This window comes from Chaetodon auriga, chromosome 15 (genome assembly GCF_051107435.1).
Source record: "Chaetodon auriga isolate fChaAug3 chromosome 15, fChaAug3.hap1, whole genome shotgun sequence".
NCBI classification, from domain to species: domain Eukaryota; kingdom Metazoa; phylum Chordata; class Actinopteri; order Chaetodontiformes; family Chaetodontidae; genus Chaetodon; species Chaetodon auriga.
Genome location: NC_135088.1, coordinates 10,555,563 through 10,625,676, shown reverse-complemented (window position 1 = coordinate 10,625,676; position 70,114 = coordinate 10,555,563). Strand labels below are relative to the sequence as shown.

The 70,114-nt window shown below is 43.2% G+C and overlaps 5 protein-coding genes across 8 annotated transcripts in view; 4 read left to right on the top strand and 1 right to left on the bottom strand.

The window, feature by feature from the left end:
- Positions 1 to 13,427: 13,427 nt before the first annotated feature.
- smg6 (SMG6 nonsense mediated mRNA decay factor) lies at positions 13,428 to 26,904 on the top strand. Its single transcript, XM_076750422.1, has 19 exons — positions 13,428 to 13,536; positions 14,739 to 17,172; positions 17,351 to 17,543; positions 18,015 to 18,125; positions 18,364 to 18,470; positions 18,826 to 18,904; positions 19,163 to 19,273; positions 19,735 to 19,950; positions 20,526 to 20,587; positions 20,728 to 20,873; positions 21,238 to 21,351; positions 21,813 to 21,987; positions 22,509 to 22,728; positions 22,907 to 23,083; positions 23,249 to 23,410; positions 23,819 to 23,963; positions 24,160 to 24,422; positions 24,575 to 24,656; positions 24,759 to 26,904. The coding sequence occupies exons 1-19, from the start codon at positions 13,446 to 13,448 to the stop codon at positions 24,887 to 24,889; spliced, it is 5,019 nt and encodes a 1,672-aa protein (XP_076606537.1). The 5' UTR covers positions 13,428 to 13,445; the 3' UTR covers positions 24,890 to 26,904.
- Positions 26,905 to 28,919: 2,015 nt separating this feature from the next.
- taok1b (TAO kinase 1b) lies at positions 28,920 to 52,995 on the top strand. 4 transcript variants are annotated; one of them, XM_076750049.1, is made up of 22 exons: positions 28,920 to 29,379; positions 29,517 to 29,580; positions 37,620 to 37,878; positions 38,451 to 38,522; positions 39,409 to 39,510; positions 39,608 to 39,653; positions 39,801 to 39,897; positions 39,978 to 40,091; positions 40,487 to 40,578; positions 41,399 to 41,492; positions 41,863 to 41,944; positions 44,001 to 44,168; positions 44,438 to 44,644; positions 45,682 to 45,816; positions 45,918 to 46,154; positions 46,283 to 46,411; positions 46,799 to 46,882; positions 46,999 to 47,118; positions 47,225 to 47,464; positions 47,556 to 47,768; positions 48,251 to 48,433; positions 48,861 to 52,995. In XM_076750049.1, the coding sequence occupies exons 3-22, from the start codon at positions 37,747 to 37,749 to the stop codon at positions 49,359 to 49,361; spliced, it is 3,048 nt and encodes a 1,015-aa protein (XP_076606164.1). In that variant the 5' UTR covers positions 28,920 to 29,379; positions 29,517 to 29,580; positions 37,620 to 37,746; the 3' UTR covers positions 49,362 to 52,995. The 4 variants fall into 4 exon arrangements, with proteins under 4 accessions (XP_076606164.1, XP_076606162.1, XP_076606165.1 ...); XM_076750047.1 differs by having other exon boundaries at positions 29,489 to 29,580; XM_076750050.1 differs by lacking the exons at positions 28,920 to 29,379; positions 29,517 to 29,580 and adding an exon at positions 29,998 to 30,081.
- Positions 52,996 to 53,480: 485 nt separating this feature from the next.
- On the bottom strand, positions 53,481 to 55,564 carry LOC143332508 (protein ABHD15). Its single transcript, XM_076750052.1, has 3 exons — positions 54,782 to 55,564; positions 54,299 to 54,528; positions 53,481 to 54,204 (listed from the first exon to the last, which is right to left on the bottom strand). Exons 1-3 carry the CDS (start codon positions 55,559 to 55,561, stop codon positions 53,481 to 53,483), a joined length of 1,734 nt encoding a protein of 577 aa, XP_076606167.1. The 5' UTR covers positions 55,562 to 55,564.
- A 3,227-nt stretch (positions 55,565 to 58,791) lies between these two features.
- LOC143332929 (von Willebrand factor A domain-containing protein 7-like) lies at positions 58,792 to 65,653 on the top strand. Its single transcript, XM_076750791.1, has 15 exons — positions 58,792 to 58,993; positions 59,144 to 59,416; positions 59,588 to 59,681; positions 59,809 to 59,934; positions 61,087 to 61,273; positions 61,367 to 61,542; positions 61,714 to 61,826; positions 61,927 to 62,043; positions 62,462 to 62,668; positions 62,761 to 62,893; positions 63,164 to 63,313; positions 63,592 to 63,684; positions 63,773 to 64,050; positions 64,161 to 64,454; positions 64,587 to 65,653. Exons 1-15 carry the CDS (start codon positions 58,814 to 58,816, stop codon positions 65,013 to 65,015), a joined length of 2,850 nt encoding a protein of 949 aa, XP_076606906.1. The 5' UTR covers positions 58,792 to 58,813; the 3' UTR covers positions 65,016 to 65,653.
- A 3,916-nt stretch (positions 65,654 to 69,569) lies between these two features.
- The window catches only part of LOC143332887 (von Willebrand factor A domain-containing protein 7-like), a 6,591-nt gene continuing 6,046 nt past the window's right edge, over positions 69,570 to 70,114 (top strand). The window contains exons 1-2 of the mRNA XM_076750721.1: positions 69,570 to 69,765; positions 69,845 to 70,114. The exon at positions 69,845 to 70,114 is cut by the window's right edge and continues 3 nt beyond it. Coding sequence (XP_076606836.1) covers positions 69,586 to 69,765; positions 69,845 to 70,114 — 450 coding nt within the window. The 5' untranslated portion in view covers positions 69,570 to 69,585. The remainder of the gene's footprint in view (positions 69,766 to 69,844) is intronic.

The following is a 70,114-nucleotide window of genomic DNA, read 5'->3' as shown; positions in this document are numbered from 1 at the left end:
TGCTGACAACGTGCACCCTGAGCATGTTCGCATTTTTCCACTAACTTTGAAAAACTCAGCCTGTCAAGGATGTCTTTGAACCAACTGTTCTACTCAAACCTTAAACAACACCACCATCTGTCACATGAAAACCGAGCACACTGAAGACAGCTGCTTTAGCAAGTATCAACAAAACACTGTCGCTTTTTAATTTTTATTTTATTTCTTTAAATCAGGCGCACAAAATGTTTCAGCTTGGAACAAGTTTTCAGCAGATGACACAGACAGATCCTGACCTGTAGAGGGCAGAATAACTCTGGATATTATAGAGCAGTGCTTAAGGGAGCGTGGTCAAGAGCTCGTCCGTTCTTTGTGAGCGTGTTTGTTGTGAGTATGCCATATGTGCGTATCTCCATGTGTGCATGCATACATGTGATGTGGCCCAGCTGTGTAGGACCCAGTGTGTGGTTTGTGTCTGCCTGCAGGCTACGGCGCTGCCTACTGGGAATTCCTGGCTGTGCTGCTTTGAAGTGAGGCTGCTCTCCTCTGATAAATAGAGAGGGGAACAGGTGTTGGAGCTGGCTGACTCATCCGTTCAGCGTGTGCTCTTTGCATTCATTACTGTACTCAGTGATCAATCCATGAAGACACGAGCTCTGCGTAATAAAGCACAAGTGGAAAGCAATATGTGTCCGTATGTGTTATTGCGTACTTGGTTGTTAAAACTTTCTTTGGTGTATCACACAGATTACGTCATGTCTATTATGTCTATTTATCTATAAAATAATCTCTAAATGAAAAACTCAGTCACTGACGCATGACAACTCCTGCTGAACATGCATGAGTGAACGACCTTTGACCTACTTCCCAAGTGAGAATTTCAACTCGCAAATAAAAACTTATTATCTCTGACTTAACTTTTTCCAGCCTGTCGTTTCTGCTTCCTGATGACACCTGCCCCTAACGACCATGGCTGTAGACTGTTACCATGGTGCTATTGCTAGAGTAACAATCTAAAGCCACGGTCGCCATGGAGACAGCAGGGTGGAGGAGGAGGAGCTGGAGTTGGCATGGTAACTGGAAAACTGCAAGGTCTCATTGGTTTGAGCGTGGATATTACGCACTTACATGGTGTAGGACTCCCCCAATGCAAGCCCACACAGGTTTCCTTTCTGAGCAGGAGAAGAGAGACGGACCAGAGAGAGACAACTCTAACACGCAGAGCCTCGGCCGTCAAGTCAGCCATTTTAAAAGTACTGAACAGTATTCCCATGGTCTCTACATGTCCGCGTTGTCTTCAGTGTGGTGTTTGGTGCATTACCAGGCTTCAGTAGCCATGACTGTAGACTGTTACTGTACTGTGACACTGTATAAGCAGTAAGCAGTCTAAAGCCAAGGTGCTGATGCTCTGGCCAAGTTAGGAGGATGGGGAAGAGACGGTAAGAAGCACAAACACTCCCCTCGTGGAAGCCTGTATCAGCAAAAAGAGGAGAGGACAGGTTAACATTACTGGAATCAAAACTGACAAAATTCCCAGGAGGCAGAGGCAGATCAATACAGTGCTTGTCAACCAGGGGCATCCCAGTGACCTAAATAGTTATCATGGAGAGATCACTCTGAGGAGATAAGATGCTGGTAGTCTTTTAACATGGTAGCGTTTTCATCAGTTGGGGCTTGAGGTGTAGCTGTAGCATCATCCCTGCATCAATATTGCTGATCCTGTGCAGTCATTTTAAAGCAGTAACATGTTGCTGACTGAGGTGAAGACTCTCTAAATTAGCTTTTACTGCTGTGCTCTAAACTGAGGTGGGATGGAGAACAAATAGACATTGGTGGAGAAGTTTGTGTTCATCTTTTTAAACATTACAGAGTGTCCAATTGGCAGTCCTGTGTTTGTTTGAAGCTGAAGTCTCAACCCTGGTCTCCCACCATCTAGTCAGGGACTCATTTTCTCCTGTAATGACCAGTTTTGTAGCTGGCAGGATAGAAAAACATTAGTCCAAGACTGAGAAACAACGTATTAATAACACCGGGGGGGCAATAATTACAATATTTATTTATGTATTTATTTTACAGATGACACCATTATTTACACTTATGTTTCAACAAGTGACTGAGCCATCTGTCCAGAAGTGTTTGACTACAGCAGATGTACTTTTGAAAAATAAGTGAGAAAAAAAATGTATCGAAGACTCAATTAATCATCTACAGATCAGTCAGTCAATCATTCAAGGAAAAAATACAATGTCTGCAAATATTCTCAATCATCCGGCTCATTAGAGCTGAGAAAACTTTATTTAAAAACTCTTGCCAAGATTGGCATTCGGCATCATCCACCCACTCTTTTTCCTGTCTCTGACCTAGTTTGCAAGTGTGTGTGAGAGCACAGAGTGAGTGAGGCAGAGGGACGACAAGAGAGAAGCAGAGAGAGATCGAGTAAACTAAGTTTGACTATTTTGAGATCATTAATCAGTCTGACTTATCCCAGTGAAGAATAAGAACTGTGGAGGACTGTTCCCTCTTAGTGTGTGCAGTGATTTAACTGGGGTCTTTCATCAGGTTGGGCTACCATATCTACAAGCAGCCAGAAACAAGTTAAATACATATTTAAATGTTAAATACATAAATATATACACCACTGACTAATTTTCTTGGTTAAAGGAAGTCTCTCTCTTTCTTAAGAAAGAGAGAGACTTCCTATCTAATATACCTGATTAGATCTGCTGATTTTTATGGTCTTTGCTCAGTGACTCACTGTTTGGGGATGGGGGACATATCATAGTACAGTATGTTGAAGAAGACCAATCAAATAGCTAACTAAAAATTTTATACAGCAACAGCGAATCAAGTCTGTCCAGCGAAAAGAAGTCATAAATAAAAGTCATTGGTTTTTCACTTTTTGAGGGATTTTTCACTTCCAAAGCTTAATTTCATTCCGTATCAGTTCACAGAATAGTTTTGTGACGAGCGGCATCTTGTTTGTGTTGATTAGAAGGTGTCTCTGCAACAGGTTCCCTTTCACCTCAGTTTCAGCACCACGGCGCTGGGACAGCGACTCAGCGGTGCTGCGGCTCGGCGCTGTCTGCGGTGCTGAACCGGACGACGCTGGCAGCAGAGAGGAGACGTAGAGGCTCGTTTTTTAGTCAGACGTTCCGAATCTCACTTTACTGTGACTTTTAAAGTATTTCAACCCTTATAGATATGTCAAATCTATAAAACGTAACTCTAAGTGACATATTGTAGCGTCCTACTTTCTCCAACTTAATCGTGTCTGACGTGGAGCTCAGGCTCCGCAGTCTCTGCTCGCATTACCGAATAGATGTTGGTCAGGTGACGAGTACCGTCACGCGTCTCAGTGCTCGACAAGTCACATGCCCGAGGGTACGGGCATATGACGTCACGTCACACGCGAACCAATCGGCTCTCGTCCCATTCTGCCGCCTGGCTTATCAGAGCGCGTGGGCAGTGGCTTGGTCTGGCTCGGTTTCCATGGCACCGGGGAGAAACCGGTCCGACCGTGTAGGCTGACTTGACGAGCATGCGGATCCCTCCAGTGAAATACGCACGGAAACATTAAAAAGTGAGCCGTGAGCTTGAGCCTGGACTTTAGTTGAGCTTCTTTTTTGTCTTTGTATTTTTTACATAGACACACACATGTATATACATACAGTATATACATACACTATATATCTATATTCAGATCTCTTAGCTTTACAAACTCATAATAAACACTGACTGATCAAAGACAGCGCAACAGTAGCCACAACAACGAGTTGTGAATGAACAAGGGGTTTCATTGACTCGCTCCACCCACTCCTCCCTCGTGTTGTCCGTGCACGAGCCTCTCACATTGCGCATTCACACCCCCGCACGCCGGAGGATCACACTGCAGTGTGCGCGTTCGTGCATGCGTGCGTGCACGCGATGCCTTTAAAAGGGTTATAGTAGGTGACTGCGTATCATCTGCAAAGTGCGCAAGAATGACGCAGGGCTGACTTCACCGGCTGACGACGTCACAAACTAAGACTGGAAAAAAAAAAAAAAGTTAAAGGAAACGCCGGCCGGAAGTGCATGAAGGGGAGAGAGAGGGGAGGAGGAGGTGGGGGGGAGGGGGAGGGGGAGAGGCGGAGGCGAGGAGTGTGCCGCCACACCGGAAGAAAGTGATCGCTATAATGTCATCACTATCACCGGAAACCTCCCGATGCCACGCGCTACCGAGAACGAAGAGGGGCTGGTGAGGAACACTCCCCCACCTCCACACTCCCCTCGACACGCACACACATACGGAAACCTGCGTACACACACACACACACACACACACACACACACACACACACACACACACACTGGGGCGACGTGTTTGCGCAGCTGTGTCTGCGCACGTGTCAGTGTACATTGCACGGTGGCTTTTGCACATCTTAGGTGGACAACACCGGACAGCCTCCAGAGGGTCCAGTGCTGCCCGAGAGGCAACCAGAACAGCGTCTACCTGTTCAGTTCTGAACCAGCTGCAACCTGTCTGACAGGTGAACCTAAATAACCGACATACATGGTGATTTATACATGTATGAATATATATTTGTACCGTGCGTAATTTGACCAGAGTGAACAAGATTGTCTTTACTGAGGAGACAGTAAGGACACATTTTGATGGCGATTTTTGACCGCATTTTCTATTTTTTTTAGATTTTTTTTTTTTGTTCAGATGGCAGGCTGAATGCTGCCCACATGGGAGAGAAAATGAGTCACACTGCACCAACTTCCAACTGGAGAGTCAAGACGAGAATTGTGTCAGTCAAAGCAGACTATGGGGCTTCTTCAGGGGGATGGCCCGTCCAATTCACCCTCTGGTTGCACTTATATCAGAGGAGTGTTTTATTCTCCCCCAGGATTTGGATAAAGTAACACAAAACCTGGTCTGTAGAAATAGGAATTTTAACTTACCTCAGTCAAAGTTCCCTGTATGGCCATGGCTGCTGCTCCTTGCTGCAGAAATATGCCTGTCCTATCTCTAAACTCGCTGTCTTCATCAACATGAGACTGTCAGAGCAAATCTGTGCCATGCTGTCTTCGCGCACAGACGCTGTCGTCCCTCTTCTCCAAAGTCGCTTCCCATACAGACCGGGCTCTCCCATCAACCGTAGGCTTTTTATAGAGATCCCGTAGTAACTAGTAGAGGGAACGGAGGAGGGAGGAGGGGGAGGGAGGGGAGGGAGGGATGGAGGGGGGGGGGAGAGGGAGAGGGAGAGCTCATTCAAAGATTCACCTACACATGTACGTGCGTATCCCACGTCATTGAACGGAGTGCAGCTATTTATAAAAGGGAGGAAAAGTATAGCCTGAATCACTGTGCAGGTCTTTAAAAGGGAAGATGAAAATAGCATGTTTGTTGTGTATGAGCTCTTTACTCCGAGGTGTCAAATATTAAAAGCTCTAACGAGAAAATTCCTGTAATATAAAGACATTTAGAGTCTCGGAGGTACTCATTAGTCAGTCGTATCGTATTTCCATCTCCCAATATTCCTATAATAGCCTACTTATTACATAATTATCCCTTGTTAAATTTCGCAAGGGATGCATTTCACATTCTCATTGTCTACTTTTTTTTTTTTTTTTTTTTTTTTTTTTTGCCAAGAACACCCGCAAACATGCTGTAATTTCTGCTGTCAGAGGATTTATCTGTTGCTTCGGCGACAGTATCATGTTCAGTTCAAGTGAGCCATCAACAAATCTCATGCTGTATGTTTAAAATCGATCAGATAAGCATAAAACAAGCCCACTGCTTCGGTTCTCTGTCGATGCAGTCTCTTTATTGGAGACTTATTTTCTCGATAAACATCAGCTGATAGCAAGCATCTAAAGCCGACACTTGTCGCATATGTTTCAATATGTTTGACCAGCGATGGGCAAATCGTGATGTTTAGATTAGGCGATGAATCACTGCAGCTGCCTGCTTAGAATGACTAGAAATGTTTGCTGCAGTGCACTGATGGTTTTTTTTCTTCTTAAAATATTGATGTATTTTAAAAAAAAAAAAAAAAAAAAAAAAAAAAACATCCAAATAAACAACCCAGGTTCAACACATCGGTGGAAGCGCAGAAGGACGGACGTGACAGGAGTCGTGCGTAAATCCATCCCGACGCTGTTGAACTCACAACACGTTCAGGGAGATTTGGGGGAGACCCTCGTGCGTAAAGAAGTGTGTCAGACATGCGTAGGCGCGTGCAGTGAGAGACTCCTGTAAATTAGACGCACTTTGAGCACAGGACTGAAGTGCCCCTTGAGTTAGAAAAGCTCAGAGTGGAAGTTGAGAGAAAACTTATACGCCCCTGCAGGCTAGGCCAGGTCTGGATCAGTCTCCCGCACGACCCACCTCCACACGCCTCCTTCACCCAGGCATTACTGAATAAAATGAGGATGATTTCATTCTTATTCACTGCGGATTTCAAAAGAAAAAATATATATAATTGATAATTCAACCCTCAATTTAAAGTAAAATCCAAACCAAAGAAATATCATTTTAGAGGTAGCCACTGCAATCTGAAGGGAAACCCTCCGCCCTGCCTTTCCTTTGACGCCTTATGACTTAAAAGTAGCCAGATGCCACAGTTGAAGCCACAGACCTACGCCAGCACATGTTGAATGAAATCTCTTTTCACTCCAAGGTGTAATTTGAAACCTTTCAAAATAAGTTCTGCTTTTTTATACTCGTGATGTAATTAATTTTGAGCTGTAAACATGTTTCTTAACTTAGCATAAACACAACAAACACAAGTCCATTGCAGCATCCTGAACGCCTCATTGAACTGAACAGCAGGGAGACAGCCTGTAGCGATGATGTGCTGTTTCTCAATGTTATTAAGGTCATTCTCATTGGGCCTCAATCTTCACCAGAGGCTGCCAGGACTCCATAACAAAATAATCCAGAGTTTCCTGAGCTTGGAGTTTGAGAATACAGTGCTAAAATATTCAGCACTCGAGTTTCATTTATTTACTTTGCTTTTCCCAGAAGTTTCAAGCATACGTAACGTAACAGACAGGGGGGAAAGTCTCTCCCCACTGATCAAGTGACCAAAGTTCTGCACTGATGACACCTGAGCACATGCCACCCACTGAAGAAGATCACAGGATGTGGTCAAAAGCTTAACCTTGAGAACATTTTACCACAGACACAAGTTTCTGTCTGCGATCGGCCTGCTGCTGCGGAATGGGGACATTTTCTAATGAACATGGTGGAAACCTTACAATCTTACAAAAAGAGCAGTAATATCTTAGTCATAAACTCTAAGCCCACAAGGTTAATCGTTAATTAAATATCAGTGGACTGACCCCAAGAGGGTACACCCGATGACAGGTAGAGGAAGTTGCTTGCTATTTAAGAACAAAGCACCTTCAGCACTCCTGCCTGGAAATTAATCTTATTAAACGCAGAGACACGTGGGACATCCTGGTGTCCTAGTGCTTAAGGTGCATACCATTTACCCATAACGTCCCCTGTCTGATCCCCCCCTTCATAGTTTCCTGCTTGGACCTAAAGACTGAGATAGTGGATAGTTTCAACTCTCTTGGGGGTTTCTTTCTTTAATTGCTTAGATTATGGGAAGTTAACATATCTCAAACACTTGAGAGGTTGAATTGTTGCATAACTGACACATTTTTGTAGTACTACAACAATAAGGTCAAGAATACAGATGTTTACTTAAATGTGAACATCATTTTGTCTCTAACTGAAGCGATCTAAGCTACTTTGCTTGTGAAAATGGTTGAAAGATGACGCAATATGAACAAATGTACTGACCGCTGTTTACTCTGGCCATGACTGTAAAATCTACATTCGTATCCCAGCTAGAGGCAGCTTACTGGGGTGTGTGCTTATCACTTAACAGAAAACAGCTCCATCCTTCCAGCACGATAAGAAATCAGGACAACAGTACACCCACAGAGGCAAGTACAACATTAGATGTCATTCACTCTGTTATTACATCTTGGTCGTACGTTTAGAGTAAACTCATCTCAGAAATTATTCCAGAGGAGGAGGAGCGTGAATCTCTCAGCCTTGGGCCTCAGATCTCCACTTACTGCAGCCAAACAGCAATATAAATGTGCTGACGTGCGGCGGAGGGTAAGCATTGTGCAAGTGTGTGTACACAAGCATACACAAGCCAATTTCGTCATACTACACCCCACATGAATATGCAAGTGAGTGTGTGTGGTGAGGGGGGGTGGCTGAATGATTGAAATAGTGTGAATGAAATTGTTCCTCACTTACTCCCTCTTTAATCTTCCACTCCCTCCCATTACTGGCCCCACAGCGCCATAAACACAAACAGTGCTACACTATCATGTTCTTTATCTCGTCTTTTCAGCAATTTTAATTTCATAATACTGATTACATCTTCGGTTTGTTAACCTTTTGCCTCCTGCTTCGACACCAAGCCATTATCCCACTGGCCGGCCGCCTTCAACTCATATTCAGTGCTCAGCTTCGGGTCTGGAAGCTCGACTGTGAATCAGGATGCAGATTATTTCCTGTTCAAACCTCTCATCTGTCTGTCATGCCCAGTTGTTGGCTTTCTTTTTATCTCCTCATCTGTATTCCAAACAGAGAATGCAGTCAGATAAGAGAGAGAGAAAGAAAAAAAAAAAAACCTCATCCCTCCCATACACTCTCCTCTCTCCTCACAACCGCCTACCTTGCCTTCCCACCTCCCCTTCTCCCATTCTGACTCATACTGAAATCCCAGTGAGCCTCCTCTCCCCCCACCCCACACCCCCACCCCTCCGCTCTCATTTGTGTTTTCTCTCCCTTTGATTGCCAAGCTGGCTCGAACGCAATGAGCAGGGCGAGAGAGAGTGAGCAAATGAAACAGATAGAGAGGGAGAGAGGAGCGGAGGGATGGAGACAGGGAGGGAGAGGAGGAGGAGGAGGAGGAGGAGGAGGAGGAGGAGGAGGAAGGCTCTATGCTGCCAAAACGTGCCCGTAATGAGGATTCTGTCAAAGGAGAACTGAGGAGGAGGAATGTGTGTGTGTGTGTGTGTGTGTGTGTGTGTGTGTGTGTGTGTGTGTGTGTGTGGTGTTGGTGGGGGTGTGTGTCGGAGTGAGACGGAGGTTTGGGAAGAGTGGGTGTACATTAGTGAAACCCCTCTCGCCCCCACGCCGCTCCCTCCACTGTCTCTGTGCTCTTCTTGCCTACAAGATTTGTGAGATCGCAAACCCACACTCGCACGCAACAGCAACTCCACATCCACCCACACACACACACACACACACACACACACACACACACACACACCGCCTAAGCAGAGACAGACACCGTGAACTCGTATCTTCTCAGAAACTTTGAATATGTGTGTCTTTTTAATGTTGTGTGACGGAGGGGGAGGAAGAAGCATGTAATGGCGTATGTATTTCCTGCCTTGACATGTGTTCCTCATCCACCAGAGCCAATTAAATGCCTCCAGCGAAATTGACTTACCTGAGATGGCATGACAAGGTTATTATCGTGATTTCATTACATTTGCAGAGCATCTGTGCAAGTGATGCCGAGACGGGCTGTCCTTTTGCAAAGTCATATGCCATCTCTTCTCATCTGCTGCAACTCCAACAGTGACTCACACAGAACTTCACAACATTATGCCAAAATCATATGCTGAGTGGAATTAACATGCAATGCCAGCTGTATGCGCGTGTTTGTGTGTGTGCGGGCGTGGGCAGTCGTTTGTGCATGTGTTGGAAGGGGGTGTCAGTGTTCGAGCGAGCGAGTGCATCAGTTTGCGGAGTTCAGCGTGGGGATCGTTGGAACTTTTAGTGCTGATCACCAGGAGTGGCATATGTGTTTATATTGATGTGTCAAAGCCCACGCCATGCCCTCATGTTGTATATACTGCATATACAGAGCCTGGTGAAAATGAAGCAGGGACTTCCATGTGAATGTATGCGTCAAAATCAGATGTAAATTTCCTTAAAACTCACTGATCTGCCAGTGGGACAGTCATTACAAACTGGAAACGTGAATGATGCTTTCCAGGGAGTGCTGGATATTAAAAAACAGTCAGTTAAAACAACAGTTAAAAGCCTGTAGACTGTAGTGAGTTCCCACATAAGCCTGTCTCACTGCTTCCAGATAGTGGCACCTTAATACTGGAGGCTACTCTTGAAATTCTTTGCTCGCCTGCAGCCAAATGTGGTTCAAACACACAGAACTTTGCAATGAAGATTCCAAACAAAGTTATAAAAGATACTAAATGTGTGAGGCTGTATTTTGGGGAGAAGTGCATCACGAGAAATATTGATGGAAAGGTGCAGCCATTAAAACATTTGGTGTTTGAATATTTTATTCAGGTTCAATCAGACTAGACGGACAGCGTGGAATAAGATGATTTTAGCAACCCTGAGGCAATTTAATGAGAAATAAGGCGAAAACTGTCCATTTAATGTTTAAGACGTTTGTGCACAGGACAGCCAGGAGTCATGGCATATAGCTTTGTTATTTGATTAATGCATTTAATACAACTTCCATCTAATGAGGTCATGAAATGCAGTCAATGGCTTCCACTGTTACAATCAGACTTTTCTGTATTTCCAGCTCGGCTGTCTGTATTGACGCACCACTCCATGTACTCCAACTCATATCATCATTTTGTTCATCCCTCCCGTCACTCCCTCTTTTTTTGTGAATTATACATTAAAACCAGTTGAAATGGATATACTCCAAACATCTAGTGCCAGCAAATATGCGTCACGCAAGCCTCTGGCCTCAGACTCTCTTTCTCTGTCTTTCTGTCTGTCTCTCCTACACACACACACACACACACACACACACACACGCGCCTTCTTTCATGTCTGTCTCTCTCACTACTTGAAATGTGGATTCCATTTCAGTCGTCACACTTTCATCTCCCTGCCGTTTTCATTCTCTTTTATTTGTTACCCACTTTTCAACCCCAGCATTTTCATTCTGCTCCAGCCTCAACCACAACGTCCCGCTCTTGTCTCCACCTTTCTCTGCTGACTGTATTCCCCCATCTGTCCTCCTCCTCCTCCTCCACTCCAGTCATCTCTAAAAGTCATCTCCTCCCACCTCCCAGTGTCCCAGTGGGGGGAGACAGAGAGACAGACAGAAAGAGAGAGGGAGAGAGAGAAAATGAGATGGGGGCAGGAGAGATCGAGATATGATTGGGCTGGAGAAACCCCCTGGTGTCAGAAATTCACCTGCAAAAACTCCCCGCTTCCCCCGCTTTTTCTCATCTGTATTCACAGTCTCTCCTCTCCTCCTGCATCATGCCTCCTCACCTCTCTCCCTCGCTTCCTCTTTCTTTCCGTCTCCCGCCTTCCCTCCCTCACTACCTCCCCGCCTCCCCTCCTCTGTCCTTCTGTGTCTCTTATCATCCTGCATTGCTCCACCTGCACTGTGGTGCAGCACTGACAATCAGAACTCTGCACACATACGCACACGCACGGAGGCACACACACACTTACTGACTCTCTCTCTCTCACACACACGCAGGGAGACACACGCCCACCACTTCCGGCAGCCCCCCTCCCTGTCTCACACACCTCTCCACTGCAGACACGAAACATTCTACAACCCCTGGTGTGCCGGTGCTTCATCAAGAGACACTGTTAGCACTACATCACAACAGTATTCTGCATTCACACACAGTGTGGCATGTTATTTATGCCACGTAGAAATAACTGTAATAACAAAAAGAAAAACAGAGAAAGAGTTACTGACAGGAATGAAAGGATAATAATGATGATGATGATAATGATAAATGATGAAAATAATCATAATGATCTCATTTTAGTTTATCCTTGATTTGTGTTGCACCTTTCTTTTCTGTGCTTTGCGTAACATATATAATTAATTAATAAAATCAATTTTTAACAAAAACAATTAAAACACTTTGGAATAAACAAAACATTTCATGAATAAATTCATTACCTATAGATGTGTGTAATCAGCCTGATTCTTGCTGCCTGTATTTCCTCTCTCTCTGCTGCCTGCCTGCTTTTTGATTTGGTGGTACAGTTTAGATCGACGGAAGTAACTTCTGTTACTGTAAGAAGTAATCTATACACACATACAGTAAGTATGCGGAAACGTCCCTGATTACTATGCTAAAGAAGTGAGCCAAGCACCTTGGATGAATTATTTAGTGACAGGATGAAGGAACGTGTGTGTGGACAAAGAGGAGGTTTGGCTCTGGATGAAGAATCATGTGTGGGAGATCTGTAGGAAGGACAAGAGACTCTGGCCCTTTAATTTGGTGTTGCTAGGGAAATGAAGCTGTTTACTCTAGCATCAGCCACATCAGCCACACCAATGATGTCTGCATGAATTCTCCAGTTACCCCACCTCATATGCTCACACACACATGCGCACATACACATGCACTAGTCAGACTTTCTGTGTATCTTTCTTCCATTTATTTCTGCAATTTCCCTCCACACCTCCTCATGCAATTTGTCAGTTCGCATTAAAGTCATGAATGGAGACAGGACAAGAAAAAAGATGTAATTGGGAGGAGATGTTGGACTACACTGACATAAATTACCTTGATGGAAAACAAAAGTAGATGAGAGAAAGTTCGTTGTTGGGCCAGTCCAAAGAGGGCTGGACAACAGGACAGTTGAGCAAGACATGAGAATAAGTAATCTATCCTGACATCTAGTGGATATTGTGTGGAACTGAGGGTGTGTATGTATGTAGGATAACTGTCTGCTTCTTTATATAATGTGCAGACCTTTAAGCCCCCTTATCCAGGCCTCATATTTAGGTCAAGGCCTACGTAATAATTACATAACAACACGTTTCAGAATGACACACATTTTGTCAAATTATAACAGAAACTGTTTCTAGAAATTATAGACTTAAGTCATTTTAAAATGAAACGAAAAGGTAATTATAACATTATATTTAGCCTGGTGTAAGATTGGACAATTTTGTGCAATCATTATTAAACACCCTTGTAAAATAACATATCTATGTCTGCATAAACAGGTTTGGTGGAAAGATATTGTACCTATTTGTAAATCAGCTCACTATAATAAAAGGATTTCAGAACAGGCAGCGCATAATTCACACTGAACAACCAAAAATAACATAAAGATTACAAGATGATATGAATGATATAAACACAAGACACAATATTCTGTGTACTGCAAAACAATAAGAAATTATTTTTGTTGTTCTTTATTCGGCTTTAACTGTGAAAGTTGTCGTAACCTAATAGAACTGAAATAGTAGTATATTAGAAAAATCTTAATGCAGGTCTTTTACTTGTTATGGAATATTTCAATATTCTGATGTTGCTGCTTTTACCAAAATAAAGAAAATAAACAGATTACATTGAAAGGGGGCGTACTACATTACCCGACAGCCTTTGCTCCAACGTCACACGGTGAATATTTTTGAACTAGCTGAGCCACCATACTTGTTGTGTTTGTTTTAGTGAAAGCAAAGATGGCGAACGAACTGGACAGAGTGCGAATCTCAGCTGCGGAACTCCGTGCTGAAGCGTCGAATTCAATCAATATTGCGGACTTTCAGAAAGGTGAGACGAAGTGGACTATGTGCTTGAGAGGAATACATTCGTGAAAAAGTCGATAACTTGAAACGAAGAAGTATCCCAAGTTAGCTGAAAGTAGCATACGGAGTTGCTAAGTTTGTAACCAGCTAATGTTGTTAGCTAGCAAGCTATCTACCTGTCCATTCTTTGCTCTCGCGCGTTCTGTTTTAAACGCCCCCTTCAACCGTAACGACACCAGATAATTTATGTGCGAGTTCTGTGACGAATTAATCCTGTTTTTAGTAGTCATCGGATCATTTTCTGTGTTTTATTCCTCTACTTTTTAATACATTTGTACAAGTAATTTGCGTGTAACGTTGTATGATTTTGCGACTGATGAGCTCGACTCCTGACATCGTTAACCGTTATAACTGGTTTTTACATCATGTTTATCACTGGTTGTTATTTCATTTTTGACGCTGATTTTCATTTATAGATTCATAAGATTGTATTGTTTTACTGTTGTGGTTTTTATTCCCGAAAAAATGTTAGTTGTTTTGTTTTGTTTTGTTTTTTCGCCTGTGTTTTAAGTTTTGCTGCTGTTGTATCTTTAACGAATAAGCCCGATGGTGTTCTTTATTTTTATTGTGACAACAAATCCAACGGAAAACAGGCGGATGTAGCTCATCCTTCTGTGTCATAGCCCTCGGTTGTTGTCCAAAAACTATTAAAAACACATCAGTGAGGCAGTCTATTGTATTTGGTGACATGTTCCTTCGTTATTATGAACATGGGGACTGGCATTTATTGAGTCAATTCTGCTACTCTCAATACTTGCCAGCTCACCAAATGCATATTGATCACAGCTGTAAATAATCCCCAACAAATGCACTTTTTACTCCTGTCTCAGTAGTATTTACTTAAAACTACAGTGACCTCTTGATTAAATTTATTATTGAGCCCTTTTTAGAAATTATTTATTTGAGAGCAGTCTGTTAAGATTTACGTCCTCAGTGGGTATAAATGAGCTGCAGTCTCAGCGCCAGAGTCAGGGCAGGGAAGTCAGAGAGTATTGACAGTCTAAGGCATTGATGAATTTGTTCTTTTCAAGGGATTTCTTAATAAGAAAACTCAAACGGAATAGGCCAGCCTTAATCATTATACACAAAACCCATCTATGGTGTTGATTTCTGACTCTGTTTTTCACCATCTTAATTTCTTCTTTCTGTGTGTTTTTCTTTCTGCAGAAGAGCAACAAGAGCATCGCGTGCACAAGCAGCAAAGGAGGCGTGAAGGAAAGCGCCCTGATCTGCAGCGCTACCAGTCAGTACCTGGCCATGGACGGCGTCATCGTGACAGTGAGGAGGCAGAAACTGGTCAATGTGATTCCCTGGCCACTGATTCATATGAGCATGATCGGTCATCACAGAGTGAGAAAAAGGATGTGGCTGAAAAAGTTTTAGAGAGACAAGGATGTGCAGATGGCGGAACAGGTACTGACAAGAGGGAAGAAGACAGGGTGAGAGGTGATGGCAGTAACACTCAAAACTGTGGAAAAGGCAGCCAGTCACAGGCTAAAGCAGAGACAACTCAAGCTAAAGGCTTTGTTGAAAATGACAGAGAACACCAGGAACCTGCTGGAGCTGCTAAGCCAACAAAGAAATCCCGCAAACCAGATCAAGAATTTTATCAACCTGGGAGCCGAAGAAACATTCAAGGAAAGGATTGTGGTGTTGGAAGAGAGCAAGATAAGCCACCCCCACGGAAGCATGAGCAGAAAACTGAACCAGAGTCCCAGTTGAGTACAGGGGAAAGGGAGGGGAACAATAAAATATCTATACAGAAGCAGGGAGGGAAAGATGGAGGGAAAGATGAAGGAAAAGGTAAACAGGACAGGGTAAGACTGTCCAGTGAGACAAACCGAAAGAAAGGAAGCCGAGATGAGAAAAAGCCTCCTTTACCCTCGGATGCTTCAGTGGAAAAAATTGCAAACAAAGTAGAAAAGCTCAGCGTCAAAGAAAAGGGTAAAGTTGGATGTGAAGGCCGAGTTGTTGAAGAGTCAAGCTGCAGGACAGGGGAAACAACTGATAAGGAAAAGAGAGGCCAAGAGGGAGGAAGAAAAGAGGCAGAAGAAAAGGTAGAGAAGAAGAGGGAAAAGGGAAGCCGCAGGAGAAGAGGAGGAGAGAAAGAAAAAGAGAGGAATCAGGATTCAAGAAGAGGAGAAGATGAAGTAGGTGGTGGAGGAAAGAGTGACTGGGGGAAAGTTGAGAAGGAGAGAGACAAAAAAACAGCAGAAGCGGATAGGGATAACAAACCAGGTAAGATAGGAGAGACACATCAAAGCAAAGGAAGAGAGAATCGCAGAGAAAGCAGAAGAGGAGATAACAACAACAACAGTCGGTCCAGAGATGCCGAGAAAGATGCTAAGACACAAGGAAACGTAGACAGGGCCATGGAGAGAGGTGACAGAAAGCAATCCAATGCAAACATCACAACACCAACTTCAAAACGCTATTCCAAATCAGATATTCGACGCTCACGGAATCGAACTTACAGCAGTAGCTCAGCCAGCAGTGTGACCAGCCTGGATGGTCCTGGACTAGGAAAGGACGCAGAGAGTACCAAGTGGTCACGCTTGGAGACTCGGTACAATAACAGAGAGGGGATGGGTAATAGAGGGGAAGGAAGAAGGAGTCATTTACAAAGCTGGACCACCAACGGGGAATCCTCTACAGAATCACTGGAAGGGAGTGAGATGAGTGACATAGCAGAAGATAGAAGGAGGAGAAGAAGAGGTGGAGAGGAAGAGCTAAGTGCAGAGAGACGGAGGGACGAAAGGAACAGACCAAAGGGAAACAAAGGTGGAGGTCGGGGAATCCTAAAAGTTTCTCTAGAAAAACAGTCAAGTACCTCATCACATAGTGGGGTTGTACAACATCACAAACAGGGCTTGGTCCCTCGTGGCAGAGGTGGGGGTATCCTGGTGCTTCCAGCCCGCACAGACATCTCTAATTCACCTGAGGTTGGGCAAAGGCTTCTTTTTGGTGGAATTAGAGGAGGAGCAGCTTCCAGGAGCAGAGGAGGCAGAGGAGGAGGAGTGAGACGACTCTGGGATCCAAATAACCCTGACCAGAAACCAGCTCTGACCAGCGCCCAGTCCTCACAACATCCATCTCTCCAACAGCCTGTGTATCTTCAGACTGGAACTGGATATGGACAACTTCACTTTCTGGACACGGACGATGAGGTAGCAGGCAGTCCTCCGGTCCCACAGGGTGAGCACTTTCGATCCAAGCAGGCTGCTACCATGGCCTACTACAAATTCCAAAACTCTGACAACCCCTACTGCTACCCTATGCCAACCAGCAACCCACACGATCCTGGCACGGTCACCAGTCCGCGCTATCCATACCCTTATCATATGGGGCCCTACCAAATGGCTCCCACTAATGGAATGTACGCGGGCCCGGGTGTGGGTCAGTTCTGCGGGAGTTACAGGGGAGCAGGTTATTCCCAGTCAGGTGCGGGAGGTGCTGTGACATTTGAAGAAGTGGAGCACCAAGCCAGAGGGGAGCTGGGGAGGCTGCTGAGGGCTGCGGATGCACAGGAGCTCCAGCTCAGTAACCTGCTGTCCAGAGACAGAGTGAGCGCTGATGGACTGGATCGCATGGCCCAGCTCAGGTGAGGATGCAGGGGAAAAGCTGTGTGTTTTGTGCATGTGTGTGCTTGAAGTTCTACTCTTTTGTTTCATCCTACTTGTTTGGCTGTCAGTTGCCCCTTGGGACTAATTAATAATAAACTCAACAGAGCTGATTCAGCTGGCATATTGAAGTGCACTGTCCTGTTATGCCTTTTCTAGAGCTGACCTTTTGGGGCTATATGAGCATGTGATCCTGACAGACATCGAGTTGTCAGACTCTCAGAATGTGGATCAGGCTTTGTGGAAGAACGTCTTTTACCAGGTCATAGAGCGCTTCCGGCAGCTTCTCAAAGACCCCACCTATGACAACACCCCTCATATTAGGAACATGCTGCTCACACTGCTTGATGAGGTAAGGCATGTGTGGGAAATTCGGACAGAGCAGGATTTCACTAAATAATGGGGTTTTTGCAAGGGAGGCAGATGGAGGTGTGTCTAGCATTAAAGATCTGTGTGCAGTATACGTCAAGACAGGTGCTTAATAACAGTCTATTTGGACACTTAATTAGATGTACAGTTGGGAACTTGCTTAGCATTTGGGTAAACACTGGGATCAGTAAACCCAAAATTAGTGTGAGTGTGTATTATTAGATAATATACACAGTGTGTGTGTATGTGGGCTGACACTCTTGGAAATATTTGTGTTCAAAGCCATTTTAGAGCTTTCATTTCTTGTAGTGGTGACAGCATGTGAATCATGTCACTTTTTTAGAGGATCTTGAATAAGAGGAAAAGCTGTGAGGTTTGCACGTTTGTATACATGCGTACATTAATGAGTGTAACTTCACTTGTGCATTGTGATTATTGTCTGTGTTTTTTACAGGGAGCACTATTCTTTGATGCGCTGCTTCAGAAGCTGCAGACAGTATACCAGTTTAAATTAGAGGATTACATGGACGGCATGGCTATCAGGACTCGGCCATTACGCAAAACGGTACACTCATTTTAGACTCTGTGTGTGTGTGTGTGTGTGTGTGTTTGTGTGTGTGTTTGTCTGTCAGATTTATTGAGCCAGGCAGTGATTACTTACTGATTGCTGTGTTACTAACAATGTAGCTGCTAACAGCATCTTAATGGTTTACTACTTGTTAATTGTGTTAACAGTGATGCCCTAACTGAACTTTGGTTCAAGTGAATTGTTAAACATTTTCGTGTGTTTCTGTCTCTTTCAGGTAAAGTATGCACTGATCAGTGCTCAGCGCTGCATGATTTGTCAGGGAGACATTGCACGTTACCGGGAACAAGCCAGTGACTCGGCAAACTACGGCAAAGCTCGCAGGTACACTGTCATTCGAGCATTCTCTGGGTATTGTGAATTTCCTTATAGGTATGGAAGAGCACAGTTTGTGCATTGTCATTAAATATTAAATATATATCTGAGTCAAGAGGCTACGTCATCCAAGTCTGGTAACTTGTAAGTCCAAGAACGAGGGGTCAGGACAATTTTTACACCTTTTTAATTTCTCCCAGAGAAAGTTCTTGTATGTTTTTTTTTTTTCCTAAGATGCTAGCTGCTGAAGACAAGAAACTTTACACCATAACTAATTTTTAAGGTAGACGCAGAAAACAAAGGCCAAATCTTCCGTGGAGCTCCTCTGATGGTATGTCATGACTCTGTCTTTCTTTTTTCTTAGCTGGTACCTGAAAGCCCAGCAGATTGCCCCCAAAAATGGACGGCCATATAACCAGCTTGCCCTGCTGGCAGTCTATACAGTAAGTCATACTTTGCTTACGTGAGGAGGGAAAGTTCGGAGTTGGATATTTAGCTGAAAAAGGTCTGTGCAGGGACAATTACATCACTGGAGTTAAATAGGTGGTTTTTTGTCACTGTATTTCTCCGGGCATGTCCCTGGGATGATTGAATTCTACAGCTGTACTTTGAGTAATGATCTGTTTGTGCCTGCCCAGTGTGTGTCCTTGTTGTAGGATACCTCCCTCCTCTCACTCTCTTCCCACCTCTCTCACTTACAGAAACGGAAGTTGGATGCTGTGTATTATTACATGCGCAGCTTGGCAGCTTCCAACCCCATTCTGACTGCGAAGGAAAGCCTGATGAGTCTGTTTGAGGAAGCAAAGCGAAAGGCGAGACACACATTTCTGTCATTAACTTGAATCACATGATTTTTCTTTGCTTGAAAACCTCGAAGGTCACCTCAGTTCTAACATAAGTGCACAGCCTTGGCTCTGATACACTCATAGATACTGAGAGTCAGATCCATGGAAATGAACCATTGTGGTTTGTTAGTGGACATTAATTATTGGTTGGAAGAAAAGTGGTCTGACAGAAGTATAATCTCAAAAGGTTATTAAGAAATGAACTGTCAGTGTAGCCGGGCTGCCTGAATAATTGTATTACTGTTTTGATTCATAACTCATATTGCATTTATACCTGTTCAAGACACACACACACTAATTACTGACTTATTTTACCATGAACCATGAAATCATATACATATTAACATGTATTAAATAAAGACAAATATAATGACTTAGCTGATTTAGGCAGTGCAGGTGCTTCTTGTTTACAGACTTTGTTCTTGTAGGCTGAGCAGCTTGAGCGAAGACGGAGGCAGGAGCATGAAGGGGGCTCCAGGGGTCCAGCAGTAAGAGGAAGAGGAAGGGGGGAAGATGGAGCACGTGTGGAGGTTTGGATTCGCCCCAGTGGACAAGCGGCAGCCGCATCCTCACAGAGAGGAGGTAGTGAATCCAGCAGAGACTCTGAACAGGACGGAGAGCTGGGCAGCCTCAGTGCTAGTGATGTAAGATCCCTTTCTTTAACATTCTCTCATACACACACACGTACATAGAGTCTCACGTGTCATGTGTCTTTACACGTATGCACTCAAAAACACTGTGCAGATTTTTTAACAGGTGTTCTCCATGTTTTTTATTTGCAGAATACTTAGAGAGTGTCTGTAGACACAGAGCTGTTTTTTGATATGCTGTGATTATCTTAATAGTAGTTTTAAAAAATGTGGGAAGTAGCTTTTTGTACTTACTTTCTTGACTTCTTGACAAATTTATGTTGTCTCTCTCCACTGCGTCTGCCTCTGTTGACTATCTGTCTGTGTATCCTGTTGATAGAGGCATCTGTATATCCTCTTTGCTCTTTCCGGCTTCAATAGCCATTCAGTCCATTTCCTCCCGTCCCTATTGTTCAAATTCCCGGGTGCATTTAAATGATGACATCAGCTCCAAGCCTCTCCTTGTGTTTTGTCCATGGATGAGGACTTGTGTTTTCTTGTCATGGGCTGTGCTCACGAGTTTGTTGCTAAATAAAACTGTTGCCAAGAGGTTAGTAATACTTTTGGCTTTCTCCTTCTCTTTTCTCCAGCTAAATAAGAGATTCAGTCTGAGTTTCCTGCATGCACATGGGAAGCTCTTCACAAAAGTGGGGTGAGTGATATCTCCTGTATTCCAGTGCTGAATTTGATGGATCGAATGGGAATACTGTATAAAGTGAATTTTTTATTTTTGTGTGCTTTTGTGTCTGTTTTTTCTGTATTTTTATGAACGTGTGTGTCTTACCCATACAGCATGGAGTCCTTCCCTGGAGTGGCAAGCCGTGTTCTGCAGGAGTTCAGGATGCTGCTGCAGCATGGCCCTTCCCTACTGGGCAGCACACACATGCTGCAGATCATCACTATCAATATGTTCACCATACACAATGCCCACAGCAGAGGTAATACTACACACACACACACACACCCCGATATTGTCATCATCAAACAACAAATATTGCTTCAGAGCTTTAACACACGGTGTTAATCTTCATAATTAATGCAAATGCATGGCTGGGGAACAACTCCTTTTATTTTCATGCAGGTGATTAACATGCATTTGCTGTGTTGTGTATGTGTTTAAGAAAACGTTAACTCATTGGCACGTTAGAACTCGGCCATTGCAGAGATGATAATGGCTCTTTGACCCACTTGGCATCTCACTTGCAATTTCTTTGTTATGCAATTGCGCCTGGGCTGCACTCAAGTCATTTGTGATATTGATAGTGTTTAGTAAGTCCCCTTTCCAATACTTGTCTCTGTCAGGTGAAGAAGGGGAAGTGCGGTCTGTTTTACACGAGCAAAGCACTGCCCTGGGCCTCGGCATGTTTGCACTGCTGGTGCAGCGCTGCACAGAGCTGCTCAGAGATACTCCTGCAGGTACACACACACACACACACAGTAAGCTTCACAAATACTTGTTCAGTTCAAGTATTAGATCAGCAGCATTAATCGAAGTTGGGGTTCTACACTAATCCAATTCAGGTACTTTGAAATTATGGTCAGCGTTAGTGTTACAGTGTTTTCATCTGTATCAGCTGAACAGTTAAAGGACAAGACATTCCTTTGCAGTCCCACAGCATATCAGTGGAGATTATTCATAGAGCTAATTAATAGCTAATAATTTTTTTTTTCTTTTTTTTTTTTTTTTGTTATTTAAGAAATTACAGTTTTTGACCGGGATGAGTTTTGTAACTGCAGTAGGAGTTGGCATATTGTAATAAACATAATGCATCTTTATCCAGCTGTGTTCACGTTGGACCCTTATAATGGGAGTTTCAGTTGTTGTCGTTTCATTGTCTGTTATCAAATGTCTTTAACAAACTTACAACCTCTTTCAGAACCAGTTCCCATGGCAGATGGAGAGGAGGAGGGTAAAGGGGAGGAGCTGGAGGGTATGGTGAGGGTCTCTGCCTTCCCCTTGGACCTTAGAGAACTACTACCAAGCATCAAGGTCTGGTCTGACTGGATGTTGGGACACCCAGACCAGTGGAACCCACCACCATGCAGTATAGAGTAAGAGCTTTAAAAATGTAATAACTGATGTTTTTGACCACTTGAGGGCAGTAGAAACACATTGTGAGTACAACATTTAAAGATCTTCACCTTTCTAAGTTGATATGGGGAATCTGCTGGCAAACAGTTACGTCCTTACACATCCAGCAGTTATGGAGCGACATTATCATTCATTTGGAGTCTTGTCTCTGGTGACCTGATGAATTTAAGTTGAATGTTCACTCTCTTTTAACTCTGTTTTTGGTCTCTACCATCTCCTGAGGAAAATATCTGGCTCTTTAGCTGCTAAATGTGCCACACAGCAGCTAGTTGCGAAATTTGCCTGCCGTTGCTGACAGGTTGTGGGCAGTGGGTCATTAGAGGTTTTTCTCTTGAAACCGCTTTAAATTTCTACCTCAGGGTAATTTGTTGGTTCTGTTCATGGCTTCCACTGGTAAGTTTACACAAACCACACATACCAGACAGTAGTTCTTTACATGCTCATTCCTCACCAACACCTGTGGTTTTTCGTCTCTATCAAGTTGCTGCCCCGATGTTTGGCAGTGCCTGGCTGACCTGTGTAACGTGCTGGCACGTGTGGACCACGGCGAAGTGCCGCTGTACAAAGTCGACAATGACGAAAGTGAAGGAGACGAGGAGTTGACTGTGCTGCAACTGAAGGAGGACAAGCTACTTGCTGGCTTTGTCCCACTGCTGGCTGCACCACAGGAGCCCTGTTACACAGACAGACACACTGACATGGTGAGTGGAAAGAAAAACATTTCATTATATTGTAACATTGCAGCCCTGGTTCATACTTCTGCTCCTGTGAAATGACTGAATACCTGTTATTCTTCTGTCATCTTCAGAGTGCTGAATTTCACGTATTACCTTAATCATCCTATTCACATGTATGTATACCTTCACCCTCTTTCCTCAGGCAATAGCAGCAGATTGTAAGAGAGTGACAGTGTTGAAGTACTTTCTGGAGGCGTTGTGTGGACAGGAAGAGCCCCTGTTGGCCTTCAAGGGAGGCAAATATGTCTCTGTGGCAACTTCTCCATCTAACCACTCTGTGGATACAAGGAGCAGGCAGGATTCTCTAACAGAGAAAGAGGTGAGGGTCTTTGACCTGCCGTCCCCCAATAACCTTTCCTCTTCACTTACGTAGCGCCCTCTGTTCCTTTCATCTCTGATTACACTCCTTTTAAAATTTGACCTGCGCAATGTATGTAAATGCTAAAATCAATGTGTCTTATCCACGTCCGTGTCTGTCTGGCAGGCTGATGATGTCATAGTGGAGTCCTCTCTCTCCGCGTCAGAAGGAGAGGAGGATGCTGAGGAGGCTGGAGACAGTGAGAACGACATCAGACAGCTGAAGGCACGACGTCACGCCCTCACTAACAAACTGGCACAGCAACAGAAGCGCAGGGATAAAATACAGGTAAAACTGGCACACCTTACATTACAATAGGTAACAATATTCAGATCGGGACATAAATTGTAATGGCCATATTTCTGCCAACAACCAAAATGACCTGTTCAGTTGCTAATAGAGTTTTACCGAATCTCAATTTCAAAATAACACCACATTATTATCAGAAATTTCAGATAACAAAAGTTAACCTTCCATTCATAAGGAAACCCACTATGGGCTTGAAGTGGCCCTGAATTGTATGAACGGCAAAAGCATTTCAGATGATGTAGAAAGAATTTAAAATGTTTTGTTTCTGGTCAGACTTGTGTCTTAGTAAGTATCACCTGAGTCGGGCAGGTGTGAACTGTTACTACATACCATGTTGTGGCAGAGTTCATATCACAATTAATGTGTGTGTGTGTGTTCGTGTTCCAGGCAGTGCTGCAGACAGCTGGGCAGTTGGAGCTGGAAGTGAGGCCTCTCTTTCTGGTTCCAGATACCAATGGATTCATTGATCACTTGGAAGGGCTGAAGAAACTCCTTCAGTGTGGAACGTACATAATAGTTGTGCCGCTCATCGGTAAGACTGAAAGATAGGAAGACAGAAAAGAGGAAAGAAATTAAAGGATGAGCATGCTCTCTAGAAAGAGGGGTGAAGGAGGATTGAATTCTGGTGACATGTTTGAAATCAGAATATATGTTTGGCATTTAGTGTAGAAACGGAAATTTTTCTTTATGTATCCTGGTGATGTGATGTGATGTGTTCTCTGTCTCAGTGATTACAGAGTTAGATGGCCTGGCGAAAGGCCAGGACAGCTTTGGTGGAGGAATGGGGTCAGGAGGGCGCAGCACTGGCAGTTGGGGCAACTACAATGTTAATGCCACGCATGTGCGGGCTGTGCAGGAGAAGGCCCGGTTGGCTGTGGCTTTCCTAGAGAAAGGATTTGAAGCCAAGGAGCCGTACCTCAGAGCGCTAACAAGCAGAGGAAATCAGCTTGAGTCTATTGCCTTCCGCAGTGAAGACACCTCTGGACAGCAGGTGAGGTGTTTTTTTATTGTTATTTTGTTTTATTACCTTTGGGTAATCTGGTTTCTTTTGCTGGCAAGCAGTGGTTTACTGCCGGTGGAACATTACTACTTGTTATATGTTTGTGTTATTTTTCAGTGACTTAGTTTTCTGTTCTTCCTCAGGGTAACAATGATGATGTGATTCTGTCCTGTTGTCTCCACTATTGCAAAGACAAGGCAAAGGATTTCATGCCTGATCAGAGAAGTGAGTAACATCGACTGTCATTCAGTGTTCATATGTCTCCATGCACAGTGACAAACTCTTACTCCTCTTTGGCTTCTCCCTCCTCCCCCTGCACACACACAGATGGGACGGTGAGGCTCCAGAGGGAGGTGGTACTCCTTACAGATGACCGTAACCTGCGTGTCAAAGCTTTGACCCGCAACGTCCCGGTCCGAGACATCCCCGCTTTCCTCAGCTGGGCCAAAGTGGGCTGAACCAGGCTAAGCTGGAATCAAAGGAACCCAACTGCTGAAGCCTGCTTGCCACTCAGCCAAGGAGAGAAGACACACTTAAGCAGGAGAAGAAGAAGAGGAGGCAATAACAGGGGAGAGGAAATGATGAAGAAAGCAAAGAACCACCTCTTAAGAAGTACAAGCAAATGTAGTGAGAGCAGGGTGGTTTCAATGAGCTTTTTCCCCCTTGTGATGAAGTGTGTGTGTGTATGTATGTGTTAAGATCAGTGAGCTTCTCCAGAAAGAGACATGGGAGACTTAGTAAGTCTCAGGAAGGCTGGATCGGAAGGGAAGAAGGAGGTAAAAATGGTGCGATTTGATTTTGGAAGTTGTGTGGCGGTCCAGCCTCGAGCCTCTGCTCCTAGTTAGCGAGTGTACTCTGCAAGCAGTATTAAAATTTGAGGCTAATGATAGCATGAGGCAGAGAGAGGGAGAGCGTTAATGGCCATTTAATTGATTAAAGACAGCAGTAATGAAGGCCATAACTGGCACTTCCACACATCTCCGAGGGCACAGTCATGTTCGACTGCTTTGGCCTCGACATGAGAGCTGAAAGAAAGCTAGGTGGAGAGAAGCACAGCTGGAGGGTCTTTGTCAGGACAGTAAAGAGTGGCTGATTGTTTAATCAAGACCCCTTCTGCAGCCATAACACCTTTATGCAGGTATGGTATTTGCTGCTAACCCAGGAAGTGCCTGTTCCCTGTTTGGTAACTTGGGTTGTTCCTCCAGCTTGATGCTAACATGAGGTCATTGTAAGAAAATGTTTTTAAAAGTCAGCAACAACGAAAAAACATTCATTTTTATTCACGTTCCTGTTTTTTCTTGTTTTTGAACTTGTGTAAAAAGTTTTATTTCCTTCTTGGATGCCATTTCTCCATTTTGAAGACTCTGATAATAAGCACCTGCAAAGTTTCCTCCCAAACAGTGTGAACCATAAGCTTTTTTTTTCTTTTCAGAATCAAATCTGCCTGCAAAATATGGTTTTTGAGCAGTATGACAAACGTGTAAGATTGTATATATCAAGACTACTCGGTTTGTGGCGAGTTTTCAGTTCCAGATTATGCCACATTGACTAACTATAAGTGAAATTCCACCCATCTATCACTGGAACAAAGATTTTCAAATACTGTTGGACAGCCACGAGGTTTGGAGATGGTTTGGTCCTTCACAGTGACTTTGCAGATGCTTTATTATCGAGTGCCATTGGTGATTATTCACTCAATTTTCTGTTCATCGTTGCACTCCTCAGTCTTTTTGTGCTTTTCACCTCATACCACCACGGCAGTTCACCTTTTAATGAAATGTTTTTAATCGCCAATACCTATTTCCCTGTTCAGAGCGTGACCTTTTCTCAAGGTCACGTTTCCACTTCTGTCCACTCCCTGTATCGGCTCAGTTGAAATACACAGCATGAGGTATACCACCATAGATTATGGCCTGTAAAATTTCCATTGTGTTCAAGCAGCACCTCACTGGCACATTGTCAACAAACACTTAACACAAAGGGAGTACTTGTGTTTGTATTTTTGCTTGTGCTACATTGCTTCAGGTGATTCTGAGTTATGTCGGTGTTTGTTTCTGTGTGCGTTTGAGACCGTGTCTGGATGCTCAAAATAGATGTAATCTACACTTGTGTCCTCTGTTGTGTTACATCATACATAATTCATGATTCACTCACCAGAGTTTGATCATATGGATTTAAAATAATGCTGTATGTAGAAGTGGCTAAATTGTTTTCTATTTGTCCTGTACCTTTTCAGCTCGGCTTGTACAACTTCGGTCAGCAGTGGATGTTTTTCTGTATCTGTTAATCACAGACAGGGTTAATATTTTTTCTGCTCCTGTTCTTGTGCTTTTGTAGTGTTCAGTACAATCTATGGCGTTTAGTGGCACTGCTGCAGTGTTTTATTGTTGGAACAAAGTAAATGCATAATCAGTTTAACACAATTACTTTTTCATCTTTCATCATTAAAAATGTTCTAAAGTCCTTTTTTTTTTTTTTTTTACCTCAATGTTCTATTAAAAATGTGGTATTATTTTAAGAATACATTTTAACTTTGTATTTAAGAGTCCCAGTAAACCAGCATGAGTAGTACCAGCACCCTGAAGGATGAGCAGCTAAATGGAATTCAGCCATTGTGAATGTTTATTATTTACATCTGTACTTTTCCTTCTGTGACCTGTCAAAATGTCAAAAAATCCTATAATGTTGAACAGAAAAAGACTATTCTTAATATTCATACTCACTTTATCTTAAACTTTAATGTAGACACATTCAGAGCCAGATTACTTTAGATAGATTCACTGGATATGTGAATATAAATCCAGAATAATAAACTCAGACATTCAAAGTTATTACAATAAACCAAATGCATTTACACAACCAAGGTATCCGCAAAAAAATCCAAATCATTGACATACTGATGGGCCCTCGTGGTGGTTGAAGATGACACAGGTGAGTTGTGGGTGTAGCGCTTCATCACAGGGAATGTCTTGATGAAATAGATATGAGGAAATGTACAGATCAACCATACCAAAAATATACATTTAAGGACCACAATTATTGTCTAGACGTGTTGAAAGGCTGAATTGCTCTGGCTCAGTCCTGATTTTCTATTCTTAGGGCTAACGGTGATATTTCACAGGCCGGCATCGTCACTCAGTACCAGCAGTACAGGATCAGTGATGAAGACTTATTATCCAGTCACATGATAGCGGGCGCTCTTCCATACTGCAACAAGCAGCTATTGTTGGGTTTCTTCAGCATGAAACATCTGTACACAAGCACCATCATCACAAATATGTTTTAGTTTGAATAAACATCTGGTCATACGCAGGAGTTTTATGTATTAACATTATATTGTGTGTGCGTGTGCGCGTGTCTGTCTCAGGAACAGAAAGTTCTGCAGCCTATCCATCCATATCATTTGCTTCAGTATACTTCTGCGCCTGGATACAGACCACACAGGCAGGACCTGATTCCCATCATCATGACAACAGGGCGACCAAGCAACCAATCAAAGCCCTCTGAGCCCCGTTCTGCACGCTGATTGGTTTCTCGGCCTGCAGCCTGTTGTGGAATGCCCATCTTTAACCTCTCTGATGCCATGCACATTGCATACATCCTATATTTTCCCAACGCGGATTACACCTACATGTGTAATCCTTTGACATGTGGTGTCACGTTTATACCGACGTGACGGTAAGTTGTTTTTCATGCTAGAAGCAGAACATCGAGTATTTCTGTGAATATGGAATAAACAGATGCTTCAGCGACACAAATGATCACTTGCATGCTTCTCTAGTATAATCATAACACGATGAAAAAGTGAACATCTGTAGTACATCAATGGATTTATGTCAACTGCCAGGTTATTAGGAGACCCACTGCAGAGGTGTTGACCCCACCTGAAATAATAAATGGCATCTGCTCTTTTACTTAATTGTTAAATCATACTTAATATTATATAAAATGTAATACTGAATCATATCAGTGCAGGTTATTGACAAGGTGTTGTACTCATCACATGTTTTCAGACAGTGCTCACACTATTGTAATCATATTTCAGTACATAACTATATTGTTCAGGCTGCACTATTACTGTTTACCGGAATAAATTATGGTGTTCTGATGTAAAATCCCACTCCTCTCATCACACCAGGGAGGCTGACTGATGAACTGCACATTGTGGTGACTGTGCCGCTGGTTGGACCTTGACCATCTTTCTTGACATCTTCAGGTCTGTTATTGTTCCGGGATGACAGTTTTTAACATTGTCTGCCAGTGAACGACAGCCTATTTATAGCAGAGGTCAGATTAAGACTCAAACTGATAATCAGGTTAGGAGCTCAGTGACTGAAAGTGAATAAGGTCAAATACACACGGGAATGAGGGAAAAACCCAATATTTGGTTATTATCGGTTAGAAAATGGACCGGGCGCATGTTGTGTTGACAGTCATTGTGTGTATTGCTCTCTCCATCCAGATAACACACCTTTATGTTGTTGGATGGCTCAGCAGTACCAAACTCTGAGATTAGGGAGGGGGCAACATTTCCGCTGTAGGGCACAGCTGGACAGCAAGACTCCCCAAACCTGTCACACATGTACTCTCGCCTCACTTCATGCTGACTCTGTCGCTCCGACTCTGCGCTTTTCGATTCATTTGCTCCTTGATTCCTTCACGATGAAAGGGAGGTGATTCTCCTCGCCGCCATTTTTAGGGACTGCCTATCGAGGAGAGAAACTTTGCTAGCTACTGCCTGACGTTAGCAGCTAGCTAGCTAGCTGGCCAGTAGCCTGCCTGCCAGCTCGCTCTGACAGTCAACGATTGACAGTCGTTAGCTCGGTCAGCTTGCCTCACGTTGATAGAAATTATTCCAGTGACTGACCAGTATATATGACAAACCAGCGGCTATTTCTGGAGTGAACAATTGAGCTAGATTTGAAGTCAGGCTGACCGTCTATATTGGGTAAGGCAATTGTACGCTAGTTAGATTATCGAATTAGCATTGCTAACTTATTAGCTAGCGAATTCACACTTTGATTTCTCTGGACTGCATTGCCTCGTCTGTGATTTAGCGTCAGCCGCTTACTCTGCCGTGTTCAGGGTGACTGGATTAACCAGCCGCTTATACCCCACCTCGCAACCTGCGTGGATTCATCTTGACCAGGTGAGTTGGTCGCTAACTTTAGCTTTCTGCTAACTAATGATAGGTAATGCTAGCGTTAGATTTGTTGTCCAACGCTACATGCTGCAGTGGGGCTTGATTTCAACATAGGTTAGCTGGCGAGCTAGCCAGCTAACCAAAAGTTGCTGTCACAAGTTGTATGGTCTGTCGCATCGACAGATTTTATGTCTGCTTTACAGGGTAACATCAGTTATCGATTGTTACATGGGTGTTTTATTTGACCGCCAACGTAACACACGAGTAAATGATTTCAATGTACGGGGAGCAGGGCTAGCGAGCTAAATTGTCAGTGGTTTGGTTTGTTGTGAGTAATTGTAACAGATTGCTTTACCCAGTTAGCTAGCTACGTTAGCTTGCTAATCCGCTTTATGCAACTATCGTTGGAAGCAGTGCCACTCCCTCGTTTTTGTTTTTGTCCACTGTGGCTGTACGTTACGCGAAACTCGGATTTGGAGGTGTCTGTCTCGGAAGTTTTATGATCTGGTAGGGGCATCATGACTCACATAAGTGTCTGAATAGCAAACTTAGCACTGTGATGGTAGGTGACATTGGTCAAGCCTCTTTCGATGTCTGTCGCACGTAACAGTCCTATATCCTGACATTGTGTTTACACGCAGCATTAGTCAGGAGAGTCTGACAGATCATTGTGATGATCATTGTGTAAGCGGCAAGCAGAGCTCGCATCCATCTGCCACTGATGGCTGTTTTTGTGCACTGACGTGAGTCGCATTCCTCAGTTTTCTGTGTTGATATTGCGTAACACTGGCTATCACTCAGCAAGCTACTCTCCTGCTTGGCTTATCTGTGACTTCGCTGCTTAACTTATGCATGACACAGTTGATCAGCCACACAAGGATTTAACACAACACCGTGGATGTGGTTAATTCGCGCATAACGCTAGTGTTGTGACACCAAGTTTACCGTTCGCATCACCAAACTGTCACATCTGATGCCCAAGGTTTGATGGATGATCCAGCCCAACACCTACACATGCTTTCTGGTTTATGTGTCAGGTACTGTATCCTGGCTATGTTTGTCAAATAAGCACTGCAGCATGAGCAGTCCACCTATCTTTGTAGGTATCCTTAGACCGCCATGAGCAGACTGTCCATGTTGTAAATGCAGCCTATAGGATAGATCTGAAAGGCAGGTACAACTTGTGCTCTTACTCTGGCATCATATATTTCTGCTCGGCTGCCTATTTTCACTGTAACCTGTGCTGATCTGCGCACCTGCTATTTGTTCTTTTATGTCTCTGCATGCTTGTTAGAACAACAGTGCGTTCACAGGCTGGAACAGCTCCCCTTCTTTACTTTCAAGGACTTGGTGCTCGCTGATGATGAGAGGTACGCAGCTGTTATTAACTGCGAACATCCTGGTGCAGGAGAAGCCTTTACAAAGTTGTGTTTCCTTGTGTGTCTGTTATTTCAGGGGGTGCTGAATATGGGCGCACTGCATAATGGATTTAAGTGTCTCCCAGGAAAAATGGATTAGACACTGGAGCAAAGCCTGCCCTGCTTGCTCAAGTCTAGATCCAAGTCAGTCAGTGACTGTCAGCCACTGCAGAACAAGTGCTGGTACCACAATATGATCCACTGCAGTACTGCCAGCAGAACTGGATTTGTTAGTGATTTGAATTATGCAGTTTACTTGTGAAGAACCTTATTTGGCTTACTAATGCTATGGTGATTTTATTATATTTAATTTGTTTATATAGCTGTCAAACCTAATGGCTGATATAACAGTAAAGTCTCCAACTAATCTTAACTAACGGTAAACTGTGTTAACTAAGCCAACTGCCACAGAGGCATCTTAAGTGACATGCAATTAAAAAAAGTGGGTTAGTAAAGTTATGGCCCTCTTCCTTAAAAGGAGTTCTTTTGCATCTGATCAAGGTCTTTGATTGTGGCTGGCTGCTGAAAGATGCAAGCTAATCGAATATTTGATGAATCAGACTGAGAAGGATAGGCACATCCGAATATCCAGAAACGTGAGGATCAGGGTTTTGGAGATTAATTTAGGTTTTAAACAGTCTAAAGGATTCTGCTTCCTAGTCCGAGGTACTCGTCCGGTTTGTCATACCACACCCACTGACATGACTTTGTAAACTTGGGCTTCGGATGCCTGCAGGTCTTGTTGTTCCAGTTGCCACAGGCACATTGTCTTATTTATTTACCCTAGTGTCTTTTGTTCAGAGGAAACTTGGTATGTTGTTGATGTTCGTGACATTCATCCCAACAGGAGGAGTGTAAATGGAGCTCTGTGAGTGAAATGGGATGGGTCAAATCCTCTTAGTGTTTGGTCACTCCGTTCCTCTCTTCTGTCACCATCATCTCTGTATCGCCCACAAATCAAGATATGTTGTTGTTATTGTTGTTGACGACGTTGGGAAGCTATAGAGCTTTCTCTTCCTCCACTTAGTGAAAGCCACAATCTGTAATCAGTCTGGGAAGCAGGAGCATGGACACCCCACCCTCCATCTTGGGGGATAGAGACATAGTGTGTAAGCCATTTGAGCAACAGCGCACATGTAGGTCATGAAATTAACATTGTCTCTGAACAAACAGCTGTGGTGTTGCAGTGTTGTTTTTATTGGATTGTGCGTTTGACTGATGATTTTTAAAAGCAGGGATGCACATGACCCAATCTTTCCTCTTCTGCTAACATATCCAACACCCAAACTCAGTGTATTGACTGATTCAAACACAGATCAGATGCTACTTCACCTTTTCTGTTCTTTTTAAAATCTGCACACCTCACACTTTCGTTATTATATTAAAAAGCTTCACTGTTACAATTTTGCAGAGACAGACTGAGAACTGTTTCATGTGCACCAGTTATATCTGGCTGATGCACGATCGTTTAATAAGATGTATCAGCTCAGTGCATTTCTACTTTAAATTATTTAGAAATGCAGCATTTAGTATCCTGCTGAAGGACATTTTGAAAGCATGTGTATGAAAGTGTATATACATGTAGCATATATTATCCACCGAGGTGTGTATGTGTGTGTGAAATGAAGCAAATCGAAATGACTACCGGGTTCAAACGTCTCTGTGAAAACTGTTTAAAGGCCCTGCACACCCACATATGTGATTTCAGTTATTCTGCCGGATGTGATTTTCAGGTTGACATTTAAGGTTGAAGATTGGCTAAGATCCGCTCCATGTACCTAAAAGGATCACAAGGGTCCAAGTTGTCCCATCTTAGCAGGTGTAACAAAAGCAGGACTGTCAGGGAGATGTCAATCAAATATGGTATGCGCAGAGGAGGCGTAATAAACCTAAACAATGAAAACCACCTACAGTGTGTAGGTGTAGCATGGATGAGTAGGGGCTCTAAGTAATCAAATCTATTTATTGTGGTGACTGCAGAGCATGGTACATTTGCAGGAATTATAACTTTTTGAGTATATCTCGAGATTGCTTTTAACCCCGGCCTTGTGAACACATTGGAAATCATTATCAGTTTAATCGTAGCTGGCCAAAAAAAAAAGGCTTGGGACAATCTGCTATTAAGCAAAGAAGTGTTCGTCTGATTAATGATGGTAATTGAAATTAGAGTGTGTTAAATGTTATGTAGTTGTTATGGATTTTAAACTAAAAAAATGTAAAGAACTGAGATGGATGGATGGATGTTTTAGGCTGAGTTTGAAGAAGCTTTCCCTTAAATTCTTTCTGATATCTTTCCTGTCTTGTACATCTTTCCTGTGCATTTCGATAAACCGGCAGACAGCAGGATTGCTCCAGGGTTGCTCCTGTGTTGCTGACCCTGCGCAGCTAAGAGAATTTCACTATGAGGATCAATAAAGTATTTGATTATTTATTATGCCTCTCCATTTCGCTCTCTCGCTCGTTCTTCTCTGTGACACTGCTTGCTACTCAGCTTTGTGTCGTGGTTGCCTCTTCATTAGGCTTCTCCTTGATTTTACAGTGCAGAGGAAATCAATTCAGATAATACAGCAAGAGAGAATCCATTTTCTCAAGCAAAGCAAATTTCGGTGCGTTTCTCCAACACGCTGTTTTTTGTGACAGAGAGACTGTATTTTTGTTTTTCTTCCTACATATTTTATCATCTAGTCTGTTAGAAATGTATGACCAGTGTGACTTTAGTCAAGTCTAGTTAGTTTTCTAGTTTTCTTTTTAAGCTAGATAGAGTGGCCTCTGTGTGTGTGTGTATTAAGGTTGTCAGTGTCGATACTTTGATATTTTTTAGATGCCATATATTTAAAATGATACAATGTCCATTAATTATACATTTGACAGTATTCAATGGTACCAAGGCTATTAAAAATAGATGAAACTATGGGGGAAGAAAATCCACTTGTCTTCATCCATTAGTTTAAACATTATTACAAATATTGTTGTATGTGTTCAGTGACTTTTTCAGTATCTGCACTGCATGCAGGTTGTTAATAATGTATCCTAATTTGTATGTCAGGGACTTATAGAGAGAGGTGTTCTTAACATTTTGTCCACCCCATTTACACTTACATACATGAGAGTCAGACTTCATAACGCAGCGGTTGCAGGGTCGTTACAGAGGCAACACCTTTTCAAATACAGGTGTCAGTGATGACATTATTAATTGCTGCGTTTCATTGGAAAACTTGCTGGAAGTGAGTCATGGTTTATGTTATTAGTTCTGACTCTGCTTTTTCTTCTACTTCTGTGAAGAATAGCTCTAATTTGGGGATGAAAGAATTAAGCTTTGATGCCGGCACAGATTTACTAAGAAAACAAAACAATGTGTGAAGTCTTAAATGGAAGACCTTTGACAGATTAGAAAAGGAAAAAGCTTTCAGCTCTCTTTCAAGTCCACTTCTGGTTTAAGCTGTTTTTTTTCATTTACACGTCAGAAATTCTTAACATTCTACATTCAAAAGAAACAACGCAGTTCATGTTTCTTGACGATGTTATTTCGATGAAATTCACCTTGGCTCCTTTTCATTTCAAGCCTCCCCTGCATGACTAATAAAATCAAATCGACTTACACGTCTAGATGTTTGCTAACCGCTGCTCTAATGTCAGATTTACCGGAAGGCAACAACACAACACACGCAACATTTTAGCATCAGAAAAACATTACTGTTAGAACAAATGACTGACTGAGAACAATCTAGTGACTGCTGCAGGGAAATTAGGTCATTTTCTTACACCGCTTATCAAAGTCCTTATGAGACGGAACAAAAATTCTTCAGTGAATGCTGCTTTAATAAAGAGGAATTAATCAAACTGCTTTATTTTGATGGAATGCTGACTCTGTGTATGGCCGTCTTAATATTGCCTTCAGTCAATACTAGTAGTTAATAGTATGCCTGTTAACCACCCAACTTGTGATTTTATGGCCATGAGAGGAATCAGTGTGTGCTGAATCAAGTATTCATGAGGAAGTACAATCACATGTTAGGTGGGAAAAGTCTTTCAGCACTTCTTAAACTAGTCCAGAAAGCTTAGCCAGCAGAGTATTAACAACATTGTTTTGTTGCTCCCGCTGACGTTCATGCTTTGTCAGAATATTTTGCTGTTTTGTGTGACTGAGACCGTCAGTACTGTCTTTGATAGGAAATTGATCATTTAAAGTAGTGCTTTTACTTTGTCAGCACGACTCAGAAGCCTTTCACACGTCCGTTTGAACGTTGGACGTTGAACATTTAGCGGATGCCCCTTTCATACCCGATCATGATGCTATCACCTGTTACCAGTCAACCTGTTTTTTGTTTTTTTTTACCTGCTATCAAATTCAGAATAAGCAGATATTTACAAAAATCAATGAAGCTGATGAGATAAATAAAAAATATGTTGTCTTTGGACTGTTTTCAATTGATGATGTGTCAGAAGGGATTAGCAGATGATCACATTCTGTTTTATTTATGTGTGACACAGCATCAAAACTTTTGGAATCAGGGTTGTTTAATGGCAAAGCAGTAAAAATGTCACATTTGTGAGGTTGTATTGGGTATGTCATACTGTCTGGTCACGAAACACTTTTATGTATTAAGCATTGCTCTGATGTATTGACACTGGAACACAGTTCATTTCTTTGAATGTCACCAGCACTCCTTGGTTCTCCTTTGACTTTCTATAGGTCTACCATACTCACAGCGCGTATATAAGAGCAGTATCCTGGTAGAAAATGAATCATTTACCCACATTAAGTCAGACTGGATGGAGTGTTTTTCCAGAATGATGTAGTGCTTGAAGTCACTTTGCACATCACCAACTCAAAGTAAGAGAAACATCCCCAAACTCGAATAATCAGTTTAATGCACAGTGGCATTAATCTTCCTGCTTCCTGAAATCAACTTTAAGCTTCGATTTTATAGAGCATCTTTCGACCCTTCACAGTCAAAGTTTGGGGTCGTTGAGACATATCTATCACAGTGCTTATATACTAAAGCTGTAAGTATTGTGGCAGAATCAGCAAACCTGTAAATGACTCTCTGTTACTCTCTGCTAGACTCCAACATGAAATGAATGGATCTCTGTTCGTGTTACTAAAGTTTGTTCCCAGCAGCAGTTTTTAGCTTCTCTTCACTAAGATATTTGTTGTCCTTCAGGGCTGGGTGTCTTTTTATGAGTTTCACTCTTGGTTTTTTTTCTTTCCTCAGTCAGCTGGATCGCTTTTTCAGCAGCACAAAACCTTGTGACATTCAGCCAGCGCTGTGGTTTTGGTACAGCAGGCTGTACTGATAACTATAGCCGGCTAGGTTAGCGGGGCCGCCGACCCAAAGGTAAACTAGTAGTTTTCCCACTGAGTGATTCTGTGATGATATACATGCAGCGTTTGGGTTTGGAGGGGGCTGTCTTGTGAAAACAAAACGAGCACATTAGGTTGTTGCTGGGTTTTAGGCGTACCCCTGTATGTGGTGACCAGTTTGATCCCTGGAACACAGAGCCAGGCCATAATTCAATACAGCATTGTTTATTTGCTTTCACTTGTCGTTGCATGTAACAATAATATGTGTCTTCAGTCCAATTGCTTTGTTTGATTTAGTATAAATTAGCCACATTATACACACAATATGCAATATTAATCCGACATGCATGTTACATGAATTAACTAGAGCAAAATTGATGCATCCAGCTTCGAGTACACAGTAAAAATTGACCCCCACGTCCTCTGATTGATCCTGCAAAGCCGCTCACCCCTCATTACTGTAGGCCGCCTCATAGCCGTGGACATGAAATCAATCCTTGAGCTGGGATACTTGCATTGCCCAGTCATTCCAGTAGCTGAAGCAATCTGCACTTGTGATGACTCTGCAATTATTCGATTATATGAGGGTCAGCACTTTAAGGTGTGACCAGTGGCTGAAGTCACTGTGTTTAGAGGACTTCAGGAGCTCTTGACTTTTGTGACAAAACTTAATGTGTGCTCTCTTTGGCCATGGAAGCCACCAAGTGAGGCATCAGTTGTCTGGAGCCCCATAAGTTAACATTTATTATGTTTCCTCACTCCAAAATCATCTGATGCACAATCTAAAGTGAATTCAGGAGTGATTTAATGAAAACTGGGAACATTATGTAGCCAAATACCTTTTATTTTTAATGTTTGGATGTGGCCAAGTTTCGTGCATGAACACATGAAATCACTGAACAGGCTGGCTTCGGTCCGGCCAATGGAGAGAGAGTTCTGGAGCGCTGCGGCCGCACCATCCATTTGTGTAGTGCTTTTTCCAGGGCGTGTAACACAGCATTTTATTTTTGCCTCTCTTTGTAGTGTGTCTTTGGTGCATGTTGTGGTTGGAATTCATGAAGAGCAGACTTTGATAAAATGTGACTTGAGTCGGTTATGTTTCAGATTTGGGTTCGTGTCGCAAGATCAAAGTTGTGCTGAGATTTCCTCCTCTTCTTTCAAAGTCTGGCCGTTGACTTTGCCCACGAGTATCTTTAAAATCACATCAGCTGAGCAAATACACTCTTCTTCATACTGAGCTATATCAGGGCGTTTCATCTTGTCTTTGCTAACACCCCTGTCTTTCTCTCTTTGTCTCCCCTTCACCCCTTCTGTCCATCTAGGCGCCCATGTGCTGGTTCCTTAAACCCATCCATTGTCGCAGATGAATCTTCAGCTGCTTTGGCGTAGCTCAGCACCCAGATAGTCCCATCCCCTTCGCGTGGGTGATAAGGGACTACATTAACAAGGATGCCCTCCTCTGTAAGGGCAGGGAGCCTGAAGGATCCGGAGGTGGCTGAGCTTTTCTTCAAAGAAGACCCCGAGAAGCTTTTCTCTGACCTCCGAGAGATTGGCCATGGCAGCTTTGGCGCTGTCTACTTTGTATGGCAACTGCATCCTCACACTGACTCACACAACAGAAAAATGCATTTGAACTTATCTCCGGACAGAAATTCTACATGTTAATGAGGGATACGATCAGTTAAATACACAAAGTCCATCAGTTCTGAGTCAGTAGGTACAGATTCTACACAGTCACATGGTGTTTGATTAGCTGCTGTATCCCTTTCTGTGAATAATAGAGCAACTCGAGGCTGATTAGTTAGCAACTGAATCATTTACAGCTTTGTTTCAATACATCAGTGGGCTGTGCCAGAGTTTGCTTCACAGTTTTAAAAATAGTGAAGCTCATTTGATCTTCAATAAAGAACGGAAACCAGCCCTTGATGGGGTTTAATAGCAGCAAGGTACAGCGGAGTGACGTGACTCAGCCAGGCTGCCTGATCTGACTTTTGCTCTTGAACGCTGCACACAGTGTGGTTAAAAAAGCACAAGAGGTCTTGAAGAACCACATCCTCGATGAGCGAAGATGCACAGAGAATTAGACATACCGTATTTTCTAGCTGAAATGTGTGAACTGACCATGTATGATACTGGTAATTTGTGTTTCGCAGGCACGGGATGTGCGCACCAATGAGGTGGTGGCAATTAAAAAGATGTCCTACAGTGGAAAACAGTCTAATGAGGTGAGACAAGATTGATTATATTTATATTCTACTTCATACTTTGACCATCAGCACTTTCACACTGTCCAGTCACCATTAAAGTCTTTGGTCATGTCACTGTGTGAAACTCGGCTTCATGAACAGTCGTTTGGCCTGGTTTGATCAGTGTAGAGAACAAAGAAACAGGCCTTGAGCTCAGCAATTCAGAGAACTGACAAATGTTTACTCAGCAGCCCTTCAGCACCGAAAGAAGCTCCCATGGACTTTTTCCCATCAACATAATGATGGAAATTGAAATGTCTTCAATTGAAAGTGTCATTTTAAAATAAAATATTAAGTTATTTATATTTTAGATAAACCTCACGTCACTGTAGCTGCTCGAGGCGTTAGGCTGTCTGTGCCACGTTCTAACATAGTATAATAAATGTTTGCAACAAATGCTGAACGCTGATATCATCAATGAAAATCTGAATTTGGCTAAAAAAAGAAAAGTCTTTTTCTGTGCTTCCAAAAAAAAAGCGGTATTCACTGAATTCATCTTGTATCAGTATCTTCAGTCCAAAGAGCTGCTGGACCACAGTATTCATGCTGGGTATCATGATTCTGATTGAAAATCACTGAACCTTATCGTCTCAACAAGGTCACCCCCGTGTGCTCACTTTCGCCGTTGTCGTCCCAGATACAGTTTACCCTGCTCATGATTTCAGATTAGCTATAATAAGATTACACATAATCTGTGAAGAGAACCACCTTACCCCTATCTGCACTGAAAGACAATCTTATCCACACACGCGCACACACACACACACACACACACACACACACACACACCCCATCACCTCCAGTGCTGAAAGCCAAGCGACACGTTGCCTGGTTTCATTTTGAAATCCGCTCTTTCCCCCGGCAGAAATGGCAGGACATAATAAAGGAGGTGAAGTTTCTCCAGAGGATCCGGCACCCCAACAGTATAGAGTACAAAGGTTGTTACCTCCGTGAGCACACAGCATGGGTAAGTCAGCTGCTTACATGCACAGAGTAGGAAGATTATGTCATTCTGCAGCGTGTAAGCGTGTATACGTTATTCTTAACTTGATCTCTCACTTTAGCTGGTGATGGAGTACTGTCTCGGCTCGGCCTCCGATCTGCTAGAAGGTGAGCAGATGTTCCGCATTGTTTTTTTTTTTGGGGGGGGGGGGGGGGGTTGTTCAGTGAGTTGTCTGAGCTTGCAGAAAACACACATGGATACGTGTCTCCATCCGCTGATGTTGATTCATCCTCACTCTGGTTTTCTTCCTTCAGTTCATAAAAAACCTTTACAAGAAGTAGAGATTGCTGCCATTACACATGGTGCTCTGCAGGGGCTGGCCTACCTTCATTCCCACAATATGATCCACAGGCGAGTGATTTACTTTGTTTCCTCAGATGTAAACACTGCGCCCTCCTGCTCTCGCTCACATCTGTGTTTCTGTCTCTCAGGGATGTGAAGGCAGGCAACATTCTGCTGACTGAGCCCGGGCAGGTCAAACTGGCCGACTTCGGCTCTGCCTCCATTGCCTCACCTGCCAACTCCTTTGTGGGAACGCCATATTGGTAAGTGACTGGTATGTGTTAGATGTTGTGATGACATGAACAGTCTCTAATCGAGCTTAAAGAAGCATCAATTCAGCTGTATTTGACTGTAAAAATGTATTTTGGGTTCAGACATCTTCTTCCAGATCATTTACTCTGCTCTTTTGGCTTTATGCTGCTGAGAAACTACTTAGATGAGTCATGAAAAACACTGCTAATTCCAAAGAATAAAAGTTTGGAGATTTCTAGTAAAACAAAGCTACTATTTTCTGTTGTTTTTCCACATCTAGCTGTGTGGTGAGAGTGACCAACTCCTCATGAAAGTTATCTCTCTTATTTCTAAAATTACTCTTGACCTTCTCTCCTCCTCCTCTATTTCCCACCCCCACTTTATCTCTCTCCTCCACTTCATCCAGGATGGCCCCGGAGGTGATTCTAGCTATGGACGAGGGCCAATATGATGGGAAGGTGGATATCTGGTCCTTAGGGATCACCTGTATAGAATTAGGTGGGTGGTGGTATGTGTGTGTTGTGCCAATTAAAACTGCAGTGGAAAGAATGTTCTTCTATAAAAATAAGTGTAAACATAGTACTAAGTCTCCTTAAAGTCCCCGAGCCCCAAAAGTATTTTCTTCTTGTTCCTACAGTTGAATGTTTGAGCTTCACTGTGCAGAATGAAACTAGAAGGGTTTTTTTCCCATTCATCTACTGAAAGTGTAAAGTTTGTGCTCATTGAAAATCCAGTTTCAAGAGGCGGGCTTACGAGCATGATCTGTGACATCACAACTAGTTTGGAAGCCAATTCTGGTCCAATATTTAATTAAGTGTGATGTGGACACCTGAAACCTGCAGTGCACACACACTGAGAATTGACTTCAGTGAAGTAAGAGACATGTTGTGTCTAACGGTTAAACTTTGGAAATGAAAAATAATAACATGTTCGTACAGTCTGCGACAGAGTAGAGGTCATTTTAAGGATTTTAACAAGATAATTTAAATTTTTTTGCATGGAGAAACCTCAAAAAAGTAGAGGATTTAATGTACATATTAAAAGATGTCTGAATGGAGTCTTTAAATGCACAATCTGTGGTCCAACTGGAACAAATCATGGTCTTACCATCCATGCTAAAGACTGATTGACAGGTCTTTGAAATCAAGGACTAACACCAGTGAATACTTAAGGTTTAGAACTCAGCTATAAAACAGGCTTATATTGTCAGTTATAATAGGTTTAAAAATACAAATTCAATTACACGTGTGAATAAACCTGTACGTTAATGTGGAGGAAAAACATGCTGATTTTTTTTTTTTTTTTCCTGTTTTTCCAGCTGAGAGGAAGCCTCCCCTGTTTAACATGAATGCAATGAGTGCCTTATACCACATAGCGCAGAATGAGAGCCCTACACTGCAATCCAGTGAATGGTGAGGTGCCACCCCTCACACACACACATGCACACACACATGCACATATGTATATAGAGCTGAATGTATAACGATCTGCACATAGTCTCAGCAATGACAGATGTAGAGTAAAGATGACAGTGGAAGTTATCCTGGAAACTTGTGTACAGGTCAGTTGTTCACCAGCCACCTGTGTTACACAGCTACGTTTGATTTGTGAAAACACAAACCTGGTGTGGAGCGCTTTACGTCCACTTCACTGGCTCTTTATTTGAATGGGCATAATCGTAATGATGTCTTATATTTTGCAGAATGTTTTCCTTTGCTGAAGGCTCTCTGTAGAGGAGTCTGCTTTGTTTTCACTCTCTGTCTCGTCTCTCTTGTGTTTCAGGACGGATTACTTTAGAAACTTTATCGATTCATGCCTTCAGAAAATCCCCCAAGACAGACCGCACTCTGACGACATGCTGGGTGTAAGTGCACACTGTACGCTATGGCAGAGAAACAGAGAGCAGGGTCAGTGTGTTAAGATGGGAGATTGACAAAGCCCTGTGGTGATAAATCTCCCTGATGTTTGCGCTCTGTTCTGTCCCCCATAAGCTTCTATTTTGATTCCCTAATCCTCTACTTCCGGATTCACACACACACACACACACACACACACACACACACACACAGAGTCAGAACATGTACAAACACACACACACACAGCTCGGTTTTGTAGAAACAACCCAGATGTAATTACTGTAGAGATGTGACTTCTGCGTCCATCGTTAAGTAACTGAGCAGCTGTCACTTAGCCCACTAATGGAGTCACTGTTGCTAATGGAAGTTGTCCTCGGGGTGTGGAAGCACTGCACGCTGCGTGTTTCTTTTTTAAATGTCAAGTTCCAAAACAGGACTTTTTCTTAAACTAAATTAAAGTGTTTCTCAGTGTGAGCTTCTTCAAATGGACTTCTGGCCCAACTTTACCTCGAGGATGAGAGAATTTGTCATGCTGAGTTTTATTCTCATGTATTTGTTATATTTTCTGTCAGTTTTGACAGCTCGTCATCATCTACATGATGCCCTGTACCACAAAGGGGGACAGAAGACTCATTGACACAATGTAGTGAAGGCTTATATACGGACATTTAAAAAAAAAGCAACCAGCTGGACTTTTTTTTTTTTTTTTTTTTTTTAACCACACGCCACATGTTAATCGACATCTCTCGGCTCTGGCTAGCTAACGTAACACATATTCCAGTGAAAAGTAGCGGTATATTAACAGTAATAATGCAAATCCAAACTACACAAAGTTGGCTCTTTCAAAAAAAAAAAAAAAAAAAATTGCATTTGTGTTAACTACAGAAACCTAGCGCAGCCATGCATGCAGTTACTTTCTTCACGCCATTATCTCCAGTTGTTTCATTATCTGGAGAATGAGCTTTGTTATCTCAGATAATGACGTAATCAACAAACAAAAGATTGTTTCCTCCTGTTACTTAAAATGTTCATCAGAGACCAGCGGTGGCATGTCGGCATACATAGATCTGTGAGGTGTTTCTGTTCTGTCGTTAGTGATTTACACTGTGCAGCGTCGCCCTGTACAGTCGCACTTAATGTGGGACAGATCCAACAAACAGAGACTCGTGTAATCACCACAGCTCTCCCAAGACACTAACCCACAGCGTACACGTCAGACAGCCTAGATCAGTGTTTTGCAGCTCATCATGTTTGCATGTTTTCATTAAGCTTTTTAATAATGACACATGAAAATGCCGACTGCGGCATGATTCATGGTGATAATTCATACTGTACAATATGGCTGTGACTGGAACCGATGTTTTCTTGTGATAAATCATGTCGTTATCTCGAAAAATTGGCCTTTGGTTTTCTCGATAAGGAGATAAAGTAATGCATTATCACAAAAAAACGATCTTTGTTATCTTGACATAACAAAATGAAGTTGTGATCTTGGGATAACGACAGTAAAATAAATCGCTGCTCTCTGCGTCTGTCGTCAGGAGCACAGCAGCCCTTCACTGCACACAGTATAGAACAGATGTGTTGCATTCATCTAGTGCACAGCCTCCAGTCACATGACTGCAGTGTGAACAGGCAACGTTTCACCCTCAAGAAACTGTCTGTACAGGATTTGATAAGCATTATTGATCAGCCAAGCAGGATCAATGATATATAATGATATTAAACAAACAGCCATGAAGGCCAAATAACAGTATGAGATGTTTTTCTTTCGGCTGTTTCAGTGCAAAACCATCCACGGCCTCATTAAATCCAGGGCCCCGACCACATCATTGATGCTAATAGCTAATTCAGCACTTTTTCACCCACTACGTTTGTGGTTTGTGCAGTTTATGGCTCAAAAACAAACCTGTCTATTAAACATGAACAGTTCAGTAGCACCTGTAGAGTGGAGAACAGTTTTATTGTGTTTTTCTCCTTGTCATTCCTCTTCATCCTCTCTTCTTCTGTGACCTCTCTATTCATGACACTCTGTGTTTCACTTCCTGTCACCCTCCCCTCCAGCATGCGTTTCTGCAGCGTGAACGTCCGGACTCTGTGCTGATGGATCTTATCCAGAGGACCAAGGATGCAGTGCGAGAGCTGGACAACCTGCAGTACCGCAAAATGAAGAAGATCCTCCTTCAGGAGGCCCACAATGGACCCACAGCAGAAGTCCAGGATGGAGACGAGGTGTGTGGATGTTTAAATGTTAGAGTCAAACTAAAGCGCCGGTGCTAGAGTGGGATTTGTCCGGTCTTTTTTTGAGCACAGAAATACACTTGCCACTTTCACGGCATTCCACTGTGCAGAGGAAGTAACCAAGCATGCATCGGTCTGTATGCGTGTCTGTCTGTCCGTCTGTCTGTGTCCTCTGTGTTTCTTGTTTCTTCCTCCTGTTCCCTCTCTGGCTCTTTCTTTGCTGGCTCTCCCTCTCTGCTCTCTCTCCGCTCTGTCTCCAGGAGCTGGAGCCGGGCGGAGGTCGGACGGGAACGGTGAACAGCGTCGGCAGTAATCAGTCCATCCCCAGCATGTCCATCAGCGCCAGCTCCCAGAGCAGCTCCGTCAACAGTCTGAACGAAGCGGCCCAGGACAGCCGCAGCGAGCTGGACCTCATGGAAGGAGACCACACAGTCATGTCCAACAGCTCCGTCATACACCTCAAACCGGTGGGTGAAGCGGCACAGACACACCCATACTTAGGGGAAGTCTGCAGGATTATTTTCAGTATTGATTAAAGGGGCACTGTGCTGATATTAGACATGAAGATCAGTCCAGTGGTTTTGAAGTCTGACTCACGCTAGAGACTGAAAATCAGGATATCTCAGCTGCAGCATCAGTTTGGACAGTTCGCTTCTTTATGAGTCTCTTGCAAGTCCCTCAACTTGATGGAAGTTGTTTTGTCTGACTGACTGACGGCCCAAAACCAAATTCAAATGTATATCCAGATTAACTAAGTGATGCAAAACTGAGAAAGCAGCAAATCATCTCATTTAAGAATCTGAAATTTCTGCTTTGTAAAATACTTTTAGCATATTTTTAGGTGTTATCATATTTGTTGATTTAAGCTATGTTAGGATACCTGCATCAAGTAATCTCTCTCCTCCTTTGTATATTAATTGTACAAAAAAATGTGATCAAAAATGTGTAATAATTTAATTAATCATGTCTAATTTCGAGTGACCTATTAATTTGTAAGTAATTATGTTCTTCGCTGGCCTGGTTTGTCCAGCCGTGTTTTGGTAGGATGTTGTGTCACGTTGGTGAGGAGCTTTCTAACAGCAGTCTGAGGGCGTTTTAAGAACGTAAACACAGGAAGACGGTCTTGAACAAGGTCCGCTGGCCAGTATACTCTGTGACACTTGTCCAGGTCCGACCTTGATTCATTCTCCAGCTGTTTGCTAGAAACTGTTGAGTTGCTCATCTGCATCCCACTATGCAAAGCACACCTCAACACGTTCCCTCCACAAACAAACTGCACCAGAATTCGTTTGGGACCGAGACCACCTCCTCTTAAGACTCTCAGTCTGTTAGCTTGGTATACATCTGTAGAGTTAGACAGAGCACTTTATTACTGTAAATGTTCTATGGAGCTTTGGTGGACAAGGTTGTTTCTGATTCTCTTCACGCCCCTAATGCGTCCTTTTGTGTCCTGTTTTATACCATAACTGAATAACTTGTTGATTCAGCTGCCTTATGTCTCCAGGAAGAAGAGGAGAGTTTCTCCGGGGAGCAGGCAGCCACCAGTCAACCCTCTGAGCCCCAGCCAACACCAGCTCAAGCCCCGAGGAAGCACTACCGCAACAGAGAGCACTTTGCCACCATACGCACGGCGTCGCTCGTGAGAACACTCGCTGACTCCACCATGCATCTCATTCTGTGTAACACGACGGGTTCCACATTTAACAAAACGTTCTTTCTTGTTGCGTCCACATCTCGCAGGTTACCCGTGAGATGCAGGAACATGAGCAGGACTCTGAGCTGCGGGAGCAAATGTCGGGATACAAACGCATGAGACGGCAACATCAGAAGCACCTGATGGCCCTGGAGAACAAGCTGAAGGGGGAGATGGATGAGCACAGGCTGAGGCTGGACAAAGAGCTGGAGAGTCAGAGGAACAACTTCACGCAGGAGATGGAGAAGCTGCTCAAAAAGCACCAGGCGGCTCTGGACAAGGATGTATGTAGACAAACAAATTAGTATTAATTCAAAGATGCACCTGCCTGCTTTAGGTTCAAAGCATGTTCCTACAACTGCAGCAAGGTCTTTTTTTCTTGTCTCTTACTCAACATTCGTGTTTGGTTTAGCTGAAGACGTTCACCAACGACGAGAAGAAGTTCCAGCAACACATCCAGGTGCAGCAGAAGAAGGAGCTCAGCAGCTTCCTGGAGTCACAGAAGCGCGAGTATAAACTACGCAAGGAGCAACTCAAAGAGGTAACAGAAGGGGATCATTTGCAAATCCTTTTTGACACATTCTTCAATTGAAAACAGTACAGAAAATCTTATTTTTGCTTATTATCACAAGACAAAAAATGCAGCAGATCCTCACAGTCCTCACATCCTGAGTTGCTTGAACCAGATAATTTTTGGTGTCTTTTGCTTGAAAAACTATTTAAACAATTAATCAATTGTGAAATAAGCTGCCGATTGATTTTCTGTCAGTTGACAGATCAGTTAATTGACTAATTGTTTTAGCTGTAGTCAGTATAATCATGCTGGGGAAGACCGCGCTTGAAGCATCTGTGTGTTTAATGCATCTGTGCCAGTCTTGACAGTGCCCTGACATGACTGAAATAAAAAAAAAAAACACCTGTGTGGCAGGAGCTGAGCGAGAACCAGTCGACTCCCAAGAAAGAGAAGCAGGAGTGGCTGTCCAAGCAGAAGGAGAACATCCAGCACTTCCAGGTCAGGGTCTCTCACAAAATACCTACACTGGCCAAGACCAGATGAAGATTGTACAATGAATTCACACACACGCATTCGAGTAAATCATTGTAATGCAACGTGGTGTCGATTCCTAGGCGGAGGAGGAGGCCAACCTGCTGAGGAGACAGAGGCAGTACCTGGAGCTGGAGTGTCGGCGCTTCAAACGCAGGATCCTGATTGCCAGACACAATGTGGAGCAGGATCTGGCCAGAGAGGTACTCGGTCACACAGAGAGAACCAGCCGCCATCACCTCTTCTCACTTCAGTGTTTGATTTTCTTTATTCGATTGCCGTCACCCAGTATTTTCTCCCCCGTTTCAGGAGCTGAACAAACGGCAGACACAGAAGGACCTGGAGCACGCCATGCTGCTCAGGCATCACGAGTCGATGCAGGAGCTGGAGTTCAGGCACCTGGGGACGATCCAGAAGGCGCGGGCCGAGCTGATCCGGACCCAGCACCAGACAGAGCTCACCAACCAGCTGGAATACAATAAGAGGAGGGAGAGGGAGCTGAGGCGCAAGCATGTCATGGAGGTCCGACAGCAGCCCAAGAGCCTCAAGGTACGTGGACTTCCACTGCAGTTCTGTAAATGACCTGAGTAGAAACCACACACACCCTCACTCAGCATCTTCATTTCTTTTCCTTCTTCAGTCTAAAGAACTTCAGATCAAGAAGCAGTTCCAGGAGACTTGTAAAACCCAGACCAGGCAGTACAAGGCCCTCAGGAACCACCTGCTGGAGACCACGCCCAAGTCTGATCACAAGGCTGTGCTCAAGAGGCTGAAGGAGGAGCAGACCAGGAAGCTGGCCATCCTGGCCGAGCAGTACGATCACTCTATCAACGAAATGCTGTCCACGCAGGCTGTGAGTACCACAAGAGAAAGCCTAAAAGTTTATGAAGCGCACATACGAAAGTGTCCTTATTTAATGGCACAGTTTTGAGTTCTCAGTACCTTTGTCAATATGATACCTGATACCACAACAGACATTGTCAAAACCTGTAATGTTCACAGTTCACAGTTCACAGCAATGAACTTAAGCTGAACTCACAATTGCATCAATGTTTTTTTTTTTCTCGACACGAAACAGTTGCAAAATACTGTCTAAAATGAGCAAAATTACATTATTGGAATCTGGAAACATCTCTTTTAAGAACGTGTAAACGAGGAAGAATCCGAACAAGCATTTGATGACGACCTATGATGCTCGACAACTTGTCAGGTGTGACAGGTGACAATGAGTTATCCTGTATGTATGGCTTCCTGAGAAATCTCTTTTCCCTATAAAAAAAACACACACACTTTCTATCTTTCTCATTTTATGTCTTCCTTTTTCTTCTTCCTCAGCTGCGGTTAGACGAGGCTCAAGAGGGGGAGTGTCAGGTTCTAAGGATGCAGCTGCAGCAGGAGCTGGAGCTGCTCAACGCGTACCAGAGCAAGATCAAGATGCAAACAGACGCTCAACACGACAAGGAGAGGAGGGAGCTGGAGCAGAGGGTCTCTCTGCGGAGGGCTCTGCTGGAGCAGAAAGTAAGAGAGATCCTGGACTTTGTCTGGTGTTGTCTAGTGTTAGGACGGGTATCAGTAGGTTTTGGAGAGACAGTAACAGACATGGTGCACAGACACAGCAGGACACTGCTGCCACAGCAGGATGGCAGCAGAGTGCATCCATTACAGTCAGTCATGGAAGTCGCACTGCTCATCTTTATTTTTCCACCGCTGATCTAGTTTTCCCTCCAACAGGTAAGAAGTACATAGAGCTGCATAAGAGACGAGTACAGTCTTTTCAAAATAATCAAAATAAATACCTCGTTGTACCAGCGGCAGTGCCACACAGCCGAGCAAACATGATCCTGTGGTTAAAACGATCCGGTTCATTAAGTTAGTACCAGGTAATACATCCTATGCTTCCAAACCCTGGATAACCAACTGTAATTCACTGTGTTTGTCTCCCCAGATCGAGGAGGAAATGCTCGCCCTGCAGAACGAGCGCCTGGAGCGAATCCGCTCACTGCTGGAGCGCCAGGCCCGAGAGATCGAGGCCTTCGACTCGGAGTCCATGCGGCTGGGCTTCAGCAACATGGTCCTCACAAACCTGGCTCCCGATTCCCAGGGAGGCTGGGGGGGAGGAGGTGGAGGAGGCCAGGGGGCTCAGGGGGGAGGCCACTGGCCCGGAGGAGGTGGAGGAGGCGGCCACCATAGTCATCACCACCAGGGGGGCTCCAGCTCACAGCAGCCCTGGGGTCACCCCATGCTGGCTGGGGGCCCGCCGCCCTGGAGCCTCCACCACCCCGGAGGAGGGAGTCAGAGGGGGAGCGGAGGAGGGGCAGGTGGGGTGAGGAACAGCCCGCAGGCTATGAGGAGGACGTCATCAGGGGGGAGGAATGAACAGGGCATGAGCAGGAGCGCCAGCATCACCTCTCAGATATCCAACGGATCCCACCTGTCGTACACCTAGAACACACACACACACACACACACACACACACACACACACACACACATACAGACATGCACACACACATGATCTTCTTAAAGTAAAATTCTTGTGCACAGAGGTAACACTGTACACACACACACAGACACACAACCACCATGCATGCACCACACATACATTTGTTACTTCCCACAGTGCGTCTGATGCACAGTGTTGAGACTGGGTGACCTGCGCTCAGTTCCTCTCCCACCACCACCGCGCTCTTACATCAGTGTTCTGCTAGCAGCCGTCTGTGGAAGCCCAGAAGTCTCGAGACTAATCCAAGATGGCTGAGGGCCATATACAGTATGCCACAATGCAATAGTGTCATTTTTGCTGTAGCCTGCAGTGCTGTTAAATGTGTTTCTAGTTGCCATGTTAGTCTCTGTTGCCATAGACTCAAAACAGTATTCATCTGAAGAGCTGTCAGTTTGCAGTATGCTGTTTTATACTACATAGGTATGAAGTAAACCTGATTCTTAAGGTGCGTTATTGGAAAATTTGCATTCAGTGTGCAATTTTTGGAGTGAAAATGTGCAAATTCCTTCAAACCAGATTTAAGCACAGACTGTTACTGATAGAGTGTTTAATGAGATTATCGTTCATGTGCAGTTGCAGGCAAATGAAAGGCAGGCGGTCACGTAGGGGTCTGATGTCAGATCGATGCAGACACACGTTGGACAGGTCTAGAAGGACAATGAAAAGAGAACGCATGTCGTCAGATGTGAGCACCAGTGGGAGATCTCTAGCTTTAAAGTGGTGGCACGGGGACGACCTGTAGCTAGAAGCACCCTGCACCAGAGTGAGGAAGTGTAACCAATGGAATCACCAGGTGCATCGTTTTATTAAAAAAATAAATAAATAATTTAAAAAAAACCCTGTCCTCTGTGCCACACAGGCTCGTATTCCCAGGTGTTAGGAAGTATTGTGTGATGTGAGCAGGACCACAAAGATGCCAAAGGTAAGGGTGCAGAGTCAGATGCGTCAGTATAATTATCCATGCCAACATACTGTTCATGTGTTTAATGAGATTGTGCCAGTGGAAGTTCAGTATGATACTATGAGGCCAAGTAGATGCGAGTGTTGCTGGATCGGAGGAGAAGGAGCGGAGTCGTTTCTCGTGCACGCTCAGCCTTATTGTCTCGGCTCCTGGGTTTCCACAGACCTCTGCACTGGACTCGCTCCTTGCGACAGGGATGGGTTTTCAGCAGCGCCCAACCTCCTGCTTTCATAGTTTCAAAACTGGTGTTCACTCTCCACTCTTTTGCAGTCATTTCCAGGTCTAATATCCCACCGTGTTGATCGGTGAAAGCGATGCACCACGCAGAAAAAAACAAGAAAAAAAAGTCAAATTGAACCGTGGCTGTTGGCCTACCTCAAGAACACTCAAGTAGAGCTTCACCAGAGGGTGACCAGACACTGACTTGTACCCCACACTTAATGTTAATCAGACATATTCACACATATACGCACAAAAGTTACTGATTAGGCAGTGTGACGCTCTGCACACTTGATGATGATGAATGCATGTACAGGGTTCATTTTCTGGAAATGGAATTTGGGCAACACGCTCAGCAGCATTTGTGTCGGGGCAGCAATGTCCGCCTCAGCTGCCCGGAAATACCCCCATGTTTTTTTGGGATTTTCAAAAAGACCCTTTTAAGGGAAAGGAGATGTGGTGAATGAGCAGGGAGTGTGAACAGAGGAGCTTCACTCGCCCTCCGCTGGTTGGCGACTGCTGAATGTCTCGGTGGGTGGATGGGCGGTGATGCTGTGATCTCCGCTGCCATGCCCCTGCAACCTTCCCCTGGTCTGACAGCCCGCTCTGTCTCACCCCCGGTGACCCCGATACCACGTTCCGACCACCGATCTCCCCCCCCATCCCTCCACCTCCGTTTCCTCCCCTCCTGAGCCTGGTGTGCTCCTCGCCTCCTCCCTGATCTATTCGGGAAGAGCTCTTCATGTGAAAGAAAAGAAGAAAAAAAAAAATATATATATATATAATAATTATTATTATATGAATCTATAAAAAAGAAGGATTATAAAGATAAAGGTCTTATTGTGAAATGCAGAGATTATGCATTATATGACTTTCAGAGGTGGAATGTACATGAAACCTGTTAATATTGTATATTTTGAATTTGAAAATATGGAAATCTAATTGAAAACTCAAAGACAAATTAGCCTGTTGTGATGCGGACACAGTGACGTGGTTTTAGGCCGGCGGTGTTCAGATGGACCGTTTGCAGCCGCTGGGTTTTCACTGTCTTACTTGCAGCTGCGAGTTCAGAAAGGTGTCACAGATATTCTGTTGTGAGTGATAACAGCACGACTCGAGGGCAGACCGCCGTGAGTGAATGGCAGCGTTTTGTTTCATGCTGAACGAGGATGATTTTGCACATAATTTGAAATGTAGTTAGATGAAGCCTTTGCTTTAGCAATGGCTGTATTTTACTGATGATACCCGATACAGAAGACTCGCCTGTCTCTTTTGGTTTTTCATGGTTTTTAGAGGCTCTCAGACCTAAAGTCAAAGTTCTAACAACATAGAAAAAAAGAGAATTGTCTTTTAGATTATATCAAATCTGAAAAAAAAAAAGCTTAATCCTGAAACATTTGGCTGCGTAAACAATGTTCAGTGCACTTCACACCTGAAATTGTTTCCAAATTCTTGCACAAGACAGTGAAAAAACATGTTGTTTGATATCTACACAGTAACCCTTAGGTGTTGTGGGGTCCCTGGATATTATTCGGACTTTTATTTCAGACTTATGAAACACGCGCCCTCTTTTGTTGTGTTCATACACGAAGCATTTTCACACTGCACTTAAGTATTTGCCTTTGTTTCAATCTTACCGCCCTGCACTCAGAATTTATAATCCTGTTGTTTTTCTTGGCTTCGGTCTGAAAACAGAAAAAAAAACCAATGTGGTGGTCCCACTTCTCTCTTCAGCCAGTATGCCATCATACCCAACATCTTTTTATCAGCCCTTTATTTCCCCAGTTCTTTAGTGTTTTATTTGCTTTTATGCCAGAAAGGGTCGTTTTATTGTCCAGACGACGTCTGCAGAGGGCCAAACGAGTGGCAGATTTTTAGACCTTCTCTTGTGTTTACTGGAACTCCCAGGTGTTTTGCGAGGCAGTCGGGGCAGAGTCTAGCTTTAGACCTTGGTCACTCTGAACTGGATCAGTTGCACTGATTGCACAAGTGATTGACCAGATAAAAGAGTCTACTGTGATCCCCCTCAGTGCGCTGAGGGACGGCTGCCATTGGCTGAGAGTAGGCGGGAGGCAGGGTTACGTCTCTGTACAGTCTGTTTATCAGTATTCCCTTTATCTCTCCTGTCATTTGGTGGATCTTGCTGTTTTATTCTCCGTAGTCCAGAGACCTGTATTAAACTGTATTAAATTGTATAGATTGTGCAAAAAGATGAATGTCGCATAGCAGAAGAGAAAAGCTATTCCTTACAGATGACAAAGTGATTTAAAATGTATAAAAGAAATTCAGAAACAAAGTTTAGGGGATAAATGTAATATTTTGTTTGTAATTACTATTTTTTGTTGGAAGAGGGCTACTGGATAAAGAATCATCTGTAATAAAGTAATTTTAATATTTCTTTGCTCCATGTTTTTTTTTTTTATTTTGTGTGTGAGGAGCATGACAAAGCTGCAGTATTTAAAGCTTAAAAAAAAAAAACAAAACTTAGGCCCAAATGTTTAGATTCTTCTGTTTGCTAGCAATGCCTCAGGTGTTCATAGTGCACTTTCAGATGGATACAGGACTGAACTTTACAGCACGTGTTGGTGATGAATGGTGATAAATCCAAAATGCTGATCTTGTGTTTGAAAAGAATTGTGGGAATCGTTTTTCTTTGTCTTTACTCAGGATCACATGTCCTCTTGATCAGTTTTTCTAATTCCGCTCAGTAAAGGAAAATGTCTGTTTTAATATGTTTTTTTCTGACTTGAAAAACGTTGCTTCCAGCCGCTGTCCACTGTCCTTACTTTGCTGTTTTTCCTTCCCATTTTTTGGAAGGATCGTCCTTTGATCCTCTTCAAAGTGGCTAACATGCCTCTCAGCAGACCTTCGTCTCTTCCTCCTCAGCGTGTGTAGGACCTCTTCCAGGTGAAGTTCCCTTCCTCTCCATCCACCCCGCTCTGCTCAGGGACCTGCAGCCTCAGCCTCCTCATCATGGTGGCTTTCCTCCTGCGAGGGGGGGCCACATTGCCGGTCCTGCTCCTCTGCCCAGCCTGACAATATTCTCCCGGTGGACCACCCCAGCTCGTCTTCTCCCTCTCCTCCCCTTTCAGGAAATCAGCCACTACCCTGAAGTATTCCAGAACTGCGACGTGGCTCCAGTTACCATCCTCCACCTCCTCATTACTGGTGCTCCCTCCCTCCAGAGTGAATCCACAGTGCCCTCCTCTGTCTGTCAGTGCCAGGAGGAAATAAGGATTGCTCTGGAAAAGGGGAAGGGGTAAAGTGGAGGCCGGCGGGAGGAGAGGGTCGTCTCGGCTGCAGACGCAGAGCACAGGGACCGCCACCTCATCTGCATCTCTCAGTGGTTCGTTCCTCTCCCAGTAGCTGTCCCAGTCCTTGGCCGGGTAAGCCCTCTCGCCCAGTGTCCATGCCACTGAGGGTGCCAGACCCTGTTGGGAGTGAGATCCTGAGCTCAGTCCAGAGTTTTGAGAGCTTAGTGGAGGTGTGGCGTCCGTCTGCTGAAGCTGGGCTGAAGAGCAGGAAAGAGCTTCCTCAAAGTCTCTGAGGGAGGAACAGCTGAGGGCCCGATCCACATCCAGGACTCCTCTGAAGGAACTCCCGTATCTTATGATAGCACAAAACAACATCGTTATGATCCATGTTGCATTCATGTCATACCACCATTAATACATTTTCCTTTTGCTTTCATGTCTCTCACCTGCTGAGCTGCATTTTGCGGTGAAACAAAACCCCCCAGCGATACAGAGGAGGCATGGCTGTTTCAAACCACAGCTGGCCGAGGAGTACAGGTGAGATGGCTGCAGCTGCCAACAGGTACGAACTCGATCCAGACTCCCCCAGGTAGGAGAGAAGAATCCCTGAGCCTGAACCCTCACTCACTGCAACCAGCGCAGAGGATGGGTGGCGGCTGTGGACATAAGCCACCGCCTGAAAATGGAGGACATCCAAGATATCGTCACTGGCAGGTAAAAAAAAACAAAAAACAAAAACACAATGAACAAAATGTACGCTGGGTTAGATTTTTTCCATTAAATATTGAACATTTTTTGCTTGGCTATTCATTTTCTGTTGCTTCAGCACAGATGTGTACAAATTTGGGCTTCTGAAAAAAAAAAAAAAGGTACCTTTCCCAAAACACTACAACCAAACGAAGGAGTGTCGACTGGCCATCCTCCTTTACCTGCTCAAGATCAGCTGGATCTCCAAACTCGGTGCGTCGTGCCGTGGTCAGCGGGCACCCTGCTGTGCCTCGAGCGTGAAACACCACCACATAAAAGCCCTGACGCACCGCCTGATGGCACAGCGCCTTTAGGTGGGGGGTCACCCCTCCCCAGGACTGAGGGATGACAATGAGGACAGGTGGCGTTGCGGTGAAGCAGCCTAGCGCCTTTCCCCCAGACTGATGCTCCCTCCTCCCCTCCCACTTCTTCTTCCCAATTGGCTCACCCTGTCTTGTTCCCACTGCCCAGTCCAGAGCTACGATACCTCCGTCTCTCAGCAGCAGATTGTCTCTGGTGAACTGTAACGTGTCCTCGTGTTGTCCACACAGCATGCTGTACAGAGTCTGGATGTGTGGGTCCCCTCTGGGCCAGGAGGCCAGTCTCGGCCTGGCCAGAGAGCCACAGTGCCGGAGCAGATATTTAGCCAGCGCAGTGGCTTTGCAGATGAGCCTGGGACCATCTGAGGCCTGACCTGACCCGGACAAAACATCTGTCCCTGGTGATCTGACCTCCTTCGTCAGCGCTCTTGTATTCCTGTCTAGCGGCAGCTCTAGGATCAGACAAATGATGATCCAGAGTCTCCAGCCTGCAGCCCTGACAGCCAGCCTGGTCCAACTCCGTACCCTGGGCCAGCGGAGAGCCAGGGACAGCAGCAGGAGCAGCAGTGATGGGAAAAAACAGAAGAAACACTCCCATGCAAATGAAGCCATTGTTAAACATAGGAGCTTGTAGTTTAACATAGAATCCGGTGTTTTCCCTGGGAAGTTTTGCTGTGATTCCTCAGTCACATCTGAGCCACATATTTGGCCAACGCCTGCCTTGTTCCTTCATGTGCCAGCACGAAAGTCTGGCCTGATTAGTTGACTGACGTTCTACTTTCGCCAGGTTGTTATGTCACGTAAAGGGAAGTCTTCAGTGATTCAATCAAAGAAAGAAAGAGAAAAGGGGCAAAGAAACATGGAAATTGTTGTCTCTCAACTCCTGCTGCTCCTCCTCCCCCGGCCCCCTCTCCTCCCTCCGTAAATCATTGACTGCAAGCAAACACAGGCCACATAAATCTGTCTCTTTAACATGACATGATTACAGTCTTCAGTCTTGTTCCGTGTCTGCTGTTATTTCTTTTGCATTCTTACCCCAGTTTACCTGTGAATCAATGCGGCAGTTCCTGTTAAGTTTCTTTTGATGTTTTAGCTCTATGTGAAGAGAAATACCTGCTGACAGGTGAATAGTACTGCAGACTCACACTGAGAGGAGCAGGGCCATGTTTTATCAGCATCTCTCCATCTGTGAACTGAACTGTGTGTTGTGATCTTTGGCCTTGATCTGTGCTGCATCTCATTTTTCATCTCAGCCCACATTCATTTCTTCTTGTCTTTCTCTTGCTGCTGTCAAATAAAGGCCTAAAACTACCCAAAATCTACATTGTCATAATTATATAATAACATAGTCTGTCTCTTTTCATGTGAATCTATTCGATCAATATTTCAGTGTTGGCCTGTACGTTGTTAGATATATATAAAAATGTTTTCTTCTATAATAATTTTTGAGGTTTATGGTTCAAAATGTAACATAATGTTACTGCTGTCAATGACCAATGAAGTTTATCTTCAAAATATCTGCTTCGTTACTTATTATCCTCATATTAGAAATATAAAATATTAGTGTACATTAATCATAAATAATGCTGATAATGTTGGTCAATACATTGTGCATATATCAGGTTTTAATTACATTTTACATTCAATTGTATTTGAAATTACATCACTTTTGTATCAATAACAGCATCAAAAATCAAGTATTGTTCTCGATCTGTTAGACTCCCTCTAGATATGTTTTAAGATATGCAAATATGTTGTGCTTTGAATAATAATTTTTGTCTGATGGTCTTTCCACTAAAATGAAAATGCACATCTATAAATGTATGAATATGCAAACATTGTTCATTTGAAAAGTTTAACGCCGGCACTTTGTCTCCTGCTTCAGTGAAAAGTCCATTCTCTGTGTGTGTGCACTGGAGGTGTAAAGTTTCCAGATTACTCTGTGGTTTGACATGTTAGCATCTATACATACATATTCATGGGAACCTTTCATTTTTTATTTCCTAATAATGTAGTCACATTGATATGGATACGTTTTACTCATTCCTCATCCTTCATCTTTGACAACTTCCTACAGCTCGCCATCGTCAGCAAACCACTTACAGAATACAACGAGCAGAAATGGAACCAAGATTAGGTTCAAGTACTGGACTTTGCTAATTAGCTTGTAGCTGGTGGTCTGCTGGGCTTTCAGATAAGAGTTAAATGCTTTACAAATCAGTTACCCCAACATCAACTTCAATGTCAACGTTACTTTTGACATTAAGTTTTATTTGCGTAACTTGCAATGGGAGGATCGTTTTGCAACTGCTATCAGTTCCTTTAACTACGCAGACAGGATTCTCACACAACCTGTTATCATAAGAAATGAAAATAAAAGAATTCAAATCATGATCAACATTTCTTTACAGTGCAGATCAATGGCATTCATTGTGGGAATAGGAGTAATTAACTGCTGCGAAATGAAAAGAAATGAAATTAGTTGGTTTGAATCTGATCCAAATCTTACCCCGTCATTGTCCTGCTAATTAACTCTCACACCCTAAAAAAAAATAAAAAAAGACAAAAGATTGACGAGCTGTTTTTTTTAATGACTGCCGGGAAACCAGGAAACAAGGCATAAAATCTGACATTCCCATCACTAACTGTGACCAGCCCAACACACCTGGGTTATTGTCTCTCTGTTTATTGAGCATGTTGGTGTGCCACACCTGTCAGGTGGATTCATTGTTTCATTTTCATTTTTTTTTAAAGGACTAGTGCTCATCAGCCTGGATTTAAAAGTGTGAGCTCATGAAAAATGGGAGCAGAAAAAAAAAGTGTTTATAATTTTGTTCAGTGTAAATATGAGATGACAGATGAGATGACATTATTTCAGCATGAAGACTGAGGTAAATAGCTAGCCGCTGAATCAAATTTATACAACAGAAACCAAGGTAGTATGAGTCCTTGTGAGTTTTAGTGTAAAACTGCTCATAGATTATTCGTTGAAAGTCAAACAACCAAGGGAAGAAACAGTAAGAAAAAACACATTTTTGAGTGGAGAAATGCTGTAATTACCCTCATTTTCAACACGTCCCCTCACCGTAAGCAGAAAAGGTTTGGATTGTCATTTCTTTCGTTGTTTCGTGGCACACAATTCACATCTAACTGCTAAAACAGGTTTCTCACTCAATCTGCTACCACGAGAGGTGAAAATGAAATAATTTAAAAAGCATCTGCATGTTATCGGCCTGTCTGTAGTGTTTGATATGATTCTGTTTCAGCCTCTTTCAGTACTCACATCTTATTATAAGGAACATGGAGACATTGTCCAAGAGACATACCAACGACTGCTATCGCTGTCAAGAATCAGTTTCTCTCATTGTGCGAAATGATGGCTATTTGCTTTTCTAATAACAAGCCAGTGTGATTATATCTTGCAGTGGAAGAAATGTGGCGGAAAAAATTTTTATTCTGGCTGCATGTGACATGTCAAACAGGTCAAACAGTTATGACTCCACCCCCAACAGGCAACCTTAAATATCAAGTTGGCAAAATAGGTAAATAGTCTACAGGACGGCACCAAGAGCTAAGGTACAGTACGGTCATATCTGATAACCAGCTTCTATATGAATGTTGTGAAACAAGGTCAGGTCAGTTAAATATTTGTATTATTTAATGCCAAAACAATTTAGTCAACGTTTCAGTGTATTTGATTTTTGAGGAATGTACACCATAGTGATAGATGCTATGAATGTCTATAAAATAACAATTTCACAAGAACTTTTAAGTCAACGTCGACTGAGAAAATGGAGCGAGCTGATGTGACACTCGCCAGGTCAGGCCTGATCTTAATGACTGACTGTGTGTTTCTGAATGTTTCCAGCGCTGAATCTGACTGTTTGTGCAGTGATGTCTTCAGGATTGGTCGCGTTGTGTCTCCTGCTTCTTCACACTGGAGCTTCTGGGTTTGAGATAAGGGAAGGAGACTCTCTGAATCATCAGGAGATCACTGAGAGAGCCATCTTAAATGCCACCGTGCAGACGTGCCGTGCCGTAGCCATGGCCGAGGGCACAGACTTTACTTTTCCTGTGAGAAACTCAAACAGATTATACTGTATCAACGTTTCAACCTTTCAAATGACCAGAGCCTGTATTATTGATAATAATGTGATGATACTGAAATAAAGGTGTGTGTGTGCGTGCGTGTGTGCGTGCGTGTGTGTGTGTGTGTGTGTGCAGCCACAGCCTTTTACTGCCACGTCTGTCGCCGCTGCCTGTCAAGCACCCAAATCAACCAAGACATTCATCCAAACCATCAAACTGATCCAAAAAAAGAATGAGCGCGTCGACTATCGTCGTTTATTCAACCCACAGTATCACTTTGACAATGAGAAGTTTTCAGAGGGAAGGAAAATCATCACAGATGGATTATCAGCTGTGAAGATCGGCAACAAGCGAGAGAACTTTGAGGTGGCGAGAGAAATACTGGGAGAAATCTTACACACTTTGCAGGTACTTTATTATTTCTTTGTTTTTTTTTTAACAGTTTCATACACAAATGCTATACTTTAAATTGTAATCACTGCTGTTTGAAGTTCAGTAAAGGTGATTTCATATTTAAAGATATAACAGAGATGCTGCTTTTGACATGTTGTAACTGTTAAACTCTTTTTTGAATAATAGGATTTCTACAGTCATAGTAACTGGGTGGAAATGGAAAACAAACTCCCCAACTCCAATCTGATCAAACCAAGCACCAGCATTGGCACCATAGCAGGTAAAGAGATCACGTAATGTGTGTTTGGCTGTGTTACTGAAGCGGAGAACAGAAACCCAGATGAGATGTGATAAGAGAGATCATTTTACAAAGCACTGGCAAAATGTCTGTGTTTTCTTTTCCACAGCTGAAAGCAGAGCAACCTGTCGCAACTGTGATGGAGATGACTGCAGAAACAACATTTTGGAGGATATCCAAAATGACAAGATCCTTATCTCAGGGTATTTTGCTATCCTGGGTACCAAACCACAAGGTAAATGGCCTACTCATACCTGCCTACCTCAAGAATTGTCTTTCATTTCCAGTATTTTGCTCAATGAACACGTCATATGTCACAGTAACCTGACTCACCAAGTGGTTTGTTACACAGAATAATAATAAAAATTGTTGCTGAAATATGCAGAAAAAGTCAATTTGAGCCATTTTCAGGTGATCATTGCAAAGCTCTGGCAGCATGGCGTGCAAATCCTATGAAAAGGTATTTGACGATGTCTACTCAGTCTTTTGGAAATGCCAGAATGTTCCATGTTTAGCATCTACATTATTACTGTACTTGCACAAATGTTCAATTTGATCACTTTGGTTCAAAAAATCAAAATTCTTTTGTGTTAACAAACGCTGAACCAATAACAGCAAGCAGCAACCTCCAGGGCTGAAACAATGAAGCCAACTCGGAAGTACCAAAAACTGCAGTTCCTCGAATGGCCACTTGGCTGGTTCCAAATGCGAGTTATTCCCTGTAAACCCCCGTATTAAAATCCCCAACTTTACAGCAGAAGTAAACATGTTTACAGCCTGGGTTGGAAAGAACAGTTTTATATACATTGTTTCCCCGTTCGTTCATCCTTAAAACATCTCCAGCACGCCCTCTTAAGGTCCTCTCCGAATGTTCGCTACAGTTCATTGTGTGGTTCCCAACATGTTATGGGGACGTTTGGGAAGGGACCCGAGAAGCCGAGATGCTGAAGGTGTTACGAAACCCCAAGGAGTGGGTGTGAGTGTTCACAGGCTTTCATGACAGTATGGACAAACATCGAGGAAGTCACCCTTATTTTGTTTTAAAAAGGTGTGACCTGTGAAAAGATGTTTGCCAAAATAATGCACTAGTCTGAATGTTTCAATCAACGTCGGTACTTCTCTTCCCTTCCTGCTAGAATTAGTTTGTAGTATGAATTTGGGCTCTAAAAACAGTTCCAGTTTTTGTTGACATCTTGAGGTCACCAAAGTCAAAGAGGATTCATCCGTTGGGTCTGGGAACTATAAATGTCTGTACAAAGTTTCATTGCAATCCATTAATTAGTTGTTAAGATATTTGAGTCTGGACCATCAGTGGTGTTCTCTAAAGAAGAGGGATATGTAAAGCTATGAAACATTTTTCTCTTGATCTGTTTCTCATTCTGAACAGGAAAATGCAGTCATGGAGGAGTACTTGATTCAACACGTATCTTCGAACCAAAAGGTGGCATCAACAAAGACACTCTCACCTCCGATCATGGACATCTCCACACGGACGCCGCAAATTTGGCGATAGCTGCGACCAGTGAGCTGCTAGAGGACGTTCGAGGGGCTGCTGGCGACAGACCATTCCTCCAGTATGAAACCCACTCTGCATGTTCCAGTTCAGTACTGTGAGGAGGGAAAGGCTTTTTATCTCTTTGTTTAATCCGTCTCTCTCCATCCCTCAGGATGATGGGAATCTCCAGAGGATCCAGTAAAGCTCTTTGTTTCGTGATCGACACGACAGGAAGCATGGGCGATGACATTGAAGCAGTGAGGAACGTCACTTCCACTATAATCAACAGTAAAGTGGGAACAGAGGAAGAGCCCTCGCTTTACATTCTTGTACCCTTCAATGATCCAGGTACGATCTTAATGCTCCCAATAGACTTTGCAGTCCTTGTTTTGTTTTGTTTTGTCACTTTTTATACTATAATGGTTGTTTAAATACAATAACAGTATAATTTTGAGATAGTAAGACGATGTTATAAACGCATAATAAGAATAAAATAATTTCCTTTCCTGTCTCCTCCAGATTTTGGGCCGCTGACGAGGACTACAGACCCAAACGCCTTCAAGAAAGCTATTAATTCACTAACAGCAACCGGTGGAGGAGATGCTCCAGAAATGAGTCTTTCAGGGCTTCGGGTGCTGCTTCAAAATCTGCCCCTGCAAAACTTGATAATATGAACAAAATATAAAGTCAGGCTACTACATCATGCCTGTCTGTCGTCTCTTGCTCATACAGCTGGCTTTAACTGGATCTCCTCCTGGTTCTGAGATCTTCGTCTTCACGGATGCAGCAGCTAAGGACATAGAGCTGAAAAGCACAGTGATTGCACTCATAGAGCGGACCAGGACAGTGGTGAGTGCTCACTGTAAAACAGCATCTGGTGTAGAAAGAGACTTTGTAATAGCTGTGTGTGAAGTAATAGGAAAGCACTTAAAACTTTAATGTAAAAACTGTAATAGATGCTATGAATGAGGCTGCACTTAGAAACAGCGGTGGACTGAGCTAAACGCTAATGTCAGCATGTCAAATTCACCATGTTCACCATAGTAGTTTAACATGTTAGCATTGCTCTCTAGCATTAAACGCCAAGTGAACCTCAGGCTATGGACATTTCATTAGCTTTGCAGGGATTTGTTCATAAAGGCGTTAGACAAATAAAAAAAAGTTTGTAGTTAAACAATATTGAGTTTATAACATAAGAGCTTTATTCATATGTCATAATATTGTTGTCTTTACCCCTAAAATTCTCCCTCACCTGTTTTCTTTTCAGGTGAACTTCATGATTACTAACGTACTGGGGTTTCGTCGTCGAAGACAGAGTGATGACGGCCAGCAACAACTCGCTCGTATAGGGTCATCAGGTAACGAGCTGTACAAAGAACTGGCTCACACCTCAGGAGGTCAGGCTATTGAAGTCTCCAAGAGTCAGCTCCCTGTGGCCACCAGCATCATAACAGAGTCCTCCAGCTCCTCTCTGGTATGAACAAAATGCACTCACTGGCCATTACCAGTGAATTTTCTAAAATCCCGAAAATTCAGTGGTGTCACCAGTTTCATTTAACCTCCTAGGTGACCCTTCTGCAGGCAGCCAGGAGTCCAGGAAAGGCCGAAAATTTCCAATTCGCAGTTGACGCGTCAGTAAAAAAGCTCACAATTTACATCACTGGGAGCTCTGTCAGCTTTACTCTCATCAGTCCCTCAGGTGATACTTCGTTCCAGATTTAATCTTTTAAAGCTGTTATTTGTATTGTTGTAGGAGTTAATAAGCACAATTGCCACCCAGCTGTCCAAATTCTTGTCTTTGGCCCTACCTGGTGGTAGTATTAGGTATGACACTGTGGTCGACAACACGCTACTACTTCACAACAGATCTAAGAAACTGAGATGTTTCACTGTTAGAAATGCAAAACGTTTGTTTGCCTCTCGGCCTTTTAACCAGTGAGCTCCACTCTTTCCATGGCTTTGCTTTTAGGTGTGTCTCAGGAGAGCACCAACACAACAGGATCACTGATCGCTGCGTCCCTGTCAGTGGGAAACTTCAAGACTCTGCAGCTAAAGACACAAGTGGGACAGTGGGAAATTAAAATGGTGTCTACAAATCCCTACACGCTGAAGGTCGTAGGTGAGACCTCCATGATTATGTGGCTGACACACAAAATGAATATTTAACTTCAGAATTATTTTAGCTTTAACTATCGCTTGCTGTGAAGGGATGGTAGCTGGAATAGTATTGGACCTGCTGTTTTGTGGGGGCTTGAGCTTAGTTTTGTAATTCAAGTCTTTAAGTAAAGTGATGGTGATAGACATGCTTGAAAAGAACTGTAAAAGTAATCATGCTAATGCTGTGTTCTGCATGTAGCCTCTTTGGTTGAGTTTCTCCCCAACTTTTTTTATTTGCAGGCGAGACTGCCATTGACTTCCTGTTTGAGTTTTTGGAAGCATCTCAGAGCCCACTTGGAGGTTTTGATGTTGTAGACAACCGTCCCAAAGCTGGTAAAGTAAACAGAAGTTTGTGATATGCCGAAGCAGTTTCATTTCCTTTATGCGTGCATGCTTCAGTGGACTTCTTCTTTTTCTCAAGGTGTTAACGGTAGCCTGAGGGTGACCTTAACCGGGACTGACTCGGCCACAGTGACAGAAGTGGTTCTGGTTGAATCATCGGGATCGGGACAAGTCAATGGCAGCGTGCAGGCTCAGGGTGGAGGAGACTTCTTAGCTCATTTTGACAAAATACCATCAGAGGAGTTTGTGGTACTCGTGAAGGGGCAGAACAGCGATGGTTCCTCCAGATCATCCTCTACGGCCTTCCAAAGGCAGTCAAACACCAACATCAGGGCGTCTGTTCTGACTGTTACTGCTGTAAGAGAAACTGATCCATCTAGAAACCTGATATGACTTGAAGATTGGTTGCACTACCGCAGTCCTTTAATTATGATGTTGACAGTTTACCACTTTCCTTCCATTTTTAGGCTGATTCAAATAGCATCTTAGAACCAGGAAAGCCACTTTCAGTTCCCTTCTCTGTGACGACCAGCGGTGCAGGAGGAGACTTCAGCATCCAAGCTACCAATGACCAAGGTTTTAGTTCAACGGTCCCGTCCACTTTGTCCCTGGGAACCGCAGGCAGTGCTAACAGTACGGTGAACCTCACAGCACCTCTCAACACGCCGTCTGGTACTGATGTCACTCTGACCATTGAGGCCAAGACTCCAGGAGGCACAGACACCAACTTTGCTGTGCTGCGTTTCACTGTCCTTACGACGGTAACTCTATTTCCGGAATCATTAAGACACTGAATAATCACTCTGTCTTATTGAATCTCTTCATCATTGTGTTTATTGGTTGAATCACTGATGTGAAACCTGACTTGAGTCTATCTTTTCTTCTCCTCATAGGTGACTGACTTCACCCATCCAGTGTGTCAGCTGCTCAGCCTGCAGTCCAACTGCTCTGCAGCCTGCAGCCTGTTGACGTGGGAGCTGTCCGTTCAGGTGACTGACGATGCTGAAGGGACGGGTGTCGACCGTGTTAGCCTCAAGCAGGGCAACGGTACCATTAACACCACCCTGGCTGCTAGCAATGAGAGCATAACGCTTGTGTCCTACAATGCCTCCTGCTGTTCGCCTGATGTGGAGCTGCTGGTTGTGGATCAGGTGGGTAACGTAGGCTCCTGTTCCTACAGTGCCCGGAGTACTGGTGATCCACAGCCTCCGACAGCAGCACCTGCTGAGTCTTCATCCACCAAAACTGTTCAGTCTTTTCTGCTTTGCCTCATCATCATGATTCTCGGGCTCAGTTTACCTTTTGACATTCAGATCCACTGAGTGCTGACGTGTGGGGGTGAATAGTTACAGTTTAAACTGCTGTCTTGACTTGGGGAAAATCAACTATGTACTCAGTTGCCAATTTATTAAGTGCTTGTAGGTTAAACTAATGCAGTCTACAAACAATCCCATGAATTAGTTTGCAGGAGCAGAAGGTGACATTGTCTGCTTTATGTTTACTTAGGAGGCTGTAGTTTGTTGTGTTGTACAACTGTATTGTGTTATACTGAGAGATGTGTCTGATATTTTTTCTACCTTCCTTGGTATAAATGGATTCCAGGGTAAACCTAATAACCTGGCAACTGAGTGCATGTACAAAAGGGTTGATTAATACTACTGTAAAACCAAAGTAAAAATCTTTAAGATGTGCAATATAAACTACATTAACTACATATACTACATGTATTACAGTGTGTGCAGAGTATTAATGCTGATATTGTGTTGTGCAGTGATATTGTTGATTAAATGATTACATTTATTTGATCTTTTATAATCAGATATACATCTCAGACTTGCTTTTGACACAGATGATTAAAAAACAAAGGATTACACAAAATGCTTCAAAAGTTAATGTCCACTGTGGAGCTATTGGGAGAAAGGTGGATAACAACAATGGAGGGAAAGAAAGGTGACCTCGCACTTCAGGTTACATCATCAGAGGGCGACAATTATATTATTTATCTGCATAATTGTTAATAAGTCAATGTCATTCAATAAACCTGTCTGTGTAGTGTTGCATAGATTCAGCTTCAGTAGGAATGAAGCAACATGTGATTATCCACACTATATAAATAAAACATCATCAATAGTTGTTATCACCAAATTGTGACCAAAATAAAATAAACAAAAGCTCATATAGAGAAAGGAAAGAAGCACTTGTTCAAACATAAACTGCCCTATTGTTTCTTATGGGGGAGCAGAGAACAGCAGGTAACAGGTTTGAAACCATTAGAGCTCCTCCTAGTGGAGGAGGAATGAGCAGGCCTCACTCACATCAAGTTATCACTTCACCATAAACGTCACCATAAATAATCCTTAAACTATGCAAGACAAGCAAGAATACAAGACCTGTTTGCATTCCAATACTGTCTGGATTTTTATCAGGTCAAACAGATGTGGTACATTGCCATACAGTCCCCATCCCCCCACCCACCCAACCCCCCAAATTATGCAATTTCTCACATTATTGTTGGGACTGGTGCCCAAAAAAAGAGGCATCCCCTCTGGCATACAGTTTGGTTTTGAATGGATAAACCCATATAAACCTGTTTGGCCACCCACGCACGGTGACAAATAACACAAGTCAGACAAGTTATAGCACATAACTGATTCTCGCACAACAACAGTAATATAAACAGAATATTTTAGTTTTGGAATATTTAATATTTTTGAATTTATTTTTTTTTTTTTAAAAGAAGAATTTAGGTGATATAATCAATTAGTTCATTCATAAAAAGCTGACCACACTCATACTTATGAAATTAAACCTTAAAAACTAGTGTTAAAAAAAAAAAAAAAAACAGTCCAAACTGCCATATCTGTACAATTGCTGATATTTGTACAGACATTCATGGTGCCCAGAGGATGAAGCATACTGACTTTACTGACCCCCTCACTTTACCTCTTTGCCTGATGTTCACATTTGTAGTTTTGAGTGAAACATCTCAACAACTGTTAGTTGCATTCTCATGAAATTAGGCACTGACATTCATGATCCCATCAGGATGAACTGATTTGATGAAATACTGATGAAAAACTACTGACATTCCCGTCCTTCTCAGCTGTACTTAATGCTTTGTGCTGATTAACAAGTGTTAGCATGCTATTATGCTAATCTAACACTGTTGCAGATTAGGCTACACCTGCTTAACATCAGCATGTTAGCGTTTGTGCGTAGAGCTGCCAGTGCAGATATTCCCTCACAAGTCCAGTAAGATAGTTGAGTGGGTGTATCACAAATATCAGATGCTGTCAGTCCACCTGTGGGTGTAGCGGAAAGGAGTGAAAGTCTCATGTTCTGCGTCTGATAATGAAGGACCTAACAGAGCTCTGTGGTTTACTTCTTTCAACACTAACCTTGAATGAACCAACCAATTTGCATCTGCACAGAGTCTGCCTGCAGTGTTTGCTTTGATCTGCGTCAGTGTGTGTTTTTCTTTTACTTTCAGCTCTTGCCAATCAGATTTTTTTTTCATTTTTTTTGTGTGTGTAAAGACAAATGTAGAATCTCATCCAGCAGACAAGCTAAAAACCAGCAGGTTTTGTGTCAGTCGCTCCCACACAGTACTGTCACAGCCTGGCTCATTAGGCCATGTCAAAGTGGGAGGTGAGTCAGTTTCAAAAGTTTTAAACAGTAGTTTATTAAATAGACTGAAATTAGTGTCATTTTGTTTTTAAAAGTACTTTTGTGCCAGCTACAATAAAATGGGGAGCAATGCTTTGAAAACATACCACTCATTTCTTCACATGAAGAAATGGATCCTGCTTGTTCAGCGTTTATTGTCCCTGCATCCAAATCGCCAAGTTAACTCAGAACTTCACATTCTTTTTATATGGTTAATGACACATAACACATATCAACTGATGTACATTTCAGTTATGCACTGCAAAATTCCTTTTGTTTTTTGTGTCATGAGTTGACAGTGCTGTGTATTGGGAAATTGTCACTGAACTTTCCGTCAGTGCCACCCTTGAGTCCAGGACAGGGCCTATTTTCGGCCGCAGAGGTCAACCAAGCAACAAGTTTGGCAGAAGTTCATCAGTTCTCTGTGTGTTGTTCTACTTAACTACCTCTACCCTACTACTCAAGCTCTGAGGCTGAAAAATTAAGCCAACACTGAAGTGCCAATAACTGCTGTTCCTCAAATGGCCACTTGTGGCTGGTGCCAAAGTCCAGATAAACCCCCGTATTAAAATGCCCGACTTTGCATCAGAAAATAAACCTGTTTACAACCTGGTACAAAAAAACAGTTTTCTTCTCTACTAATTTTCCCGCTCATGATGACTCTTTGCCTATTTTTGGAGTCAGGCACTGCCAAGATGGCGACGGCCCGAGCAACTGTCACTGAGCCTCACAAAGGCTCTTCAAAGCCTATGGGTGAAATTTTATACATACTACATTGACACTGATGATCCCTTCCTCCACCCACCAGGTAAAAACAGGTGAACAAAAGGCATATTGGCAGGGCAGGGCGTTGTTGTCACAGTACACCTGTGCAGGCAGCAGGTAAAAACCTCACTAAAAAAAAAAAAAAAAAGCCATTTTAAAGGTTTAACTATCACTGTGTCTGGAGTTCATTTTGCATTTTTTTCAAATGTTTAAGATTTATTAATTTGTCTGGCTTAGAATAAAGGTTTACCAGAAATTAAATTGAAACCCAATAATTACTGTTTAACCAATGGTCTGGAAGCACAGAAGTCATATGTACCAGAGTTCATAAAGATTATTGCATATTTTAGCAAAGATTTTAGCTTTGTCATGAAGTGACAAAAAAGAAACCTCAAAGGAAAGATCTGCTATTGTAGCATCAGTTCGGCAGTTCCTTTATTTCTGAACCATCCCGACATTAACATGCAGCTGCCGATAAATGTTTCCCATTTACAGAACCATACCAAAGCAACAGGTAGAACAAGTCCTGCATGACCCCGCCCTGACTGTGAATTTCAGAGCAGGTGTTGTCACAATATGAACAAGTTTACAGCATGACAAGGAGGACTAAGGTACAGTACTCTTTTAACTCGTATAAGTAATTCCTGACAGACAGACATCAGATTTGTTTGACTTTATGCAGACTGTAAATCCACATACTACGCATTCTTCGGTAAATGGTATGAAAGAAAATATTTTTTGGGGGGGTTTTTTTTTTTTTTTTTTGCAAGACTTCCAGTCTGCTGATATACACAAGACTTAAAGTGTGAGTTTGAAGAGTTGATATGGAAATCTTTAGGCAGAAATATATAAATGATTATTTTATTATAAGTGGTCATGCTTTAATGTGAGATTTAAATTTTATTTAAACAGGACACTTGATAGAAATCAGTTCTTGTGGACATATGAAGACAAGCACTAGAGCTTTATGGTAACGCTGTGCATAAATTCTTGCTACATAAAGCAGGTCAGTGTAGGTGTGAACTGATTCTTGCAGTGTTTGTGTCATTGGAATAAAGGTTCTCCCTGCAGCAAAACTGTTTGGCTTTTAGGTCTACAGCACTGCTGGTATTATAGTCTGTTAGTGTCCAGTGACAAGTGAGTTATAGAGTCATATCATCAGCTGTGTCCTTGCTGTCATTTAAACCAAACTCTTTTACTAAAAAACAGAAAGTTCAAAAAAGAAACCAGAAAAGCGTGGAATCATTTACCCTCACTCGCCTGTAGCATTTGTGACCATAAACATGCCCGTATGGATTTAGCTGACTCTAGGAATTGTTGAGAGCTCCTTTGGTTTATCACAGATGAATTAAAGAACCAATAACTGATGACTCCTCTCTCAGGTGATGGATGGACAAAGGAGAACAGAGTGAAATAAAGGTGTGTCTATCTTCCTCAGAGTATCTGACACGCAGAGGAGTGATGTCTTCAGGGTTGGCTGTGCTGTGTCTCCTACTCCTGCACACTGGAGCTCAGGGCTTTGGGATATTGCCAGGAGACTCCTTGAATCACCTGGAAATTACCGAGAGAGCCATTTTAAATGTCACTGTGCAGGTGTGCCGTGCTCTGGCCCAGGCTGAGGGGACAGACTTCACCATTCCTGTAAGAACTCCCTTAAATGAACTTATTCTTTTAACCAGAAATGAATACCTCTCAGTAATGTTTGACTTTGTGTGTGCAGGCGGAGCCTTTCGCTGCAGAGGCTGTCGCTGTAGCCTGTGGAGCGCCACAATCAGCCAAGAGTTTCCGCCAAGCCATCACATTCATCACACTGAGGAATATACGAGTGGACATTCGTCATGCCCTTAATGCAAGCTTCCACTTTGATGATGAAATGTTTATTCAAGGAAGGAAAATCATCGCTGACGGAGTAGTGGCTGTCAAAGCAAGCAACAAGCAGGAAAACTTTGAGGCAGCCAGGCAGAAACTGGGAGAGATTTGTCATCCTCTA

Bases quoted from the DNA above. Each gene is read 5' to 3' on its own strand.
- LOC143332508 (XM_076750052.1), bottom strand. From the start codon at position 55,561: ATGTTAAACTACAAGCTCCTATGTTTAACAATGGCTTCATTTGCATGG. The intron at 54,529-54,781 runs GTAAAGGAGGAT...CTCCATTTTCAG, and splicing joins ATCCAGCTGATCTTGAGCAG to GCGGTGGCTTATGTCCACAG. The intron at 54,205-54,298 runs GTGAGAGACATG...TGCTATCATAAG, and splicing joins CGCAAAATGCAGCTCAGCAG to ATACGGGAGTTCCTTCAGAG.
- smg6 (XM_076750422.1), top strand. From the start codon at position 13,446: ATGGCGAACGAACTGGACAGAGTGCGAATCTCAGCTGCGGAACTCCGT. The intron at 13,537-14,738 runs GTGAGACGAAGT...TTCTTTCTGCAG, and splicing joins TATTGCGGACTTTCAGAAAG to AAGAGCAACAAGAGCATCGC. The intron at 20,874-21,237 runs GTAATACTACAC...TGTCTCTGTCAG, and splicing joins ACACAATGCCCACAGCAGAG to GTGAAGAAGGGGAAGTGCGG.
- taok1b (XM_076750049.1), top strand. From the start codon at position 37,747: ATGCCCTCCTCTGTAAGGGCAGGGAGCCTGAAGGATCCGGAGGTGGCT. The intron at 39,511-39,607 runs GTAAGTCAGCTG...CTCTCACTTTAG, and splicing joins TCCGTGAGCACACAGCATGG to CTGGTGATGGAGTACTGTCT. The intron at 45,817-45,917 runs GTGAGAACACTC...CACATCTCGCAG, and splicing joins CCATACGCACGGCGTCGCTC to GTTACCCGTGAGATGCAGGA.
- LOC143332929 (XM_076750791.1), top strand. From the start codon at position 58,814: ATGTCTTCAGGATTGGTCGCGTTGTGTCTCCTGCTTCTTCACACTGGA. The intron at 61,274-61,366 runs GTATGAAACCCA...TCCATCCCTCAG, and splicing joins GGCGACAGACCATTCCTCCA to GATGATGGGAATCTCCAGAG. The intron at 63,314-63,591 runs GTGAGACCTCCA...TTTTATTTGCAG, and splicing joins CTACACGCTGAAGGTCGTAG to GCGAGACTGCCATTGACTTC.